Here is a 72,089-nt window from a genome sequence, read left to right as displayed (position 1 = left end):
GATCCAGGGACAAGGAAATCAAGACTAGTAGTTTAGGATTTATGTTTATATATCAATACTTGTAATCTTCTTTTATTTTCTTTATTTTATTGCTCATTCTTGTATATTGAATATTGTAAAAACAATGTAATTGTGTGTGTATGATCAATAAAGCTCAAGGTTTTATTTATGAGCTTTTATGTAAATTTGATATTCACTTATGAATTATTTGTGTAAATGTGATGTGGTTTTGGAATTATGAATTCATAACTCATTTATATATGGATTACTTTATACTTCTTTTGTTTGAATTCAAATTCGAAATGCCAAATCAAATATTCTCCCCAAACTCTAAGTTTCAGAAGAGGTCATGTCGAAATTCATAACACTCACATTGCTCTAACCCTAATAGCAACGAGAGAGAAACCTCGATCCCTCTTAGGTTTTATGCAATAAAGCGCGAAATTTCCCCCGTTTTGCGATGAAATGCACATCTCATTTCTAACTCTACCCTTCGTTGGTCCTATGTTCTGGGATATTACACATATTGAGCGATGTTTATGTTGATTTGAATAAAACAATTGGAGCCTAAGCATTGTGGGTGATAGTTTGCCTAGGCTTGGAAAAATTTCTTGACCCGCCATTTCTTGTATAAGTTGTTAATTTTATGTTGGCGATTATGGATGTCATTATAACCTTGTTTTATTCGGTTTTCCGCAACAATATTAATAGAAAAGCTGAGGTTTTGCCTCACTTTATACAAAAAAAAACTATGATGTTTGCTTTGCAATAATTATTAGGCTTTCCAAATTGGTTTTCATGATTGTTTGCAATTGCCCCCTTATCGACCATTTGTTATTCCACATTTTTGTTTCATTCACCACCCCTATCAGAGGACGTTGCTTGGTAGGGTTTCTTCGTCTAGAGAAGCGGGTTGTTTCTCAATCGTACCTCTAATGGTAACATCGTAACAATAGCTCGTAGCTCGTAACGGTAGCTCGAGTTGTGAATTGGCGATACTACAAGATCAAAGTTCTTTGGCTTCATAGACTGGCTGATGAAAATTAACCGAAGGTGTATTCATTTTTTGGGCATGCGTACACATGGTGATTTGGTTTTCGCATGGTTGGGGCGTCTTTGGAGGATGACTTGTATCATCTTCTCTCGATCTTCGACTTCTCGCTCTATGCTACTAGTGCAAAAAAACACAGGAGTGTCCTCGTTGGTTGGAGGCGAATAGTACGATTTAAAAGTACTTCAAAAACAAAATAAAATTACATGTATTATGTGGTGAGGTGTAATGTGCGCAACTCTCGGCACTTATAGGTACTTGGTGGTGGTGAGAGGCTTTTCGGCTCACGGGTGCAACTACACATGTGATGACTAATGGTACAATTCAAAAAGGTAGTTTAAAATAAGAACCATAATTATTACGTTTGAAAAGAAAGAACATTAGTGCTGAAAACACATGTTTCACTAAGCTTTTCTCTCGTTCTCAATATTCTGTTTTGCTGGAGAGGAAGCTTGTCTCTCCTTAAAAGAAAAGAGACCACTTCATATTTTGGCATGAGAAAATTCACATACACTTGTAGACACAAGCTACATTGGCATGCAAGATATTCTGTTCGAAAACTTAAAACATCAGGAAAGAATTGGTCTTTCCATCCTGATGCACGCTCGAATTTCAACTTGTACAAGGTTGTTTTCTTCACTCTCTCGGATCCATAATAAGTTTCGCAGTTTTAGTTCAAATTTTAAACTAAAAGCTACGATTTACCTAGTACATATGGACCGGAGGTCGTCCCCCAGGGCGATCCCCCAGGGCGACACCAGGGCGAACCCTAGCGCCGCCAGCCGTCGTCCCCCCTGCACATCTCTCCCACCGCCGCTGCCGTCGGCGCCGGCCACGGTGGCGGCGAGCCCCGGCGCCAAAGGTGGTCGGGGGTGGTGGCGACGATCTGTGGTGGCGGCTGCTGCGGGGAGGCGCGCACGGTGTCCGGGGCGGAGATCCCTCGATGTGCGGCGGCTGCTCCCTCCATGGCCTTCCGGCGATGGGTGGTGTTGGTGGCTGCGGGTCTAGGTCCCACATAGACCCGTCGTCGGTTCAGCTGACGGCGCGAGGAGGGGGCAGCGACCTTGCGAGGTGCGGATGGTGTGGTACCGGCGTCCAAGACCGCCGTGGCGTGGTAGGCCCGATTTGAGATCTGGGTCGCGTGGGTCTCGGATGGTGCGTCCACCGTTTCCTCCTTCGTTTTCGCAGTCTAGCAGATGGCGGCGAGGGGGCCTATTCGTCTGTTTCGCAGTTTGAAGGTGGTGGTCCTAGGGTTTCTCTTGCGCGAAGATGGAGACCTTCCTGAGGTCTGCCCTTCTTGATCTGGCCGGAGTGTTGAGTTCCGGAAGGCGCCGTCGGCGAATGAAATAGTGCATCTTTTGCCTGGAGTTTGCTGGATCGAGTGGTATTCGGTCGTGCGCACCCATGTTTTTATTCCAGCCGTTTGGTTTTGGAGGGAGTGGTGCGAAGCTCTGTTCTGTGTTGACATCAAGTGACATTTGGTCCATGGTGAAGTCAGAAGAAGAGAATATCATGAAGGCCGGATCGGAGGTCTAACTAATGGAGATTCAAGTTTCTGCGCTGTTGAGGGACTTGCTTGGTGTTCCGAGCTTCGAAGCAGTGGTATGAAAGTGGAGGCGGCAACACCGGTGAAGTTCAGAGTCCTACCTTTCAGGGTGAAAACTCAAGATCTGGCCTTAACTGGTTGTGCCTGACAATGACCTTGTTGAAGGCATTGTTTTGAGAGCGGGGACTATCTTCAGGGTGAAAACCTAAGATCTTTGGTCGGCGACGACGGCGCTGGTGCACTATTTTCTTCTTGGAGGCGTCGCTCTTGAAGAGTCTGTATTTCATGTGTTGTCTTGGTGGTGGATGTATTGTTGTTGCTATGCCTAGAATACTGTAGCGGGACTTTTGTTTCTTAGTTTTTCTTTTTTTTTTGACTGTGTGCATCCGTACTGTCATTAGGGTGTTGCGTTGTTGCAGAGGGCTGGGTGTAATTAGTATCTTTTGATATTAATATATTTCCTTTATTAAAAAAACATATAGACCGGAGGGAGTACGGATTTTTCACTTTCCTTTTCTATCACCGTTTGCTTTGTTTTCCCCTCTCTTTTTTGCCCGCTCGTTTTTCCTTTTCTTCAGTCTTGTGCCCCGCATGGCCTTGGTTCTGTCCCGAGCGCATGCCTCGTACGCCTTTGTCGTGCTTTTCCGCTCTGGTTCGTCTCGCCGGGTGGGTTAACCACCCCAGGCAACCGAGGTGGTGTGCCTGAGCAAGTAAAGAATCCTGCCGGGGCAGCAGCTGCTTGCTTCTCGCTGCCACCGCGGCAGGCAGTGGCGTGCCTGCGACGTACCCGGCGCGGAGCGCGGCTGAGAGCATGTACAATAGAGCCTAATTAGCTGGCTCTAAGAAATTAAATATTATGGCACGGAGCGCGGCTAATGAAGCGGAGGTAGGGTCTGTTTGTTTGGGCTGCAGCTTTTGAGAAGCAGCTGTAGCTGTTGAGCTGTGGAAAAGCAGCTGTAGGAAACAGCTGTGAGAAGCTGAGATTTGATGTTTGGCAGAAGTGCTGTTAATAGCTGTTGTAGCTGTTATGAAGGATGAAATCTCTGAAATGTCCCTGAATGCTGCTGAAGTTGTATAAATGCTAATTTGACACAAATCAACTAATTTTGACTGTTTTACGAGACTTATTCATATTAAATATAAAACATCACATATATTTAAAAATAAAACGAGAGTGTCGTGACATTTATATTACAAGACATGTCTTATCATCCCACAATGGAGAGCTTGGAAGAGGACCGAGACTTAAATATTCTTTTATGCACGACAAACATTTTTGTATATTGCCTTCACGGGATCGTGCAGCAAGGGGTACATCTAAATCTATATTTTTCGGCTAAAATTATTGCGAACATGTTTAGCATGAATGAACATTATTTATCATCTATGAACAGATATGTACAAACATTAGCGTGATATCTTACAATAAATCTCCACATAACTTTAGGTGGAGAAGTTGGAGCCATCAGAGACAGGAGTAGACATATTTTTTACAGCTGCTAGCATCACTTGAGAGATCTAGCAGGTAAAGCAAAAGATAAACGAACTACACTTGGCTCAGGTCTCACAGATTTCAGCAAATAAAAATATAACACAATGTCCATGTTTCATCAACAACCACACAGATCTAGGAGGAATTGCCGCTGGATGCCCTTGCTGCAGCAGAGCGGTGGAGGTAGACGTCCGTGAAGAATAGCTGGCGGATTCGGAGGATCAGAGCCTCACCTTGCCAAGATCGACCCACGATTGCCCGAAGAGGAGCAGACCATGGACGAGGGCAGTGGGGAACGGCGGCTCGCAGAGCTCCTGTCAGCGGCGGCCGATGGGGATGCTGCAGACTGGGACGGGTCGAGCTTGAGGAGGACTGGGACGGCGCGTCCTTGCAGAGGATGGGGACGGCGCGCCCTTGCAGAGGACGGGACGGCACGAGCTGGAGGAGGAGGCGGCCGCTGGCGGCGGGGCAGGGACGATTTGGGGACGAGATCCGCCGAGGACGACGAGCTCCGCCCACGACGGGGACGGCGTCGCTGGCGGCGGGGAAGGCTGACGGGAGAGGAGCTAGGGTGTCGGGGACGGCGAATGGTGGCACTGGCGGCGGGGAAGGGCGGCGACGGGGAACCCTATCCCTAGCCAGCCATGGGAAAGGGACACGAGGGGGAGAGAGGTCGGGAACTCGGTTTGCGGCGTCTGGTCACGGAAGGCAGGGGTGTGTTCACGCGGTGGCAGTTTTTTCGTTATTCGTCCGAAGTCATGGGGGCATTTTCGTATAGTGCATTTCAGGAAGCTCGGGAAGCAGGGAAAAGCACCCCCGGCCCTGCTTTCGCTTGGAGGCGCTCGCGCAGTTCATTTCACGACGCCGCTTCTCACAAGCGCTTTTCAATTTTCTGCTGTTTGTTTGGGCTGCTGCTTTTGGACCTTAAAAGCTCCAAAAGCAGAAGCAGAAGCCCAAACAAACAGGGCCGTAGAGTGATGGCGCCATGTGGCCGTTGTCCCGTCCCGCTGGGTGGGCCTCGTACACCGCGCGCGAGTATGGATCCTGGCATCCTGTTGAGATGCGTACATGAGACTCTGAGAATGAGACTATTGACCACTTGTTTATTACCTGTCCGTTTGCAAAACTAATTTGGAGGATGGTTTTCTTTTCCTATAACATTCCTCCTCCATCCAATATTACAAATATGTTCGGTAATTGGTTGAATGGAGTGAATAAGAAAGATAAAGAACGTATTCGGATTGGTGTTTCTGCAATTTGTTGGTCGATATGGACTACTAGAAATGACATTGTGTTTAATAAAAAGAAGGAAACCAATTTTTTGCAGGTTATTCTTCGTGCGGCGCATTGGATACAGCTATGGGCATACCCTCTTCCGGAGGAGCAGCGGGATATTATGGTTACTGGATGCAACCATCTATTAACGGTCACACGGGATTGTTATTTCCAGGCTACTGGATGGCGGCATGTTAGAAGAATCGAAGATGGATAGTCTTTGTATACTTTTCATCTTTGCTTGGTTGATCCTTGTTGCGACCTTAGATACTGCATGATTGTAATAAGCATATACTTTGAACATCTTTTTGAATAAAAGACATGGCTGTGTGCATCTATTGATGCAGAGGCCGGAGCTACGCTCCCATATCGAAAAAAAAGGAGACTCTGAGAGGGGACGCCGGAGCCGGAGAACGGCTCGTCCTCCGCCCCGATCGCGCTGACAGCGTGCCGCGTTTCCTGGCTTTCCACATCGCACGGGCCACGGGGTTATTAAATGGAGGATCTGGACAAGCCGGCCGGTGAGGTGAAAGCCCGAAGAAGAGAGGGTAGTCTCGTCTCGGTCAAAAATGTGAACCACGATGCGTCGGTACACCGTACACGATGGTCTGCATTCGCGATCTCAATGGGTTTCACACACTGCTTTTGACTCTGATTTTTAATTGAATGATGCTTCTTACACTGAGTACTCCAGCTTATGGCTCTCGTTAGAGAGTTTGAAGCTGGTACTCCTTAGGTGCCTAGATCCAGTGCCTTGTTTAAGACAAGGCACGGATGAACAGTACCATGCCTTGCTCTCCTTTTTTTGCCACTGGATTGAGAATCAATGGCCAGATGACCGCACACAGTGCATAAGCTACAGTACTATCTACAGTGCGCTTGCTACAGGACATCTGCTACAGTATTGTGCACAGTGCACGCGCTACAGTGTGTTGCTGCAGGGCTCAGATCTTGTTCGTCCATTTTCGATCTAACGTCCAGGAGAGCAAGGCATGGTACTGTTCATCCGTGCCTTGTCTTAAGCAAGGCACCGGATCTCAGTCCACTCCTGAGTACTTTAGATGTTGCCAGATTAAACATTTAAACTATGCTATAATTACCTTGATCCCCAAAAGAACCTAATGCCAGAGATGAGTTTAGACCAATTTAGTTTGGGTAACTGCGGTTTGAAGATTGTGTCAACAGCGAAGACTAATCGGATTGCTCCCATTGAACATAGAATTATTTCTAAAAATCAGACAACGTTTATCAAAAGTAAATTTATCCTTGAGACTTGAGAGTGTCATTGCTGCTCATGAAGTGATACATGAGGTCCATTCCAAAAAAAACTTCCTGGTCTAGTTTTAAAAGATTATGAGAAAGCTTACGGTCGCGTCGATTGGGAGTTCCTTGATGAAATGCTTAAATCTGGAGGTTTTTGTGTTATTTGGAGAAATCGGATTAGATCTATCTTGCGTAATACTTCTTTCTGTGTTCGTTTAAATGATATTAATAGTAAATATTAATAGTAAATACTTCATGGCTAGGAAAATGGCTTAAACAAGGCGATCAAACAAAATTGTTAAGAGGATTGTTGGATGGATGGGTAAGTTGTTATCATATAGAGGGAGGCTGGTGCTTTTTGCAAGCGTGCATTGCCAGTATTCCAATGTATTTGCTTTCGTTCCTAAAGTTTCCTAAATGGGCAATTGCTGCTATTAATTCCCAAATGTTTCATTTCTTCTGAAATAATATTGGCGAGTCCCACAAATATCACCTTGTTAATTGGGAGTATGTTAGTGGGAAAAAGGAATATGGTGGTCTAGGAATTAATAATATGAGGGACTTCAATCTCTGCCTTTTGTCTTCATGGATCAAGAGATACCATATGGAATTGTGGATGATAACAAGATTTGGAAAATGATTGTGGGTTCTAAATATAACCTCTCCCCTAATATTCTTGGAGCCAAATGTGTCTACTGCTCACCTTTTAGGAAATATGTGTTGTGGGTTGCATCTGCAGCTAAAGTTGGATATAGATGGGTTGTTGGTAATGGCAATCGTGTATTGTTTTGGGAGGATAATTGGTAGGGCATTGCTCGCTTTATATCTTGTATTGGGATCTTTATACAATTGTTAATGGACAACAGTGCACAGTAGCTGATGTGTGGGATGAGAGTGATTTAAAATTTAACTTTAGAACTGTTTCTCCTTCTCTGTTTAATAGATGGCTTGAATTAGTTGACCTTATGCGAACAATTCAGCTAACTGATTGTGAGGGTAAACCATTGTGGTTATTTCATCCATCTGGTGAGTATTCCGTAAAATCTTTCTATGGTGTTGTTAATGATGGTGGGGTTGTTCCTGTCCATACACCGGCTGTATGAAAACTTCATGTCCCACAAAGAATTCATGTCTTCCTGTGGCTTTTGTCTAATAACAAACTTCTCACCAGAGATAATTGAGTAAACGAAGGGAGATAAATGATAAAACATGTTTGTTTTGTAGTGAACATGAAACTGCACATCACCTCTTTTTTGATTGTGTTGTTGCTAGAGTGATATGGGGTTATGTAGATACATTTAACAAGGCTATTGGCTCCGATTTTGAATCGGTTGCTAGATGGTGGCTTAGAGAGAATAAAAATTCGATTCTAAATATTTTCTCATCTGTGGTGTTGTGGATCTTGTGGTCGACACACAATGATCTTTGCTTTCAGGGCAAAAGGTGGCAGGTGTCAAGGAAATCCTTCGGCGCCTATGTTCCACAATTAGAAGCTGTGTGCCTGGACAAATATTCAGACCTGATGCTTTTGGATCATCATAGAGGGGAACTCCTGCGGATAGCCTGGAGATGAGCAGCTTGCTGTTGGGCACCATGGAAAATCCGATGGCTCGGCAGTAGACCTCCTCCTCCGATGGCATCAAGAAACGGCATGTGAGATGTTGTTGAAGAATGCTCGTTTACAGTGATACATCTTCATAGCAATTTTTCTGTGTTGCTATCTGAGTATTTCTTTTATGTTTTTAGACTACTCCCCAAGTTCTCGGTATGATCAGTTTTGCAAGCCTTTATGGACGAGTCCGCAGCTCGTTTTCTCTTGTGGATCTTAGTTGCAGTAAAATGGAATAAGGGAGCTTTGCTCCTTTTTGTCTAAAAAAAGTTCCTTCTCATTTCCATTCCAAAAAGTTCCGTTTTCATTTTCATATTTCAATTCTGTTTTTGTTTTCTGTGAAAAAGTCTGAATTTTTCGCTCCATTTTCATCATTAGTACTCCCTCCCTTGATTAAAATTATCTTAGATTTATCTAAATCTAGATATCTCTACCTCTTGACTCGTACTGATGAGAAGTCTTCTACTCCAGGAGAAATGGAACAAGAAGCCGCCGAGTTGGCCTATTTCTTGTGGGTACCTTTTTAAAGTATTTTGAGTACAGTACCCTATTATTTGACTGAATTGAATGAAGAATAATTGTAAAGTTTTCTCAACACAGAGAGAAAGCCCCCTCGAAATTGATTTGTTTGTGAGCATTTATCTGAATGAAGGAATAAATAAGGATAAGAGAAAATTGTTTCCAATTTATTTCGTCCAAGTGAGATATGTCCCATACTATTCTTCCATTTTCATCTGAATGGTCTTTTGTTTTATTCTATTTCACTATTCCACTCCAAATATAGACATCCAGATTTAGATTTAAAACAAATTTCATGGAAAGGAATACTAGAAAGGGGGAAATGAAGAATCGCAAGATAGGCAGACGTAGTAGTCAGAAACAACCGGCCGGCCGGCCTGCTGCTGGACAGAGCACACGCTTGGCCTGGCTCTAGTTGACACGGGACGGCGGGCGGGCGCACCGAACGAACGATCGATCGTTGCAAGGCAAAGCAAAGCTGATGTGGGCAATAATTCCGCATCTCGCCACGATCAGAAGTGGCGGCCGGCAAGTGAGGAAACGGGTAGACGGACGTAAGGATGGCAATGGGCAGGGTATGGGCAGGGTAGAGCAATACCATACCCATACTCGTATAGTCAATGGGTACAAACTTCTACCCATACCCGTACCCATGGGTATGAAACTTTACCCGTACCCATACCCGGCGGGTACCCGTACCCGTTGGATACCCAGTGGGTAGGTTAAATTGTACACAAGTCAATCACAATTTTACATTTATCGATAACAAATTTGATTAAAAAAATTAATTATCTCAACTCAATAACATGTAGTTGAGTACATAACAATTAACATAATATAAAAATAACATTCTCATATTCTAACTCATAAGTCAACAAAAATAGATGTGTCACGTATGAATTTGACAATAAATGGGCAGGGTATGGGTATACCCGCGGGTACGAGGCTATACCCGTGCCCTGCCCATGACTTAACGGGCAGGGTATGGGTACTACCCAAGGGCATAAAAGTCTACCCATACCCTGCCCATGCGGGTACGGTACCCGCGGGTACCCGTACCCGTGGTTAAAATTGCCATTCTTAGACGGACGCCGTTGCACCTAAAGTAGTTCGTCGGTAGCGCGCCGGCCGAGACGTGACGCGACCCCCGAACGGCCGAATGATGAGCCCAACCTCCAGATACAGAGTCGGCTCATCAACATCCATCTTGGACAATAGGCAGTGTTGCTGTGGCATCAGCTCTACAGCTTTCAGGTTCCAGAGATGCCTCCACAACATTGACACAATGAGTTGGCATGCCATAAAATTGTGGTAGAAGTACTACTGTACATATTTTGCTTGTCTACCCCGAGCATGGGTTAGGGTTAGGGCTCATGGCATCTCATTTCCTGGGCATACAAACATGGAGCATTTAGCAGATATAGTTTTTCTTCCTTGTTAACATAGATCCACCACAGTGCATTTTCGCTCATGCCTCCATAGCTAATTTCCCAGACATTTTTTTCGATAAAGGGAATATATTAATATCAAAAAGATACCAATTACACCCAGCCTCTGCAACAACGCACCACCCTAATGGCACTACGGATGCACACAGCCAAAAAAAGGAAAAGAAAACTAAGAAACAAAAATCCCGCTAAAGTATCTCGGGCCTAACAACAGCAATACATCCACCGCCAAAACAACACCTGAAATACAGACTCTCCAAAAACGACGCCTCCAAGAAGGGAACAGTGCTCTAACACCGTCGTCGTCCGATCAACGATCTTAGGTTTTCACCCTGAAGATAGTCCCCGCTCTCAAAACAATGCCTCCAACAAGGTCATTGCCAGGCACAACCGAGTTAAGGTCGGACCTTGGGTTTTCACCCCGAAAGGTAGGACTTTGAACTTCACCTGTGTTGTCGCCCCCACTTTCATACCGCTGCTGTGAAGCCCGGAACACCAAGCAAGTCCCTCAACAGCGCGGAGACTTGAACCTCCCTTAGCTAGTCCTCCCCTCCGGCCTTCATGAACTTCTCTTCTTCCGACTTTCATCATGGATCCATAGTCACTTGATGTCAACACAGAAAAAGAGCTTCGCGCCGCTCCCTCCAGAACCAATCGGTCGGAATAAAAGCATGGGTGCGCACGACCGAATACCACCGATCCAGCAAACTCCAGGCAAAAAGCACTTTTACATTCGCCGGCGGAGCCTTCCGGACTCAACACTCCGGCTAGATCACGAGTCCAGGGCCTCCGGTAGGTCTTCCTCTTCACGCAAGAGAGACCCTAGGACCACCGCCTTTATTCAGGTCGGACCCCCACGTCGGCGACCATCCTGGGCTGGCCACTCCAACCCTCCACCGGCGACTCCGTCGCCGGCTTCCATGCATCTCCATCTCGTCGCCGGAACGAGGTGATAGATCGATAGATCCACCACCACCAACCGCAGGCCGACCCTCTCCGGCGAAGAAGAGGGCCACCTCCACCGTCGTACCCATGGCTGCTGCCCCGGGCGACCTCGTGTCGCGGGTGAAGCCCGAGATCGCCTCCACTCACCGGCGAGAGGCGGGGGGGGGGAAATGGTGCAGGCCATGGGCCTGGCCGCCGCCCACCACCAGCCCCTGCCGGAGTGCTGCGGAGAGCCGACGGGAGGAGGGCGCAGGCAGGCCGCCGCCGCCCATCCCAACCGCGCCGGCCGATCCACCAGGGGATAGCCGACGGGAGAAGGGGGCGCAGCGCAGGCCGCCGCCGCCCATCCCATCCGCGCGTCCGCCATGCTCGAGGGAGGGAGATCCGGCCGCCGTCCACCATGCGTCGACGAGGAAGGGCCCCCGCCGCCGCCACGCCCCGTGGGTCTTTGCCAAGGCGGCGCTACCGGCGGCGGCGGCGGCTAGGGCTGGGAGGCTGAGGGTACGGGAGGCTGGGGGTAACTCTGTATTCAGGATGTGTGGTTCCTACGGATGGTAGAATCTAATTTCCCAGACATGGAACACTCAACGAAAGATGCCTTATTTTCCACTGGTTTTCACTCCTTTTTCCCCTCTGAAAAAACAAATACATGTACATGTGGATGCCCTGGTCTATCTGGAACTCGAGACACACAATTACAGGAGCCATCCTTATCATATACTGTATGAAAGAACTACAAAAAAAATCTTCTACTAAATACGGGAAAGAACACCATAAGCAGTTCGGTCCGTGAACCATTGATCAGACCGGAGATGGAAAATACCAAGTGAATCTGAAGAAGAGTTGAAAGATAAGATAAAACATAAATGCAGTAGTTCGGGAAGATACAAGAAAGGAAAATAGTGAATTCTTTTCTATTCTAGTACCATGTAAATCTCCACATAATTTGACAGAACAATTGCCATGCTAACTACTCTATTGACCAAGACCCAAACATCTCTCAAACATTGTCAGTCTAAACATCTCTCAAATCACTTAGATAAACAACATATCTGTGTCTGCATAGAAATCAAACATATGCAGTTAAACCAGCAATCCAAGGTGCATCAGTTGAATCATTTAATAATATCTGAATGATCCATTAAATAATCTAGATAAAGTCGTAACTATGGCGAGAATCAAATATGAAGAGCAGAATCCATTCTAAGTATCAAGACCGTAATCCCGAACCACATACCTTTCTAAATCTGCATGGAGGATTGGTAAATAAGATCTTGCAGCCCTCACCGACAATTTCCTGGTAATCCCGAACCACATACCTTTCTAAATCTGCATGGAGGATTGGTAAATAAGATCTTGCAGCCCTCACCGACAATTTCCTGTTATTAAGTGTTACATGCAAACCTGTGAAATAAACAATCTAGCAAGTTTAGGTGAAATCAGAACTCCAGAATGAAAAGGGTCATTTCTTACTCATCTTCACAATATACTAAGTTTCTTTGGATGCAGGCTCGTATATCATGGTATAAACTTCAACTATGAAGAAGAGACATAATCTCTGCAATAGGATCTACAGAATCCACCGGCATTATATAAAGGAAAAAACCATTGGAAGGATGCCTGTTGTTGTTTTGCAATAGAAAACTGAAAAGACAGGAACTGAGTTGAGTAAGGGCAACTGAACAAAAGACTACAAACATGCACCACTGCAAATAAAGATGGTAATCGGAATTACGACCTACATGGACTGCTCAGTATTTAACACATTCCCACTGGTTTGTGAGGACTGATGCAAGAATATGTTTTTAGAGGAAAGATAATAGCACAATTATCTGATGTGGAAGCATCTGCCGTGTGGTCAGGTTCCTCAAATATCTGACAAGAAAGTGTTGGTTCCTCAGTATTCCAGTGATAATCTAACACATAACAACTATCAAACACAGTTCCTAAGTCTGGCCAGCTAATGGTCTTCTTAGATTTCACTCCAGTTAAAAGATTTCAACAAGCTTCCAATCTAATAACCCTTTGGAGTTTGGAAGATCTGGCTAGAAAGAAATAGCAGAGTTTTGAACAAGAAGCACACTCAAGCCAGTTAGTCGTCCAAAAAACCCACCTGAACTTTTTCATTCAAAATTTTTGGCCCAAAGCCAGATATACAGCTGGAGTTTGGGGATTACAGTTTCATTCAAAAAAAAATTGGCCCAAAGCCAGATATACAGCTGGAGTTTGGGGATTAGAGTGAAAAAGGGGGCAGAGAGGGGGGACTACGGGGGCCTAGAGCTAAGGAAGAGAAGCCAAGCATCAGTGGAGCATTGCACGTCCCGAGGGAGGCGTAACGACACAACCGGGCGTCATCGCGGCACATCTGAAGCAAAAGCGACAGGCTAGGTCACTACTCTCTGAAGGTGACAGCGTTGCGGTACTTTCAGATGTTCCAGCAGCACAGAAGGATGGAAGTGGAAGCCGTCCTTTGATCCACCGGGGCGGGCGGGGGGGGGGGGGGGCACGGAGGGACGCTTCATGGGGACAATGGGGCAAGCCGACATTCCCTACAACAACCTCGACCAGGGCAGGGCGCTCTCAGAGTGCCGGTGGTGTAGCAGCTTCACCTGCAGGGACCGGTTTTGCTTGAAGAGACAACGAATGCCCAGGCGGCCTTCCTTCTTGGGACGGCACACCTGCTGCCAGGCTACCAGGCACTTGGCTCCAGAGGGATGATCCAGAGCGTTCCACAGAAAGTCACAGGGCAGCCCTTCGAGGATGTGCAGCAGCGCGGGAGGGAGGAACACCGTGTCCATGCAGTTCACAAGGGCATCAAGCACTGAGTTGATCAAAAGCGCGACCAGCAGTGAGAAGGTAGCCAGGGTGAGCTTCTCAGCTGACAGTTGCAGCCCCAGGTTGATCTGCGGGAAGCCCTCGACACAGCAGCCCAGAATCTCTTGGATGGCAAGGATATAGTCGGTGGCAACTGCACGGTGGTGCTTTTATGCAGATGGAGAATAACAATGGTCAATACACATACCAAATGTTAAACAACCCGTAAATTTGGTCATCCTAAAGAGAGCTAGCTCGAACAATTGTCACATCAAAATGAGTAAGTTCATGAGTTTTAAATTGGTTTGTGTAAACTAAATAGAGAAAGTACGATAGTGCGATCACCTGGGAGGCTGCGGTCATAAGTGGTGCCATCACGGCACGCCAGAGTTCAACATCACAGTAGATCTTTTCTCGCCTCCAGACACCATGGGTAATCCGTGGGAGTCAAGCTACCCACATCAAACCACCCCCTTCCTACCGGCTACCGCCTTCGTGTCAGTCGTCATCGCAGTGCCACTCCCAGTTTTAATCCTCAGAATTCGCAGATGGAGAAACACAATGATCAATTAGCGTAGCAAATGTTAAAAGCTCGACCAATTTGACACCAAAATAAGTAAGATTATAAGTTTTAGTTTGGTTTGTGTACTACTGAAGAAACAAAATAAAAAAAGTACGATAGTGCAATCACCTTGGAGGCTGCAAGAGCTCCTTGCCAGTTGCCACCACCCCACTGGTGGAAAAACAGGCTTCCGGGAAGCCCCATAAGTCGCGAAGGTAAAGGAACCGCGACTAATGGGGTCTTTAGTCGCGGTTCGTGTGGCGAACCGCGACCAAAGGCTCGGGCCCGGGCGCACGGTGGCCAGCTGGTGCACGTGGGGGCTTTAGTCGCGGTTGGCCAGCACAACCGCGACTAAAGGTGCCCGAAGGCCTTTAGTCGCGGTTGGCTAGGCCAACCGGGACTAAAGCCCCTCCCCTATATATACCCATCCAGCAGCCAACACTTAGCCATTTGGAGCCATTCTCTTCACAAACTTCACAAGTGAGTGTTAGGTTTGCTTTTGGTTCCTCTTATGCACATAAGGTGTTTGATGAATTGCCCCAAGAGCATGAAACAAACATGATATGAAGTGTTGGAGTCACACTTGAGCTTTCTCATTTATTTTTTCCTCCTCGATCGCGGTTAGCAACTTGAACCTTTGATGTGTCATTGATAAAATATGCATGTGTGTGTAGTTCATTGTTTAATTTATATTGTTTGTAGCTAGTTAGTTTAACAAATGCATGATGGTTAATTATATATTTTATATTATAATAATGCAGATGAATCGGCAATGGATGTACGGTAACCGACTCTCCGGCGAGTTAAGTACGGGTTTGAAAGATTTCCTCGTAGTGGCTAATGCGAACAAGCAGGGGGGTTTTGTTATCTGTCCATGTGTTAAGTGTAAGAATCAGAAGGGTTACTCTTCCTCAAGAGATGTTCACATGCACCTGCTTCGGCACGGTTTCATGCCAAGCTATAATTGTTGGACCAAGCATGGAGAAAGAGGGGTTATAATGGAAGAAGATGAAGAAGGGGATGATTTCAATGATGAAAGCTATCTTTCTCATTTCGGTGATACTTTCATGGAGGATGCTGAAGGTGAAGGGGAAGGTGAAGAAGAGGCACGTGATGATCCCGTTGATGATCTTGGTCGGACCATTGCTGATGCACGGAGACGCTGCGAAACTAAAAAAGAGAGGGAGAATTTGGATCGCATGTTAGAGGATCACAGGAAGGCGCTGTACCCCGGATGCGATGATGGTCTGAAAAAGCTGGGCTGCACACTGGATTTGCTGGAGATGGAAGGCACAGCAGGTGTAGCTGACTCGGCATTTGAAAACTTGCTGAAAATGTTGAAGAATATGTTTCCAAAGAATAACGAGTTGCCCGCCACTACGTACGAAGCAAAGAAGGTTGTCTGCCCTCTAGGTTTAGAGGTTCTGAAGATACATGCATGCATCAACGACCGCATCCTCTACCGCGGTGAATACGAGAATTTGAATGAATGCCCGGTATGCACTCGCATTGCGTTATAAGATCAGAGGCGATGACCCCGGTGACGATGTTGAGGGCCAGAAACCCGGGAAGAGGGTTCCCGCCAAGGTGATGTGGTATGCTCCTATAATACCACGGTTGAAACGTCTGTTCAGGAACAAAGAGCATGCCAAGTTGTTGCGATGGCACAAAGAGGACCGTAAATCGGACGGGGAGTTGAGACACCCCGCAGATGGAACGCAATGGAGAAAGATCGACAGAGAGTTCAAAGATTTTGCAGCTGACGCAAGGAACATAAGATTTGGTCTAAGTACGGATGGCATGAATCCTTTTGGCGAGCGAGCTCCAGCCATAGTACCTGGCCCGTGACTCTATGCATCTACAACCTTCCTCCTTGGTTGTGCATGAAGCGGAAGTTCATTATGATGCCGGTGCTCATCCAAGGTCCGAAGCAACCCGGCAACGACATCGATGTGTACCTAAGGCCATTAGTTGATGAGCTTTTACAGCTGTGGGGCAGACCTGGTGTCCGTGTGTGGGATGAGCACAAAGAAGAGGAATTTGACCTACGAGCGTTGCTTTTCGTAACCATCAACGATTGGCCTGCTCTTAGTAACCTTTCGGGACTCGTCAAATAAGGGATACAATGCATGCACGCACTGCTTACATGAGGCCGAAAGTGTACATTTGCCAAATTGTAAGAAGAACGTGTACCTTGGGCATCGTCGATTTCTTCCGAAAGGTCATCCGATAAGAAAGAAAGGCAAGCATTACAACGGCAAGGCGGATCACCGGCCGAAGCACTGCGGAACACACTGGTGCTGAGGTATTTGATATGGTTAAGGGTTTGAAAGTCATCTTTGGAAAGGGTCCTCGGCGGACAATCGGTTCCGAAGGGAGCCGACGGGCACGTAGCCATGTGGAAGAAGAAATCTATATTCGGGAGCTAGAATATTGGAAAGTCCTAGAAGTCCGCTCCGCAATCGACGTGATGCACGTTACGAAGAATATCTGCGTGAACATCCTAAGCTTCTTGGGCGTGTACGGGAAGTCAAATGATACAAAGGAAGCACGGCAGGACCAGACAAAGTTTGAAAGACCCCGATGACATCGCATCCGGAACGGTTTCAAGGTCGTGCCGGCTACGCTCCGACCAAAGAAGAGAAGGTCATCTTTTTTGAATGCCCGAGCAAGTATGAAGGTCCCGTCAGGATTCTCGTCCAATATAAAGGGAATAATAAACATGGCGGAGAAAAAGTTCCAAAACCTGAAGTCTCACGACCGCCACGTGATTATGACGCAATTGCTTCCGATTGCTTTGAGGGGGCTCTGCCGGAAAATGTTCGAGTAGCCATTGTGAAGCTATGTGCATTCCTCAATGCAATCTCTCAGAAGGTAATCAATCCAGAAGTTCTACCACGGTTACAGAACGATGTGATCCAATGTCTTGTCGGTTTCGAGTTGGTGTTCCCGCCATCCTTCTTCAATATTATGACGCACCTCCTGGTTCACCTAGTCGATGAGATTTCCATTCTCGGTCCTGTATTTCTACACAATATGTTCCCCTTCGAGAGGTTCATGGGAGTATTAAGAAAATATGTTCGTAACCGTGCTAGGCCAGAAGGAAGCATCGCCAAGGGCTATGGAAATGAGGAGGTAATTGAGTTTTGTGTTGACTTTGTTCCTGACCTTAAGCCGATTGGTCTTCCTCAATCGCGGCACGAGGGGAGACTAAGTGGAAAAGGCACGATCGGAAGGAAATCAATGATATGTATGGACGGCCATTCTCTCGACTCGAAGCACACCACACAGTTCCGACCAATTCCAGCTTGGTGGCTCCGTACTTTGAGAAACACAAGAATATTTTACGCTTGGACAACCCCGGGAAGCCTCGAATCCTGGATTAGGAAGGCCCACATGGAGACTTTCGGCAGTTGGTTGAGAAAACATTTAATGAGTGACAATAAGGTTGTAGATCAGCTGTACATGTTGGCCAAGACACCATCTTCGACTATAACGACTTTCCAAGGGTACGAGATAAATGGGAATACATTTTACACGATCGCCCAAGATAAAAAGAGCACCAACCAAAACAGTGGTGTCCGCTTTGATGCAGCAACCGAGAATGGGCAAAAGGTCACATATTATGGTTACATAGAGAAGATATGGGAACTTGACTATGGACCCTCCTTTAGGGTCCCTTTGTTCCGGTGCAAATGGTTCAAGCTAACAGGAGGTGGGGTAAAGGTGGACCAGCAATACGGAATGACAATGGTGGATTTCAACAATCTTGGTTACCTTGACGAACCATTCGTCCTAGCGAAAGATGTCGCTCAGGTTTTCTATGTGAAGGACATGAGTAGCAAACCGAGGAAACGGAAAGATAAGAAAACGATCGGTACATCATGCGATGATCCAAAGCGCCACATTGTTCTTTCGGGGAAAAGAAACATCGTGGGAGTGGAGGACAAGACAGACATGTCAGAAGATTATAATATGTTTGCTGAAATTCCGCCCTTCAAAGTGAACACCGACCCAAGCATTAAGTTAAATGATGAGGATGCTCCATGGATACGGCACAATCGTAAGCAAGCGGGGACACAAGGGAAGAAATGATGTGTAATAATTTATTGTACCAAACTTTGTTGAATGAATCATGTGAATTATATTACCCGTGATGTGTTTGGTGTCCATTTTCGAATGATTCAATTGACTCGAGATAGCACCGATGATACATGAAATTTGGAGTGACTAAGTCATACTCCCGCATACATGAAATTTGGAGTGACTAAGTCATACTCCTGCATATAGGAAATTTGGAGTGACTAAGTCATACTCCCGCATACATGAAATTTGGAGTGATTTAGTCATACTCCTGCCTAGGCGTATAATATGCATACTCGTAGTCTTCATAGCCGCCGCCGTTGTACCGGTAGTCGTCGCCTTCTAAGTTGCCGGCGTCGTCGCCGCCGCTCGTCGTCGGCCGTCGTCGGGCGGCGCTCGTGGCTCAAACCGAGGGTAGCGCAGGGCGGGGGATATCGCCGGCCGTGATGTAGTCCATGACGCTCTGCGGAGTCCGGCCGTACCACCATAGCCGACGGCCGGCCTCGTGGAAGTTTCCGGGAGGCGAGACCGTCCTCCTCATACCCGGCGAGCGCCCTCTCACGCCGATTGATGAAGAAGGCGTTCCAAGTATGCTGGTTATCGGGATGCCGGCGGGGATTCATCCGCTGCTCCGGCGTGAGGTCGAGGTAGTAGTGGTTCGTGATGGCCGCCCGGCGCGCAGTACCACGAGGGACGGGAGGGACCGGCACGCCGCCGGCGCTAGGCTCCGGCCGGCGGGGACGCGGTAGCCCGGAGGGCAAGGGTAGTTCGAGGCGCAAAGCTCCTCCACCTGCTGGTAGGTTAGAGTGGGTGCGGTGGAAGCCATGAGAGAGTGATGAGAGATTGTAGAGATGTGATAATGTTGGCCAAGCCGGGCTACCTATATGTAGTGACAAATGGCGGGAAAAATGGGAGCGGGAAGACAGGAGGCGGGAAGAAAGAGGCGGGGAGAAAGTGGCGGGAAGAAATTGGCGGGAAAAAATTGGCGGGAAGAAAGAGGCCGGTAGAAATTGGCGGGAAACAATTGGCGGGAAGAAAGAGGCGGGAAGACAGGGAAGAAATGGCGGGAAGACGAGGAGGGAAGAGGGGGTCGGCGGAAAGAGGCGGGAAGAGGGGGCCAACGAACTTTTGAATTGAATTAGTTTTATTTTTATGAATTTTTGATAATTTGTATTTTTAAAATTTTGAATTGAATTAGTTTTATTTTTATGAATTTTTTGATATATTATATGTATTTTAAACATTTTGAATTGAATTAGTTTTATTTTTCTTAATTTTTTGATATATTATTTGTATTTTTAACATATTGAAATGAATTAGTTTTATTTTCCTGAATTTTTTCATACATTATTTGTATTTTTAGCATTTAGAAATGAATTAGTTTTAATTTTCTGAATTTTTTGATATAATATTTGTATTTTTCAGATTTAGAAATGAATTAGTTTTAATTTTCTGATTTTTTTGATATATTATTTGTATTTTTAAGATTTAGAAATGAATTAGTTTTATTTTTCTGAATTTTTTCATATATTATATGTATTTTTCAGATTTTGAAATGAATTAGTTTTATTTTTCTTTACTTTTTGATATATTATTTGTAATTTGAAAAAGAAAAGTAATTCGAAAAAGAAAAGTAATTTGAAAAAGAAAAGTAATTTCAAAAAATACCTTTAGTCGCGGTTGGCCTCGCCAACCGCGACTAAAGGGTATTTTTCCGCGGGAAACGAAAACCCGGCGAAAATACCCTTTAGTCGCGGTTGGTGTGGCCAACCGCGACTAAAGGGTGCCCTTTAGTCGCGGGCCGCCTCCCCAACCGCGACTAAAGGTGTGTTATTATAAATACGCGCGCCGCGCGAGCGGCCACTTCATCTTCTTCTCCGCGCGAACGACGAACCGCCGAAGCCCGCGCCGCCGTCGCCGTCGCCTCACGCCGCCGTCGCCGTCGCTCCTCACGCCGCCGTCGCCGCGCCCGAGCCGCCGAACAACACCGCCGTCGCCTCACGCCCCTCGCCGTCGCGCCCTCGCCGACTGCCGCGAACCACCGTACGCTCCCCCGCCCCGCCCGGCCGTATACGTCGTCGTCGTCGTCCTTCCCGGCCCGCGCCGGCGCCGGCGCCGCCCGCGCCACGCAGACAGGGGGAGAGCGCCGCCCTCGCCGCCCCTGGCCCCCCCGCGCGCGCCGCCAGTACTGTTACTGGCCCGCCCTCTCGAGGCCGGCCGGCGGCCACCAGATCGGAGAGAGAGAGAGAGGGAGGGAGGAGAAGGAGAGAGGGAGAGGGGCCGGCCTGTTTTTTTCTTTTTTTTTTGTGTTTTTTTGTTCTTTGTAATTTTAAATAGTTAATTAGTTTAACAAAAAGGTAAAATAACTTAAAACTTGTATAACTTAATATTTGTATAACTAATTAATTAAGTTGTTTTTGTACTCCCCTCGAAATTTTGATCAAACATTTTGTACTCCCCTCGAAATTTTGACATAACAAAAATAATTTTGTACTCCCCTCGAAATTTAACAAATAATTTTGTACTCCACTCGAAATTTTGACATAACAAAAATTTACTTAACAAAAATGTGTTAGGTTAACAAAAATTCACACATGTAATAGTAACTAAAATTTTACTTAACAAAATTTAGACTTAATGTAACTAAAATTTTAACTTAACAAAATTTTATTTGGGATCGAGAGGGGGCGGCGAGGGTTATGTGTCCTCGGCACCGCCACCGCCCTCTCGGTCACCGCCACACCGGTCTCTCGGTCACCGCCACCGGTCTCTCGCGGTCACCGCCACACCGGTCTCTCGGTCACGCGTTCACTGCGTCCCCTTTCGCCACCGCCACCGGTCTCTCGGTCACGCGGTCACCGCGTCCCCCTTTCGCCACCACCACCGTTCTCTCGGTCACGCGATCACTGCGTCGACCCCCTCTCGCCTCCCTCGTCGCCCTCTCTCTTTATATGTAGAAGAGATGTGATAATGCTCGGCAGATACACAATTAATTTGTTTTGACTACATGTTTTCGGGACCGACATATGGCGGGCGATAGAGCTGACCCGATTCCGGACAACTATGATCCGGACGTCGAAGACCATATGTTCGGCATCATAAAAGGCGATATTCCTTTTGTGCCGACCGGAGAAGAAGAAGATGATATCGCTTCTTATCTCGAACCTTGAGTGTGAAGATGAAGGGCGACGTCGGCAAGCAGATGATGCCGAAGAAACGTCGATAAACGACGATCTTCAATTGGAAGTAGCAACCACCTCCGGCGCCGAGGTATATATATATATATACATATTGAGCGTCTGGTGATACAACTAACTGATTTGAATAAATGTGTGTGTACTAACGCGCGCGACTCTCTTTCTTATTTTAGCCCTCGGCCGGATCGTCGAAAAAATCGAGTACGTCGTCGTCAAAGCGTGGCGCAACCAAGACGATGAAAGCGAGGAGAAACATGCACCATCGATGTTGTCGACGAAGCAACCGGCAGGCCGCCGGAGCCCAGCAAGAACGCCACCAAGTTTGTCGGCCAATGCGGAGCCGTTGTTAGAGACAACGTCTCGATCACCCGCCAGGAGTGGAATGAGCCAAAGAAGGCACGTGTTGGTTTCACTTTTGTCGAACAGAGAGAAAAAAAGATTGCTTCAACAAGCTTATGGAACATTTCGTTCTACCTCCGGAATACCGCAAATACGATGAGGAGGGTAACAAGATTGCGGAAAACAAGAAGAGGCGCAAGCTAGTTAAACAGTTCGCTCTTTCTAGGATGGCCAACGCATTCCGGAAATACAAGCAAAATCTAGCCCATGACTTTGTCAACCAGGGCAAGACTCCGGATTTCAAAGGACAATATGAGAAACTGCAACATGATTGGCCAGAATTTGTGAAGCAAAAGAAATCGGAGCAGTTCCTTGAACTATCGAAAAAAAATAAGGAAAATGCGGCCAAGAAGGAGTACAATCATAAAATGGGGCCAGGAGGGTATCGCTTTTGGCAGCCTAAGTGGGAGAAGATGGAGAACGAGCTGAGGGCGCGAGGAATCCGTCCAGGTACGGAGGGATGGGACCCAAGGGCCAAAAGCTGGTGGTACGGGCATGGGGGATCGCTGAACCCGGAGACAGGGGAGTGTGTTTACCAGGGCAAAATAATTACACCCACCCAAAACCTTATTGAGGCAATGAGGGATGCTCAAGAGGGGAGGATCAGGTTCAACAGAGAGAACGACGCCCTGACAAAAGCCCTCGGGAATCCCGAACACGGAGGACGTGTACGAGGCATGCCCGGGGACATTTCGTGGAAACTAGGGTTCCCCGTAAAGATGACCCGTACGGTTACGAAGCCGTAAGAGAAAGATGGATCGGGATGCGGATGTTGTGGCGAAGTTGGTAACGGAAATGGATGTGATGAAGAAAACCGTGAGTGTACTAGTCGCCGAAAGAGATGCAGCTCGGGCGCAGCATGAAGATCATCCAATGGATCTCGGAAGCCAGCAGCGGAGAAGAAGCAGCGTGGCTTCCACGGAGGCCTCAGCGTGGCTGGTGCACCGACGATCGAAATTACTGCACCGGAGCCTCAGCGTGGTGGTCGAAGTTACTGCACCGGAGCCTCCACGCTACCCCGTGGACGATATAAAGGAGATGAAAGCATGTCATCTGTATTATCCTATCGGGAACATGTCCATGAAGGTAGCCATCGGCGAGTGCTTTACCACTGGAGCACTCCACCACAACAACCCCATTCAAGATGGCTATGCTCGTGTCACGGTGGAGGAGATAGTCCAAGGGTTTGAGGACCTGGACATTGACATTGCTACACCTGAAGGGGTGAAAAGACTTGGAGATGTCAAGCGCCAGTTCATTCTATGGCAGAAGAAATTTATCAAGTTTCCAGGCGAGGCGCCAACAAGTCCACCCCCGTACGGTGGTGGTGGTGGCGGTGGCGGTGACGGTGACGGTGGCGGTGGCGGTGGCGGTGACGGTGGCGGTGGCGGTGACGGTGGCGGTGGTGCTTCACCTAATACACCTCATTCACGTCGGCGAGACGCCGCCCCCGGTCCTCGTCCGGCGGGTGATCGGACACCGGTACCGCCCCCAATCCACCTCCGGCGAAGAAGCGGAAGCAGTCCTGGGTTATTAACCCGGACCCTTACGTACCTAAGAAAACAAAGGTACCGGAGGTATCACCGAAGCCTCTCCCCAGGAGGTCTTGGGAAAGTAGTGCCGAGGAAGTCGAGGCGGGCGCGGCTGCTGATTTAGAGAAATGGAAGGCAAGCGTCCGGAAGAAAATAGAGGGCGAGCCCAAGCCGGTATATTCGACAAGGAAAAGCAATGGGCTAAGTCATTTTTGAACACACCGTCCCAAGCCGCGAAGAATCTGCTCGACGACTATTTACGTGAACTTCGTAGGCAAGCACTCGCGTTCAAGAACGAGGAAAGAGTTGGCGGAGAAGAAAGCCTTGAAGGACGAGGCCGAGTCAAAATTAGAAAGGGGGAAAGAAGTTGCCCAGCTCGGGGAACAAAGTAAACAATCGATCGCCCCGCTCATAGTGCAAGCCGCCGGTCCGGATGCCCCCGATATCATAGCAGCTGCGGCAGCACATGGATTGACTCGTAGAAAGTGCCGGAAAACAAGCGGCCGACTTAGGTATCACTCTTCGTGCGGTGTTAGGCCTTGATGAGGCGCCAATGAAGGACGTAGTATTTTCATATGTGAAGAATGGCCCTCTCATCGAGCCTGCGCGAGGAAGAGGATCTACCTCGACAAATGAAAGGTCTCGCTAAATTGGTACAAGGCTTACATAAAACATGAAAACGCCAAAGACTATATCTATGCGGAAGTTAAATATGTGCATCACTTCAAACGTTACTGGGTACAAATTCCTCTGAGTGAATTGTTCCAGCTGTTCAATCTGCGCGAGCTCGACAAATCTATCATCAGTTGCTACGGTTCTGTAAGTGATTTATTAATTTCTACCCCATCTCGTTCATTGCCTGCACTATATATATATATATTGTCCTAACTATCTTGTTGTGTACGCTATATATTATGCAGAATGAAGAAGCGGGAAATGCGAATAAGGAACATCCATGATGTTGGGTTCATTGACCCACACATCGTTAATTCATATGTGTTAGAATACCACCCCGCCGACGTGGAGGAAGGCCTGTGGCGGTTTATTAGAAAACAGCAAGAGAAAAGTTATATTCTATTTCCTTACCATTTTGGGTGAGTGTTTCTGTCTTGAGCACATTCTCTTTTGTTTACTCCATGCATGGTATGTGGCTAATCGATGAGTTATGCATGATCTGTGCATGTATCGTGTCCGCAGGTTCCACCTGGATTCTTATGGTAATTAAAGTTCGGACCTCCTCGGTTCTCGTCCACGACTCTCCGAATATGGATCCGGCGCTTTGGGGCGACATGAGAAAAATGATGCAAAAGTAATTATTTTCATTCATTTGCGCTCTATATCGATCGGCCTATTTCGTTCATCATTTCCTTATATCAAGTAACTAATTAATAACTCTCTTGTTTATTTAATTTTCTTTGCCTCGTAGGGTTTGGAGACGGTTCGTAGATACCAAGGTCGGTGAATTCAAAAAAGAGCTACATTTTAAAATGGCGAGTGCCGACGTCCGGGGATACTCAGCCACCGGGGACCAATCTATGTGGATACTATGTTTGTGAGAGGATCCGGAGATACTGCAATGAGCGGGACCGGACGTGTGAGAACAACATCCCGAGGAATAACCTCCGGAAGACGCTTAGTCCAGAAGCTCGCTTCCGACCACTTCAAGAGGAACTAGCTGGATGGTTGGCGAGGGAAGTCATCGATCCTAGAGGAGAACACTATTACGATGACGTAGATCTTTATACGCACCGGAATTTGTAACTAACTTGTTCAAAATTGTATATGGTCATCCGATATTGAATATATATTGTATATGGTCATCCGATATTGAATATATATTGTATATTACTCTTGAATTCTTTTTGGTTCTAATTTCAAATTTGTTTGAAATTGTACATTCATATGCATGTATGTATACAGTACCGTAGAATATGTGAAACTCCTTCAAAATTAAAACCCAAAAGAAATAAAATAATACAAATTAAAAAGAAACCAGATTTAGGGGGAGGGGGGGCTAAACCCTAAACCCCGCGGAGGCCTTTAGTCGCGGTTGGCCGTAAGAACCGCGACTAAAGGTCCTCCGCCCGGCGCTCGCCTGCGGCCCACGTGGATGGGCCTTTAGTCGCGGTTCGTAAGGAACCGCGACTAAAGGGGGGGGCCTTTAGTCGCGCTACTTTGGTCGCGGTTGGGCCACCGCGACTAATGGCAGTTGCCAACCGCGACCAAAGCCCCTTTTTCCACCAGATATACAGCTGGAGTTTGGGGATTACAGTTTCATTCAAAAAAAAAAATGGCCCAAAGCCAGATATACAGCTGGAGTTTGGGGATTAGAGTGAAAAAGGGGGCAGAGAGGGGGGACTACGGGGGCCTAGAGCTAAGGAAGAGAAGCCAAGCATCAGTGGAGCATTGCACGTCCCGAGGGAGGCGTAACGACACAACCGGGCGTCATCGCGGCACATCTGAAGCAAAAGCGACAGGCTAGGTCACTACTCTCTGAAGGTGACAGCGTTGCGGTACTTTCAGATGTTCCAGCAGCACAGAAGGATGGAAGTGGAAGCCGTCCTTTGATCCACCGGGGCGGGCGGGGGGGGGGGGGGTGGGGGGGCACGGAGGGACGCTTCATGGGGACAATGGGGCAAGCCGACATTCCCTACAACAACCTCGACCAGGGCAGGGCGCTCTTAGAGTGCCGGTGGTGTAGCAGCTTCACCTGCAGGGACCGGTTTTGCTTGAAGAGACAACGAATGCCCAGGCGGCCTTCCTTCTTGGGACGGCACACCTGCTGCCAGGCTACCAGGCACTTGGCTCCAGAGGGATGATCCAGAGCGTTCCACAGAAAGTCACAGGGCAGCCCTTCGAGGATGTGCAGCAGCGCGGGAGGGAGGAACACCGTGTCCATGCAGTTCACAAGGGCATCAAGCACTGAGTTGATCAAAAGCGCGACCAGCAGTGAGAAGGTAGCCAGGGTGAGCTTCTCAGCTGACAGTTGCAGCCCCAGGTTGATCTGCGGGAAGCCCTCGACACAGCAGCCCAGAATCTCTTGGATGGCAAGGATATAGTCGGTGGCAACTGCACGGTGGTGCTTTTATGGAAGTTAATCACCAACCCCATGGCCGCCGAAAACTGGAGTAGCAGAGAGCCAATGAGCCGAATTTGCAGATGGAGAATAACAATGGTCAATACACATACCAAATGTTAAACAACCCGTAAATTTGGTCATCCTAAAGAGAGCTAGCTCGAACAATTGTCACATCAAAATGAGTAAGTTCATGAGTTTTAAATTGGTTTGTGTAAACTAAATAGAGAAAGTACGATAGTGCGATCACCTGGGAGGCTGCGGTCATAAGTGGTGCCATCACGGCACGCCAGAGTTCAACATCACAGTAGATCTTTTCTCGCCTCCAGACACCATGGGTAATCCGTGGGAGTCAAGCTACCCACATCAAACCACCCCCTTCCTACCGGCTACCGCCTTCGTGTCAGTCGTCATCGCAGTGCCACTCCCAGTTTTAATCCTCAGAATTCGCAGATGGAGAAACACAATGATCAATTAGCGTAGCAAATGTTAAAAGCTCGACCAATTTGACACCAAAATAAGTAAGATTATAAGTTTTAGTTTGGTTTGTGTACTACTGAAGAAACAAAATAAAAAAAGTACGATAGTGCAATCACCTTGGAGGCTGCAAGAGCTCCTTGCCAGTTGCCACCACCCTGCACGTTGTTTGTAACTTTTAATTCCCAAGTCAATGAATAAAGTGTACCCTTAGAAGGGATATACATATATAACTGACCTAAAAATATAACTTTTGTTGGACAACTTAATTACCATAATAATCAGCAAAACGAGGGATAGCATAAAATGATTTCCTGAACTAATCACCCAGGGAAATGAAAGTAACCTCTATAAGATTCTTGTTGCCAACAGAATTTCCACGTATATTCTGTAAGTGTAAAACAAAAACTGACTATACATATTTTTCCTATATGGGGAAAACATGGTGATATTTATTCGGTTCATATCCAAAAATATATTTTAGGTTGTTGGGATCATTTATGGCGTATCTGTCACATTTTAGTATCAAATATAATACTGGCTGCAAGGTACTGAACTGAAGATCAGCGAAGAAGCACAGATAAGGAGCAAGAGTAACATAGGTTAACGCACAAGAATAACAGAGTTTTACCTGTGTGTACCGATGGCTGAGCAAAGAAGCTCAGGTGGGACGCTTCGCTCCCTGACAATGGCAGTCCCTCCTAATCACAGACGACCAAAAAATCAATATCTAGAAAGAACAAACTGGAGGAATACGGATCTACAGTAAACTTGTAACTGCATCAAAAACAGCAAAAAAATAAATCCAATGAAAAAAAAAATCTCACGTAAAAACAGAAATTCAGCAACAGCAGCTACCAGCGCCCACCAAAACGCAACTGCAAAAGAACAAATCAACAGAGCAAAATCCAGAATAAGAAAAAAATAACTGAACACCCAAAATCCACCATACCTGCACCCAGAAGAACAGCCAGCGCCAACAGAAGTGCGCCAAGAACCTGCAAAAACTAACGCAATAACCTGATGAAATACATTGAAGCGTCTATATCACAGATAAATTCTGCAAACATGTGACAGGAGATAATAAAATGATGGATCTTTAGATGCATAGAATACTACAGAACTGCAAAAAGAAGAACTTGGCGTACCAACATTACTGGAAACCTAAATAAAAGCATCTAGAAACATTAAATAGGAGTTTCCAGAGGATCCTGAAACAGAACACCCTAAAAAATGAAAAATTTAAGTTGAACAAACAAATATTTTGCAAAAAATATGTACTATTCAATTTAAGGGCTATCTTTTATTTTTGGCAAGTTGAGTTTTTGGTTCATGTTTTATTACTTTAAACTATGGAAGAGACGGGGAGAGAGCAACATCACCTGTGTGGGTTTCATGGGAACCCTTCGACTTGGACGATCCATGGCCTGCGAATCCAGTACCAAACCATCTTACACTCAATTCCTGCATAACAGTATCCTTTACCTCACAAAATTTGTCAGCCCAACCAGGTGGTTCGACGGCTTCAACTCCTAAACCAGGAGCTCGGTCACTGGACTTCAGGTTCACCGGATCAGTCCAGTCAGCTACATATGCAGAAACACGTCTTTTGAACTTCAACTTGAATTCTGTCCACGCTTGATATTTATAGTGGTTGATGCGCGCCAGCCTGGTCCACATGTTAGTGAAACCAGATCTGAGCGAGAAGTGGTGTACAGAGTTCTGCAGGGAAGGTTCCACAGCGTCAAGACGGACGAAGAACTTGTGCCGTTGCTGGGTCTTCAACCGACAGGTATAGCCCTGACAAACACCCTCCTGCGGATGTGCTGTTTGACCCGAGGGACCAAAATCGAAGCAGGGGAGGTAGATCTGGCCAATGTGTGGGTCAACCGAGACAACTGCTTCAAGCATGGACTTTGATGGATTCTCCACATTTTTCCAGTCCGGAGAAAAGATGAACTCATCGACATCAACGAACGCCATCCACTGGCAAGATGCTTGGTGCACTGCGGCGCAGTGGGAAAGGCCAGCTTCCTGCGTTTTCGTCCAAGGCCAGGCCACGGTGGAAATGTTGACTCCTGTGGACCTCAGCTCAGCCACCTTACCCGCCAAATTATCCTCGCTTCCATTGTCGTACAAGAAAAATTGGTCAACCCCCAGAGCATCATGGTACAGTACCCACTCGCGGAGGAACTTTGAGACATTGCGCACCATTGTGCAGGCACAGATATTGTTTCTCGTAGGTGGTGCTACTGCTGCAAGGTCACTTTGTTGTGGACGGTATATCGCAAGGGAGGGGATGGGCTCCTCGCCGGTGACAGACAGTGTGACTCGGAGCTGGGTGTTGCTGGAAGTTAGAAAAGCCGGTGGAGGGGGGCACCTGGCTACTTGTTGCGCCGCAGTGATGGCTGGGAGGGAGGCCGGCGCGCCATCATCACGGCCACGGTACACGCACTGGACGGGGGGGTTGGCTGTGTTTGCCCATTGGCGGCGGATGACACCTTTCGCGTGTTAGAGTTGTATAAGAATCGTTTGTACCGTATGTGTACGGTGTAGTACACCGACCATAGGTATCCCTGTAAGCCACGATGGGGGTTTTTCCCATCTGACTATAACACGTAACCGAAGGCTCTGAAACGAGCACTTCGTTCCGCCCAAAGAAATTAACATGGTATCTACCTCAAAAAAAAAAACATGGTATCAGAGCATCTTCTTCCTCGACGTCTCGTCTAAAAACCTAGATTGGATTCCCTCCTTCTCCCTTGATCCGATCATCTCTCAAGGAAAGCAACCCGGTGTAGATCACCGCAGGAACACAGCACCCGGCGCTCATCGATCGCTGCAGGATCTCGAACCGGCGCCTCCCGCCGACGAAAAAAAACACCCGGCGTTTTCCGCTGTAGGACCAAGACCCGGCGCCTCCCGCCGCCAGAACAAACCCGGCGCTTCCCGCCGCAGGATCAAGACGAGGCGCCCCTCGCCCTCAACAACAACCCCAGGCGCTTCTCGCCTTACTCAAGAACTCAAGAACCGATCGTCTAGATGGCATCCTCCTCCTCAGCGTCCGCCATGGCCACCTTGGCATCTGCTCTCGGTGCTCCTCCCACTGAAAAACTCACCCGCGACAACCACCTGTTCTGGAAAACGCAGGTCCTCCCGGCTCTGCGAGGTGCACAGGTTATGGGTCTTCTTAATGGCTCAGACCGTGCCCCTGTGAAAACTATGGAGATTGAAGATTCTGACAAGCAAAAGACAACCGTGCCCAACCCCGCTTATGAGACTTGGCATGCTCGTGACCAAACTGTTCTTGGCTGGCTGGTTCGTTCTTTGTCAAACGACATCCTTGCTTCAACCATCGGTCTTGAACATGCTTCAGAGGTATGGGCCACGGTAGAAGCCACTTTTTCTTCACAGTCCCGAGCTCGCGTCAATATGCTGCGTGGTGCCCTCTCCAATACAAAAAAACTTGATCTTACTGCTGCAACTTTTATCTCCAAGATGAAGGGTTTCGTGTCTGAGCTTGCAGCTGCTGGAAAAATTGTAGATGATGACGAACTCAAGGGGTACATTCTCAATGGACTTGATGCTGAATAAAATCCTCTTGTTGCCTCCATAAACGCTGTGCCCACCACCACCTTGAATGATATGTGTGCTCAACTTGAAGCTTATGACTATCGCCAGTCCATGTTGTCTGAGACTGGGAAGAGTTCAGGTGGTTTTCAGTCCTCAGCAAATGTTGCATCTCGCCACCGCCCCTACTACCCTTCCCCTCCTCGTGATGGCAATGGCTATGGGCGCCCATCCAACCATGATGGCGGTGGCTATGGGCGCCAGGATCGCCGTGATGGCAATGGCTATGGACGCCCAGCCAACCATGATGGTGCTGGTTATGGACGTCAAGACAGATATGATGGTGGTGGTTATCAACGCAATGAATTTCATTACCGTGATGGTGGTGCTCAAAACCGTGATGGTGGAGGTTACAGGAGGCGTGATGATCAGAACCGGGGCCGCCCTGATGCTCGTTATGATGGTGGCCGTGGTGGTTATAATGGTGGCCGAGGTGGTCCACCCAAGGGCGGCCGTGGCCGTGGTCGCACACCCTCTCCGTTCCAGGACGTACAGTGCCAGATTTGTAAGAAGCATGGTCACCCCGCCAATGAATGTTGGTGGCGCTACTCCGACCGTGATGATGATGATGACTCTCGTACCAAGGAGAAAGGAGCATATGGAGTTGACACAAACTGGTACATGGATACCGGTGCCACGGATCATATCACTAGTGAACTAAATAAGCTTCATACTCGAGACACCTACAGAGGCCGTGATCAAGTCCACAATGCCGGTGGTCAAGGTATGGAAATTAAGCATATTGGTCATTCTTTGTTATGCACCCCACATAGCTCTCTCCAACTTCGCAATATCTTGCATGTTCCCACAGCTTCTAAAAACTTACTATCCGCTCATAAAATTGCCCTTGATAACGATGCCTTTGTTGAATTTCACCCTTTCTTCTTTTTGATTAAGGACCAGGTGTCGCGACCCCGGAGCTCAGGGCTAGACAAACCCAGATATCACATCTGGCATAAGCCTAACCTAGATCTCTAGGGCCTACAGGGTGAGAATCGGTAACACAACAGTGACTCTACGACTGAAAGCAAATATATTACAGCTCTTAGCAGAGTTAAGATCCAAATTTATTACACGCAGAGGTCACTGACCACAATTCAACAAGCAACGGAAAGCAAATTATGTTATCTAGATAACAAGACTGCAAAGGGCCTAAGAGGCCATAACATAAGGCGATGTCCCAGCCCATAAGTCTCGTGCCGCCGCCTAAGGAACTCCGAACTACTCGTCGACGTCAAGGTAGAAGCCACCATCGCTTGGAAGAACTTCGTCTGAAACAAAGCATGCAAGACTGAGTACAGGGACTCAGCAAGACTTAGTACAACCTATTAGCAAAGCGGGTATACGAGGCTTTATGTGGAGCTTATTTTGCAGAAAGCTAGTTTTCCTTTGTAAACAGGAGGGAGCAGAAGCTCGTCTATTCAGACCATTTTCAAAAGGGATAAGAGAGCGATATCAACTCTAGCTCTAAGATCATCATGTTGAATCCACCGAATCTTCATCATTACCTGAACCTATCCCCTAGGATCACCCCTCGACACCCTGAGAAGGGATCCTTATTCATACATAGATATCAAGTTTTACGATCAGAGTTCAAGTTGTCTATGATCATCACGTCCTTTCCCAAGTCGTCCTTAACCGTGGACACGGCTTTTCGAAAAGATTTACCCTGCAGGGGTGTACAACTTTACCCACACGCGCCGACCGACTCTTAATGCCACTATAGATTAACACACTTCCTTGGTGTGCCGGCAGAGGGTGGTCGACCAAAACCTTTCCCTTACTTCGCCTATTCCATGAGTCAAACTAACCGGGAGCTCCGTCATCGTAGGTAGCCATGCTCCGAGGCGGTCCCGGCCATTGTGTGCGGGGATCCAGCTCAATGCCTCCAAGCATCCTTCACCCCGGCCACGCCCCGTATGATGCACTTTGAAAACCTTTTCCACCTTTCCCCCATGCGTATGGCAAATGGAACTCGCAAACTAATTGACTCATGGGTAAGCTAGGTAAGTTCGGGCCAAGGGGTTCCCATGGGCCCCGTGTGGTCTGTACGCTCGCCTTGGTTCCGAGAGGCAAGAACTCGGGTCCTAGTATCGGCGAGAACGAGTCAAATCACCACATCCCCATGTGGCGGCCCATCCAAGCCTTTAGCATGTTTATTAACATCATCACCGATCTTACCACGTCATCTCGTCAAACTAGGTTCATTCGTAGCTCGATTCATCAACCGGATGGACCAGACTTCAACAGCTAAGCATGGCTAAGCATATTATATATATGGCTCTAGCGATGCAAACAAAGCTCAACCTGGTTTTGCTGGGAGCGGTGGATCAGGAACTTTGGGCTACAAAGATGGAATATGCACACATAGGATATCTACCACTTCCGATAAAACATATTTGAAGCGGATGCAATATGTAAGAACCAGAAGTAAAAGCATTTCGAAACCATGTATGAACCAGGTTAGGGCTTGCCTTGTCCCTCGTTGTTCTGGTGTTGCTCTTCGGGGGCGTTGATCTCACGCTCGCGTTCGGTCCCTATCGAGAAGAACCAAATACCGGAAAGGAAGAGCACAATCAAGACAAGGTACAATGCAATGCACATAAAATATGATGACATGTCATATTAAAGGGGTTTGGGTAACCCTAGGTGCATCGATGGAAATTAAGGGGGTTCGGCTTCGAACCCCGACATTTGAGAGGGGTCAAATTAGGGTTTCTACTAAGGCTCATATTTAATTTGTTCAAAGATGTATGAAACATGGATAAACAATTAGAAAATGTTTTTCTGATCATTTTGATATATAATTTTATATTTTTCTGATTTAAAATGAATTATTTATGAATTTCCCAAATTTAATTCATTTTAAAACAATTTCTGAAAATTAAATAAAAATAATAAAAGTTGGACCCATATGTCATAATTTTATTCTTTTCTAAACATTTCATAAATTATTAAAATTCTGACAGATGGGGTCCACCTGTCAATATTTTTCCATTTATAGAAAATACAGAAATGAATTACTAGAAAAACAGAAAATAGAAAAAGATTAATGACGTCACGCTGACGTCATGCTGACGTCAGCAGCGCCATTGCTCTCGTGAGCTCGGTCGGATTGCAATTGGGCGATTCGGCCAGAAATCGAAGGCGCGCGAGTGGGGGAAACACGCGGGGCGACGCGCTGGGCCATTTGGTGGCGGCGCGGCCGGCTATTGGCCGCCGGAGCATCGCCGGCGGCGAGGAACGGCGGAGGCCGGGGCAGTAGCCCGTGGCGGCCATGGCTAGAGGGCGAGAGGGAGAGAGGCGAGGGGACGAGGAGGCGCAGCAGCTCACCAGGAGCATGACGGAGTGGTCGGCGACGCCGGAGGGGCTTCACCGGCGGCGAATCGGACGATGGCCGGGGCGGCAGTAGGGTAGGGTTAGGGTTCTCTGGGGGCGCGGGAGAGAGCGCGAGAGGGGGGAGTGGGGGCTAGGGTTCCGGGCGCGGCGGCGGCGAGCTTATAGCCGCCGGGGGCGGCGGGGATGATCTGGGCCACCGGCGCCATCGGGCGGCCGGCGTGCTGCCAGGCACCTGCTTGGATGCGCGGGGAAGACGACGATTTTGCAAAAAGCCCCCTGGAAAAACTGTTGGGCTGGAGAGGGGTGGTTGCTCGGGCCACTTGGGCCGAGTTGGGCTGCGGCCGGAGAAGGAGAGAGGGAAAGAGAGAAGTGGGCTGAGCCCGGATTAGAGAGAGGAGGGTTCTCTCTCTTTTCTCTTTTTCTTTGACTTATTTCTCCAAAACAAAACAAATTTGAAAACTGTTTGAATTTTGTTTGAACTCAAATTTTCCAAAGAATAATAAACACACATGGCTCATTGAATAACAACAAAACCATGTGACTCAAACTTATAGAATCTTGAGAGAAATTTGAGACAAATAATTAGAGAAGGATTTGCATAATAGAAAATGGAGATGCAAATTTGGCTCAAATTCAAACTATATGCATGCAATGCTCATGAACACTCATTTATTTATAAACACAAGGTTGGGATGTTACAACTCTACCTCCTTACAAGAATCTCGTCCTCGAGATTCCTAGATTTTAGAAAAGAAGGAAGGGTACTCAGATTGTAAACGATCTTCTCGTTCCCATGTTGCTTCTTGCTCAGAATGATTAGACCACTGAACTTTCAGGAACTTGATGCTCTGACGTCGAGTTTTACGCTCGGCTTCATCAAGGATACGAACAGGATGTTCTCGATAAGTCAGATCCTCTTGAAGGTCAAGAGTCTCGTGATCAACACCACGGATAGGATCTTTGAAGCAACGCTTGAGTTGAGACACATGGAAGACATCATGAACTTCAGGAAAATTGGAAGGTAACTCCAACTTGTAGGAAACATTACCACGCTTGGCAAGGACGCGGAAAGGACCAACATAGTGAGGTGCTAGTTTGCCTTTGATACCGAAGCGACGGACACCCTTGAGAGGAGTGACTCGAAGATAAGCTTGATCACCAATTTCATACTTCACTTCTTGATGATGGCGATCATAATAGCTCTTTTGACGTGACTGAGCAGTTTTCAGACGCTCGCGAATGATGCGAACTTGATCTTCTGCTTCATTGATCATATCTGGTCCAAAGAACTTTCTTTCTCCAGTTTCGGACCAGTTCAAAGGAGTTCTACACCTTCTGCCATACAAAGCTTCAAAAGGTGCCATGCCCAGGCTGGATTGGAAGCTGTTGTTATAGGTGAACTCGGCAAATGGAAGGCACTTTTCCCAATCTTTACCGAAGGATATAACACAGGCCCTGAGCATGTCTTCAAGAATTTGATTCACTCTTTCGGTTTGACCACCGGTTTGAGGATGATAGGCGGTGCTAAAGGAAAGACGTGTTCCCATAGCTTTCTGAAAACTTTCCCAAAACTTGGAGGTAAACAAGCTTCCGCGATCAGAGACGATCTTCTTGGGAACACCATGAAGAGTGACTATCCGGGATATGTATAGATCGGCCAGTTGATTAGCGCGAATATCTTCCCGAACAGGAAGGAAATGAGCAACCTTGGATAGACGGTCAACCACTACCCATATAGCATCTTTTCCATTTTCGGTCTTGGGGAGACCGGTAATGAAATCCATGCCAATTTCATCCCATTTCCACTCTGGAATTGATAGAGGTTGGAGAGTGCCAGCAGGTCTTTGATGTTCAGCTTTTACGCGACGACAAACATCGCATTCAGCAACAAACTTAGCGATCTCTTGCTTCATCCCAGACCACCAAAATCTTTGGCGAAGATCCCGATACATCTTGGTACTACCAGGATGGATGGAGAGTGGTGATTCATGAGCTTCTTTAAGTATTAGCTCTTTGAGATCCGATTTATCCGGCACGACTAGACGCTTACCGAAATAAACGGTACCTTGATCATCAATGGAGAAACATTTAGCAACTCCGCTAGCAATGTTCTTCTTGATCTCGGTAATGCCGAATCTTGCTTCGAGCCTTATTGATCTGGTCTTCAAGAGAGGGCTTCACCTCAAGATTAGCAAGGAATCCACTAGGAACAATCTCAAGGTTGAGTTTTGCAAGTTCCTCATAAAGAGAAGGTTGCGCTTGCTTAACCATCGGATTGTTGCAATAGGACTTCCGACTTAGCGCATCAAGCAACGACATTGGCTTTGCCGGGTTTATAGTTGAGACCCAAGTCATAATCTTTTATGACTTCCAACCATCTTCTCTGTCTGTTATTCAGATCTGGCTGGGTGAAAATATACTTCAGACTTTGATGATCCGAGTACAACTCGCAACGATTACCATAAAGGTAAGGTCGCCACTGCTTAAGAGCATGGATCACCGCTGCAAGCTCGAGATCATGAGTAGGGTAGTTGAGCTCATGTGGTTTCAACTGTCGAGAGGCATAGGCCACTACATGGCCATCTTGCATCAACACACATCCGAGCCCTTGGAGAGAGGCATCGCAATAGACAACGAAGTCTTTGCTTGTGTCCGGAAGGACGAGCACAGGAAGCAAGAGTCGCCTTGGTTTTCAAAACCTGGAAACTCTCTTCAGCCTTTTCTGACCATTCGAACTTCTTATCTTTCTTGAGAAGATCGGTCATTGGTTTGGCAATCTTGGAGAAATTTTCAATGAATCGGCGGTAATAACCCGCCAGACCGAGAAAACTCCGAATCTCCTTAGCTGACTTAGGTGTCTTCCAGTCAAGAACGGCTTGAACTTTATCTGGAATGACTGCAACACCTTTTTCAGAGATAACATGACCAAGGAATATGAGCTCTTTTAACCAGAACTCACATTTTGAGAATTTGGCGTAGAGACGGTGCTCACGAAGTTTGGTTAGCACCAGACGGAGATGTTCCTCATGTTCATCTTCGGTTTTGGAGTAGATCGTAATATCGTCGATGTAGACCACGACGAACTTGTCAAGATACTCCATGAAAACGAGTTCATGAGCCGCATAAAAGTGGCTGGAGCATTTGTAAGGCCAAAGGACATGACAGTGTACTCGTAAAGACCATAACGAGTTGTAAACGCTGTCTTTGGAATGTCCTCCTTGCGGATTTTGATTTGATGGTACCCTGATCTCAAATCCATCTTGGAGAAGACTGTGGCACCGGACAACTGATCAAAAAGATCATTGATTATAGGAAGAGGGTATTTGTTCTTGATTGTCACTGCGTTGAGCGGACGGTAATCAACAACCAGCCGCGGAATGTTGGTATCTCTCTTCTTGACAAAGAGGGCAGGGCAACCCCAGGAAGAAGTACTGGGTTGTATGAAGTTCTTCTCTTCTAACTCCTCTAACTGCTTCTTCAGTTCAACCAACTCTTCCGGAGGCATACGATATGGTCTCCGGGAAACAGGAGCAGTTCCGGGGACTAACTCAATGACAAAGTCCACACTTCGATCAGGTGGCATGCCAGGTAACTCTTCAGGAAAGACATCTGGAAAGTCACGGACCACCCAGACATCGGAGATTTCTGGTTTAGGTAGGGCTTCAATGGCATACAACTCGGCTTCAGGGGTAAACCTTGCCGACGGAGGTATTGCGGATGGAGCCCAATACAGAACACTTTTGCCAGAAAGATTGGTCAATACAACAGACCTAGCTGCGCAATCAATGACAGCCTTATGCTTTACTAGCCAATCCATGCCCAAGATGACATCAATGTCAGTTGACTTGAGGGCAATGAGAGAGGTGGGGAACCACACTGGCCCTATACTGATTATAACCTCACGGGTAATCCAAATGGTTTGCCAACGAGACCCGGGAGTTGTGATCTCTAGAGGGGAGGGCATTGTCTCGAAGGGTATATCATGCTTTTGGGCAAACTCTTGAGATATGAATGTATGTGATGCTCCGGAATCAAACAGAACTGTAGCTAGTATTGAGTTTATATAGAGCGTACCCATTAGGACGCTTGGATCCTCTTCAGCCTCATCAGCAGAGACATGGGTCAGACGGGCACGGCCAGAGGGATATTTGTCATCCTTCTTGGGCTGAGAATATCCACGACCAGCAGACTTCTGGGGGCACTCCTTTGAGTAGTGGCCAGGCTGACCACAAGAGTAGCAAGCACCACTAGGCACAAGTACCCATGGCAGGACGATAGCTTGAACCACCGGAGGGTGGCTTAGAGTTATTGCCGAAGACCTTGGTGCATAGGGAGCACGAGGTACGGCACTGTAAGGGATCCAGACTCGGCGCTTCTTGTTGTGAGAGGAAGACGCACGAGAATCACCTTCTTCACGCTTCTTGGATTTTTCCATATCCTTCCTTCCGTTCTCCATCAGAAGAGCACGGTTATGTAGGTCTTGGAATGACTGGAAGGTGAAAGGCAGCATCTCATAGCGAAGCTCAGGGTTAAGTCCCTTGCGGAACAGATCTTGCTTGTCAGCATCATCAACCACGTCACGGGGTGCATAGCGAGACAGCTGAGTGAACTCACGTCCATATGTCTCCACATCCAGCTTTCCCCGAGCGAAGTCCAGGAATTCCCTCCTTTTGATGTCCATGACAGCCTTGGGGATATAGGCCGCACGGAAAGCCGTGACAAACTCCTCCCAGGTAACATCATGTCCCGGCGCTTGAAGAGCCGTAAAACCTTCCCACCAAGAACCAGCGGCACCTTCTAACTGGTAGGTGGCGAAGTTCACGCGTTCACCTGGTGGAACATGAAGAGCGTTGAACTTGCGTTCGATGGTGCGAAGCCAATCATCAGCATCAAGAGGCTCCTTGGGGTGGGTGAAGACGGGAGGCAGTGCACGGATGAAGTCCCCAAGTGTGACACAGTTGTCGGGACGACGTTCTGTGTTTTGAGCTACACGCTCCAGGAGTTGTTCATTCCTCAGGCGGTTGGTCTCAATGTTGTTAAGAACCCGCGCCATTGTGGGAGGTGGCGGCAGTTCCTGTTCAGCATTGTTTTGTCCACGTCGGTTACGACCACGACCACGACCAGCCATCCTGAAGAGAAAGACAAAGACCATGAGAAACAAATTCCTTGGAAAGGATTCAACGGAATGATAGCATTCACTGAATAGAAGGAACAAGATTCAGATCAACTGATGTAACTTTAGGAACACTGAGTTAAGCAACCAAGTACGGAGTATTTTTTAGAGAAAACAACCCAAACCCGTAGATCCTATAAGTTTGGAAATAACAGGGTAGAGGTAAAACCTTTTTCAATCAAAACAAGGTAAGATGACTCAGCATTAGAATGACACCAGATAAGGAGTAAAAAGAATCCTATTCAGATGCTTTTGCAAATACTTTTAGCTTTCAAATAGTTTTCACAACTACTAGACTCAACATCGACCAGTCGAAAGGGTTTCCTATAGGCAGTCCTGCTCTGATACCAAAACCTGTCGCGACCCCGGAGCTCAGGGCTAGACAAACCCAGATATCACATCTGGCATAAGCCTAACCTAGATCTCTAGGGCCTACAGGGTGAGAATCGGTAACACAACAGTGACTCTACGACTGAAAGCAAATATATTACAACTCTTAGCAGAGTTAAGATCCAAATTTATTACACGCAGAGGTCACCGACCACAATTCAACAAGCAACGGAAAGCAAATTATGTTATCTAGATAACAAGATCGCAAAGGGCCTAAGAGGCCATAACATAAGGCGACGTCCCAGCCCATAAGTCTCAGGCTGCCGCCTAAGGAACTCCGAACTACTCATCGACGTCAAGGTAGAAGCCACCATCAGTTGGAAGAACTTCGTCTGAAACAAAGCATGCAAGACTGAGTACAGGGACTCAGCAAGACTTAGTACAACCTATTAGCAAAGCGGGTATACGAGGCTTTATGTGGAGCTTATTTTGCAGAAAGCCAGTTTTCCTTTGTAAACGTGGAGGGAGCAGTAGCTCGTCTATTCGGACCATTTTCAAAAGGGATAAGAGAGCGATATCAACTCTAGCTCTAAGATCATCATGTTGAATCCACCGAATCTTCATCATTACCTGAACCTATCCCCTAGGATCACCCCTCGACACCCTGAGAAGGGATCCTTATTCATACATAGATATCAAGTTTTACGATCAGGTTCAAGTTGTCTATGATCATCACGTCCTTTCCCAAGTCGTCCTTAACCGTGGACACGGCTTTTCGAAAAGATTTACCCCGCAGGGGTGTACAACTTTACCCACACGCGCCGACCGACTCTTAATGCCACTATAGATTAACACACTTCCTTGGTGTGCCTGGCAGAGGGTGGTCGACCAAAACCTTTCCCTTACTTCGCCTATTCCATGAGTCAAACTAACCGGGGAGCTCCGTCATCGTAGGTAGCCATGCTCCGAGGCGGTCCCGGTCATTGTGTGCGGGGGATCCAGCTTCAATGCCTCCAAGCATCCTTCACCCCGGCCACGCCCCGTATGATGCACTTTGAAAACCTTTTCCACCTTTCCCCCATGCGTATGGCAAATGGAACTCGCAAACTAATTGACTCATGGGTAAGCTAGGTAAGTTCGGGCCAAGGGGTTCCCATGGGCCCCGTGTGGTCGTACGCTCGGCCTTGGTTCCGGAGGCAAGAACTCGGGTCCTAGTATCGGCGAGAACGAGTCAAATCACCACATCCCCATGTGGCGGCCCATCCAAGCCTTTAGCATGTTTATTAACATCATCACTGATCTTACCACATCATCCTGTCAAACTAGGTTCATTCGTAGCTCTGATTCATCAACCGGATGGACCAGACTTCAACAGCTAAGCATGGCTAAGCATATTATATATATGGCTCTAGCGATGCAAACAAAGCTCAACCTGGTTTTGCTGGGAGCGGTGGATCAGGAACTTTGGGCTACAAAGATGGAATATGCACACATAGGATATCTACCACTGCCGATAAAACATATTTGAAGCGGATGCAATATGTAAGAACCAGAAGTAAAAGCATTTCGAAACCATGTATGAACCAGGTTAGGGCTTGCCTTGTCCCTCGTTGTTCTGGTGTTGCTCTTCGGGGGCGTTGATCTCACGCTCGCGTTCGGTCCCTATCGAGAAGAACCAAATACCGGAAAGGAAGAGCACAATCAAGACAAGGTACAATGCAATGCACATAAAATATGATGACATGTCATATTAAAGGGGTTTGGGTAACCCTAGGTGCATCGATGGAAATTAAGGGGGTTCGGCTTCGAACCCCGACATTTGAGAGGGGTCAAATTAGGGTTTCTACTAAGGCTCATATTTAATTTGTTCAAAGATGTATGAAACATGGATAAACAATTAGAAAATGTTTTTCTGATCATTTTGATATATAATTTTATATTTTTCTGATTTAAAATGAATTATTTATGAATTTCCCAAATTTAATTCATTTTAAAACAATTTCTGAAAATTAAATAAAAATAATAAAAGTTGGACCCACATGTCATAATTTTATTCTTTTCTAAACATTTCATAAATTATTAAAATTCTGACAGATGGGGTCCACCTGTCAATATTTTTCCATTTACAGAAAATACAGAAATGAATTACTAGAAAAACAGAAAATAGAAAAAGATTAATGACGTCACGCTGACGTCATGCTGACGTCAGCAGCGCCATTGCTCTCTGTGAGCTTTGGTCGGATTGCAATTGGGCGATTCGGCCAGAAATCGAAGGCGCGCGAGTGGGGGAAACACGCGGGGCGACGCGCTGGGCCATTTGGTGGCGGCGCGGCCGGCTATTGGCCGCCGGAGCATCGCCGGCGGCGAGGAACGGCGGAGGCCGGGCGATAGCCCGTGGCGGCCATGGCTAGAGGGCGAGAGGGAGAGAGGCGAGGGGACGAGGAGGAGCAGCAGCTCACCAGGAGCATGACGGAGTGGTCGGCGACGCCGGAGGGGCTTCACCGGCGGCGAATCGGACGATGGCCGGGGCGGCAGTAGGGTAGGGTTAGGGTTCTCTAGGGGGCGCGGGAGAGAGCGCGAGAGGGGGGGAGTGGGGGCTAGGGTTCCAGGGCGCGGCGGCGGCGAGCTTTATAGCCGCCGGGGGCGGCGGGGATGATCTGGGCCACCGGCGCCATCGGGCGGCCGGCGTGCTGCCAGGCACCTGCTTGGATGCGCGGGGAAGACGACGATTTTGCAAAAAGCCCCCTGGAAAAACTGTTGGGCTGGAGAGGGGTGGTTGCTGGGCCACTTGGGCCGAGTTGGGCTGCGGCCAGAGAAGGAGAGAGGGAAAGAGAGAAGTGGGCTGAGCCCAGATTAGAGAGAGGAGGGTTCTCTCTCTTTTCTCTTTTTCTTTGACTTATTTCTCCAAAACAAAACAAATTTGAAAACTGTTTGAATTTTGTTTGAACTCAAATTTTCCAAAGAATAATAAACACACATGGCTCATTGAATAACAACAAAACCATGTGACTCAAACTTATAGAATCTTGAGAGAAATTTGAGACAAATAATTAGAGAAGGATTTGCATAATAGAAAATGGAGATGCAAATTTGGCTCAAATTCAAACTATATGCATGCAATGCTCATGAACACTCATTTATTTATAAACACAAGGTTGGGATGTTACACCAGGCCACGCAACAAATACTGTTTAGAGGACCTTGTCATGGTGGTCTATATCCCCTTGTACCTGTTTCCACCAGATCATCCAAGCAAGCCTTCATCACCATCAAGCCCACTTCATCTACATGGCATCGTCGTTTAGGACATCCGTCATCCTTTATTGTTCAGCAAGTTCTTAGAAAAAATAATCTTCCTTATACATCAGAGACAAATGCTTATATATGTGATCCATGTCAGCAGGCTAAGAGTCATCAGTTACCCTATCCTGTCTCTTCTAGTGTTTCCACTGTTCCCTTGGAACAAGTTTTTTCTGATGTATGGGGTCCTGCTCTGTTGGCAAACACTCATACTATGTAAGCTTTATTGATGATTTTAGCAAATTCACCTGGATTTATTTGCTTAAAAAGCGCTCAGATGTCTATCAAGTTTTTCTTAATTTTCAACAACTTGTTGAACGCAAATTTGGTCGAAAAATCATCACTATGCAAACTGATTGGGATGGTGAATATGAAAAACTCAACAGTTTCTTCCAAACAGTTGGTATTACCCATCATGTTTCTTGCCCTCATGCTCATCAGCAAAATGGCTCGGCTGAGCGTAAACATCGCCATATTGTTGAGGTCGGTCTCGCATTACTTGCCAATGCATCTATGCCACCAAAATTTTGGGATGAGGCTTTTCTCACCGCTACTTTCCTCATAAACTTGCTTCCCAGTAAAGTACTAAATTTTTTGTCGCCCGCTGAAAAACTCCTCAACATAAAACCCAACTATGACTCGCTTCGTATTTTTGGCTGTGCATGTTGGCCAAATCTTCGTCCCTACAATGTCCGCAAGCTTGCTTTTCGGTCCAAACGTTGTGTTTTTCTTGGCTACAGTCCCCTCCACAAAGGCGTCAAATGTCTAGATGTGTCTACGGGGCGTGTTTATATCTCTCGCGACGTTGTGTTTGATGAACAAATTTTTCCTTTTCATTCTCTTCATCCAAATGCTGGATCTCGTCTCCGCAATGAAATTTTGCTTTTACCGTCCCATTTATCATCTTCGACATCTGATCACGGGGGCGTGCATAATAATGATGATCATATGCCTTTTGTGCCTATCACTAATCCTGTGCAGGCTGCTGCTAGAGGAGAACATACTGAACATACCGAAGAAAACAGAAGTGAAAATAGTGAAGAAACAGCTGAGATATCAAGTTCGGAAGATGACACAGAAGAAAACAATTCTGGCAGTGATCCCTATACTAATACGCACGTACACTCTGAGCAGCCAGGAGATTCTTCAAATTCTTCCGATCGTGCGCAGCGAACTGACTGCTCCAGGCCGTCCTCTCCACGCGCTAGCCACTCCGGGAGCTCCACCTCGTCGTCTGTCTCCTCGGCGGGTCCCAATGCAGAGGAGGACAGCCACAGGAGTGCTGAGCAGGACCACGAGCAGCGTGTCGACAGTCCTGGCTCTCTCCAGGATTCCCGCCAGAATAATGATGCTGATGGTGATGCGTTTGTAAATGCATCTGCACATGTTCCTCCGGCTGGATCTTCTGCAGTACAGCATCATGTACAATCTTCTGCGTCCAGAATTACAACCAGACTACAAAAAGGTATTAAAAAAATCAAGATTTATACCGATAGCACTATTCGATACGGTCTTCTCACCTCGGAGAACCCAACAATCTTGCTGATGCTTTTGCTGACCACAATTGGAGGCAAGCCATGGAGGAGGAACATGAAGCACTTATAAAGAACAAAACATGGCACCTAGTACCACCTAGTTCAAATAGAAACTTAATTGATTGCAAGTGGGTATATCGAATCAAAAAATGTGCAGATGGAACTATTGACAGATACAAGGCAAGACTAGTTGCAAAAGGCTTCAAGCAAAGGTACGGCATTGATTATGAAGATACATTTAGTCCTGTTGTCAAAGCTGCTACTATCAGGCTTGTTTTAGCAATCTCGGTATCAAGGGGTTGGAGCCTCCGGCAGCTAGACGTCAAGAACGCGTTTTTACATGGTGTTCTGGAAGAAGAGGTTTACATGAAACAACCACCTGGGTTTGAAGACCCTCATGCTCCGCACTATATTTGCAAACTTGATAAAGCTATATATGGACTGAAACAAGCCCCTCGAGCATGGTACTCTCGACTGAGCTCCAAACTGAATGAACTTGGATTTATATCATCAAAGGCAGATACCTCATTGTTTCTCTATAACAAGTCAGGTATCATCATATTTGTTCTTATATATGTAGATGATATCATTGTGACAAGTTCTTCAGATCAAGCCATCTCAGCACTGCTCAAAGATTTGAATGAAAATTTTGCACTTAAAGATTTGGGTGACTTGCACTTCTTCTTGGGTATTAAGGTAAAGAAATATTCAAATGGACTGATCCTAACTCAAGAAAAATATGCCTCTGATTTGCTTGCGAGAGTTGGCATGAGCAAATGTACCACATGTCCTACACCATTGTCCACTACTGAACAATTATCATTGACTGATGGGTCTCCCCTTGGACCTGAGGATAGCACAGAATATAGGAGCATAGTTGGTGCACTACAATATTTGACATTGACACGACCCGATCTATGTTTCTCAGTGAACAAAATATGTCAGTATCTTCATGCACCCACTACCACTCATTGGACAGCAGCAAAACGGATACTTCGGTATATCAAAGGTACACTAAAGGTTGGCCTTACTTTTCAGAAGTCCACCTCCAATCTTCTTAGTGCTTTTTCAGATGCAGACTGGGCAGGTTGCCTTGACGACAGACGTTCTACTGGCGGTTTTGCTGTATTCTTTGGCCCAAATTTGATATCCTGGAGTGCTAGGAAACAGGCTACAGTGTCACGGTCCAGTACAGAAGCAGAGTACAAGGCTATTGCTAATGCCACAACTGAAATAATATGGGTCGAAGCTTTGGTTCGAGAACTTGGAGTTAAACTCAAGGAGAGACCTTGTCTTTGGTGTGACAACCTTGGTGCCACTTATTTGTCAGTAAATCCGGTTTTCCATGCTCGTACAAAGCACATTGAGATTGACTATCATTTTGTCAGAGAAAGAGTTGCAAGTAAACTTCTGGATATCAAGTTCATTTCCAACAAGGACCAAGTAGCTGATGGATTTACTAAAACCTTGCCAGTAAAAAAATTAGATGAATTTAAACGTAATCTCAACCTTTCTGTAGGTTTAGATTAAGGGGGGCTGTTAGAGTTGTATAAGAATCGTTTGTACCGTATGTGTACGGTGTAGTACACCGACCATAGGTATCCCTGTAAGCCACGATGGGGGTTTTTCCCATCTGACTATAACACGTAACCGAAGGCTCTGAAACGAGCACTTCGTTCCGCCCAAAGAAATTAACATCGCGAAGACAAGAACGTCGCCTCCGTCGAGAACAGCAGAGTCGAAGACTAGCCGGTTACTCCAGTTGAGCATCGGGCGGACAGGGAGATAAGCGGCGGCGGCGGGGGAGTCAGCGGAGGAGGAGGAAAGCAGCAGGGGCGCTTGTAGCGGCTGGATGCTCTGCTCTATTTCAGGCATGGCGCAGAGGTAGGCGTGGCGTCCGGGCCCTGACAGCGTCCCGAGAGCACGCGCCGGGGACGAGGCACCGCCTTGGAAGGCACACATCGCGTCGTCCACAGGCTCGTCGGCCAGGACCAGGACCTCGGAGTCAAGGAGCAAGACGGCGTCGGAATCAGGGAGGAACGCGGCATCCGATACATCGGGGAGGAAGACAGCATCCGCGTTGTGCTGCGGCGGCGAGTGGGTGCGGAGCGGCAACAGGCGACGCGGGAGGGCAAAATCGATGTCGGCTTCCGACGGCTGCGAAAAGAGGAAGGTCGGCGGGCGAAGCAGGTCCCGAGGCATCGGCCAGCTCTCGACGGCGAGGCCGCCGGGGAAGTGGCCCGGCGAGAAGATGGGGCCATGGGAGAGTACCGCCTGGCGTCCGGCGAAAAGCACAATAGTAGCGACGGAAGCAGCCCCGGCGGCGGTGAGGAAACGGCGCAGGCGGCTAGGGCGGTGGTGCTTCGGCATGGCGGCAAGGGAGGCGGGAGCTTTGGAGGGAAATCGAGCAAGATTGGAGGAAGCTTCTTTGGCTAGCGAGCGAACGATCTTGGAATAGCGAAGGGTCGGTCAGATTCGAGAATAAATCATGACCTAAAACGAACCGACTGACCAGGCGCGACCGAGTCCGACACGAACTAGTCTGCTTCTTTTCCACGCTACTAGTTCGGCGGTTCGGGTCGATCGATTCCTTCCAGTCTGGCGTGCATTTGCCCTTAAGTAGGCCGCAATATTACCAAGCCCAATTACTCAGCAGGCCTGCTTGAACTTTTACGCAAAAAAGGGGCTTGCCGCATAGTTTTGTTTTTCTTGATCGCCAACAACATAATAACCATTCCCCGCAAAAAAAACCTAATAACCATGTTTTCCAATATTTGCACAGGGCTCTTTTCACAGCTCTCCAAACCTATTTACTTGTTTGCATTTTATTACATCTCTTACATATTCCCTAAATCACCACGACCTTTAAAATCCGGCGAGTTTAAGGTTTCTGGACCTTTATTTCGACAGCGTAAATCGACACCCCCGACCGGTATATGTAGGACTCCCCCGACCGGTATATGTAGGACTCGGCGCTCGATTTATGGGGCATAAACCGACACTTCCGTGATGTTTCCTCCACTTCTTTACCGTGTGACTCAAACGAAATTGAGCCTCCGTCGATAACAGATCCGGCATCTGTGCGGCTCGATGTGGATGATGAACTGCTCAAAATTAGGGCTGGTGTGGCCGTGGAGGTCGCTCCACGTTGCCGCGCAGCCGTGGTACTAGGCTCGAGCTTCCACTCACGTGTCATCGCGAGGCAGGCTCCCCTACTGCTACCGGCCTTCACTGCTGAGGATGTCCTGGTCACAGATTTCGTCTGCAACTCTGACAAGGAGAGGGTGACGCGGAGGTTGAAGTGCCAAGGTCGAGAAGCTTCACCGCGACCGGGAGGACGCCCTACCACGTGGCTCGCCAAGTGGCGTGGGGTTGGGGGCCTAGTTACAACTGAAGCTCACCTTTGCACCCATAGGCCCAGATGAGGTGCCCTGGTGTTGAATTTTGGTCCTTTTAGGATTAGGGATTTAGGGTTAGCGGGGGGTCTCCCCTAGCTATCTACCTAAGTAAGATCACCAATGTATGGACTACATCATGAACAATATAACTATGTATGAACATGTCTCCGTGTTGAATTTTGCACAAAGGCCTTTATTAAATTATACAGTTTACGTTATGGTTTACGTTTGCGAATTCCCAAACCCGAAAACTTGTTTTCTCTCACCCTTATACGCGTTTTAAATACCCGATATATACGGGATCTGTTAGAGTTGCTCTTCGACCGAAGAGCTAGAGAGACCGTAGAACTAGTACCGGATTTGCAAACCCTCACTGATATATCTACCTTTCACCCGCCTCGTGATCATGCATCCTGTGATATCCAGTGGCGCAAAAGTGTTACCCAGGTCCTAACTGAAGGTTTCACGCTCACTCCCAATCCCAAGTCTGATTGAAAGCCTGGAGCTGAGCGATGAAGAGGAGCTGAGCGAGAAAGAGTTAAGCACACGGAGCTGCTTACTACACGCTCACACCGAATGGTGTTGTTGACATTCAGGCAAAAATCTGTTTTGGAAACGAAGCTGCGATGGAAGATAAAAAAATTGCTCTCCTAGCACACAGACAGCAGCTTACACTGCTACCAGACAGCAAGCTGCAAGCGCTGCTGCCCCCTGGTTCGTTCAATGTGGGAAAACAGTGCTTCGAACCTTTCTGATCAGCTCAGCTGTCTATGGACTATAGCTGCACCTGACGCAAAGATCTTCACTGATGGCGTCTCCATCATGTGCTGGAAACCTCGAAAGCACAAAACAGGCAGGTTTTCAAAGGAAGAATCTCTTCAGCAGATACAATCGTCCGCCGCACTGTTGACACCCTACTCTCTTGGTGCAAACGCTCCCCCACCCCCTGTCCGTTCATGTGTAACTTAATTCCCTCACCGTACAGAAAATGACTTCTATTTCCTTTTATCAGTAAACTGTAATGACTATGTGAATTTTGAACCTTGTTAAGTTCGGTTAGAGATGAAATACAACAAGCGGTGGAGAAACTCCTGAAGACCTCAGTGCTGGGAATGGTGGGCTCAACCCTGAAAATCTGGGGCTACTTCCTGAGCCTCCACAGGGCCTCAGCCGGCCGGTTCACCCAGGAGGTGAAGAAGCTCTCTGACACGGAGGCCATGTACCTCGTCATGGCTCACCTGAGGGTATCAGACACCAGTGAACCCACGCATTACCTGTCGCGCTAGGGCTCTGACACCAACTCGTTGGGCTCCTACTCGTGGTCAGCGGACGTGGGCAAGAGGTTCAGTGCCAGTGGAGAAGCTGCTGCACTTCAGTGCCTACTCGTCGGCGCATTAACGCGGCCAGCACAAGCACTCAAAATAATTGTTGTACTCACATGTTTGTGGTGCAGGCCAATAACTTAGTAGGGACTACGCATCTATGCATGCTGGGTGTCTGTACAAATGATAGTCCCTTGTTGCAAATTAACCCATTTGCTTTGATTATATCAGGTTCATCTCAAAGCAATTCAAAAATGGAGTTCTTGATGTGGCTTCTCAGGCTCCCATGAGTCAGATGTCCGCGTTCTAAATTCTATTTAGTACTACCTCTTTATCTACTAGCTGGGCTGGGCATGTAGTACGTTATCAACAAGAAATCTCCGTTCTATGATTTTTGATACTACTGGTTTTGTATAATTAGACTAAGGAGAATTTTATTAGTGCCATGCTGTTCAGTGATGCAAGTAGTTATATGACAAACAGAAAATATATTGTGGTGCAATGGAATGTGATTATGCTCATTTCAATTTTGTAGGGTTCTTAAATCTGAAAAAAAAGGTGGAGCCGATTCCTTCAGCAAGCCCAATCATAAGGGAGCAGATACAATACCTCTTCAGGCGTGTGCAACATGACTTGAAGTGCGAAAGCCACATTTGATTCAAAAGATACCCTGCCAGTAGATCGCGCAATTACACAGAAAGTACAATTGAGTTACATGCACAATATATTTGTTTTTTAAGGAAGGTAAAGAATATATGGGAACAATAGTTAAACACATATAAGGCCCAAAGGGGGCTTACACAGCCAACAAGACTACACAGGTTATTAGCATCCCAGTTTCTGAATGTCTATACCATCCCATACTAATAAGTCGTGTGGTAAAACAGAGAGAACTGAAGCCTGAAAAGAACATTTGAACAACAAACATGGTTTATCAAGTTTAAAAAACAAATAAAGATGGTTTATCTTGAAAGATGACGCAGTTTGGTACTTCTGAAAATCTATCAAGAAACTGCGTCATCTTGGAACATGAGAAATTTAAATGTTAAAAATGAGCAACGATATAATGCACCTGAATTAGAGGACAATTGCAAGCCATGTCAACTACCCCAACCCTTCTAGCCGGCAAAGCAAATGGACCTTGTGCACGAGTTCAGCCAACTCCTGAACAAATACGAAAGTAGCAACTGGTCAATACTAGAAAAAAAAAGTCCCCCTTGCACAACCTTTTAAATAAAAGTACATTAAAGGGAATGGGAACTGATGCACCATTCAGATATGGTTCAGGGATCTCTTGTGAGTAGGCTGCAGAGCATTACATTACACAGCAAATAGGCTGCTACCTGGCAATCTTGAGCAGTCAGCACAAAATGTAGGGCCACAGTAACAGCACAAGTTCGTTTTTTCACTGCATAAAGTAATGGTAAAAGGTTAGACACATGTTTATGCACAAACCACACGAGATACAGTGAGCTCTAAGAAAATAAGTAAATGGTCTCTCATCCTTATTCCTACCATTCATATAGTACTATCAAGATTTATTATCCATCTCAAAATCTATAAAAAGAAAGCTCACATTAGAGTTTCAAGCGCCATCGAGAAATAGGTGGATCAAAGCCTACCGTTAGAACTTTCTTCTAAGACATTCATTGAGCAAAGACGAAACTGAAACCAAACATGTTTCATGCGTGCGAACCACAACTATTTCAGCTATATAAAATCCTTGTTGTTCATTGTTGACTATACCCTTATTGTTCACCAATTAGATCAATTACCCGGCGTAGTCTATACAACTGCCTGAAACACCTGGCGCAGCCTTGAGATAAGCCACTTCAACACATTCATATGCTAAACTGCTAAAGAAGCAGCAACAGCAATCTTCTTGCACCTTTCATATTCATGGCCAACAAATCTAGGCAATAAAATGAACATAATTAATTATAGTGACCAAACTTGCGCACTGTTCACCCAAAAACATGAGTACTGTTACACAAAACCACAGCTTCAGATTACAGTTGGATAAGACAAACAATTATACTGTTATCAAAGCAATTTTTCCAACATCCAACTAGCAAAAATTTAGTAATCTCACATCATCTTGAAACAACAAGGTTCTACAAAACCATTAAATGTGAGAGGTGGCAGGCAATATACTAACAGTACATGTTTATACATGAACGAAGACTGATATCAGCAGGACATGACAGCGTATCACAACATCTTTTCAAATATAATTATTTCTCCCATTTAGATTGTCTATCAGTCTAGATCATTTGTTGGTGCATCCTGTTTTGCAAGGGAGTTTCACACAATCAGCAGAAGGCTCTGAAGTTTTTTCAGCAATATAGTTTCAGATTATTTATTCCACTGGATATTTATTAATCTATGTAACTGTACGGTACTTTTTGGATTCCTACAGATCATTTGAAGTTCACATGCTTGCTCTGAGTAGTATAATAATCTTTGGTACACACACAATTGAATATTCTTGGAGCTGTTACTTCAAAGGTGAACGCGCTGATCGGTGTTTTAGCAGTAATTTCTCTTAATATTGGCATTCTGTTCAAATATGCAAATCCATTTTTTTTCCTTTTTGGCATGGTTAATTGCGAAGCTTTAATGGGTTTTTTCAAGAGAATATATGTGTGGCTGCATAGAAGAAAACATGATGGAACTGTTTCCGGTTTTGTTGGTGGAAGGCATACTATCAAGTTATTCTAGCTGTTGCATCAACCACCCCAAATGTTGAAAGGCATATGAATTTTTTAAAGGAGTCTGCTACTGCTTCCATTGCTGAAGCATACTTTTTTATTGGTGTTTCTGATGAAAGATCTATGGTTTACCACTTCAGTTTATTAGGAACAGTTGGGTTAGCCTACAGCTATGTATGGTTGGCTTCAGGATTAACTGTCTGATTGTCTCATTTCCATGCTGACTGAGAATCAAATATGCATAGAAATTCGGTATAGCTCACTCTTCAAAAGAATTATCCTGCACTTGGTTATTTTCTCTTTAAGGTGAGTTGTTGCAGTATTTTGACGCGCCATTAAATTTGATTTAGTATTTGGTCAAACCGAATCATGGTACATTGGCACTGGTCTACAAATAAATTTGATTCAAAAGTGGTAGTGAAGAATGGTATGCTATACTAGCTACAACGTAGTCTCATTTTGTCGACTATACATATTAGTTTTTCCTCTGTAAGATTTCCTTGCAAAGTTCCTGTATTTCTGCTACAAATTTCTGCTGCAATGTGTGGGGCAAATCTAGTTAATCAAAAGCTACAGCTAACTAATTTTGTTTGGAGTATTCTGCTTCCTAATTGCTATGTTATCTGGAAAAGGGTAATTGTTTACTAATGCATAAGTAAGAAAAAAAATCAATATTAAATTTGATATAAGCATGTTTTTCAGTTAGTAATTCAAGTTTGTACAGTAAAATATTATTCTTGTGGTATCATTTCTGCACGCAAAAACCAAAAAGTAGCCAAACTAGAGATCCTACTTAGCACAAGAAATCTAGCAGGCTTTATAATATTTGAGCCTAGTCTTTCAGTATAATGAGAAATAGAGATCCTCCCACAATCTGATGATCCTATTGTGTGAATGCTTATGGAAGTAAACTACTCACTGGCATAGTTATAACTGTGAAATGTTCATTTCTGCAAAATCTCAGGATTAATCCACAACACAAGAACTTAGATGAAATTGAAAGGCTCTCAACTGACATTACCAATCGTTTCCATAGATGAATCAACCTCAAATTATTTAACTGTTTCCATATGTTAAGTTGGGGAAACTCCAAAAACTACACTATTATCAGTACAATCATGAATTTGTACAAATTTAGTAGTGTGAAGACTCTCAGAATAGCTATGTGATATTATCTAATAAATCAAGACAGGGCAATGCAATCTGTTCATGGCATAACTAGAACTGGAATAGCATAGTAATAATTTGAACTGAGTCGAAATAAATGCTCCACGAAAGGAGAAGAATCACATACGCACCTAGATAAGGCGCAGCAGGCTCGACAGCTGCACCAGTCGTGCCATCATGAGGGCAGCCAGCGGTGGTCGGTGGAAGCACGTCATCCGCGCCCAGCTACAGGTGGGAGGCGTGTGCGCACACGACTGTGCAAAGGACGGCAGCGGGGTCTGTGTCCCTGGCTGCTCGAAGGAAGGGTGGAGCGGGCGTCCTCGCCAGCGTCACTTGTCAACGCGCGCGCGGTGGCTGCGGCAGCGGAACCGGTAGAGACGATGTCCGCGGGGAGGCTTGGCCTGCCCCGGGCCGGCGGCGGGAGGGCGAGGTCCTCGCGCGGCGGCGGGGGTGAGGAGGCAGTGTGTGGGGGCCACCGGAGTGAGGAGAGAGAAGTGTGTGTTAGGAAATCCACGGGTGCAGGAGTACGAACGCATTGTCTGGAAATAAGTCAAAAAATTCTGAAATAAAATTTTATTTTTTTAGGAAAAATAAGAACTCGAAGGAAGAATGACAAATTTTGATGTTCTGACATAACTATTCACATTATATTGTTTGGACAGGGTGTTTCTGCACCCGGGTGCATATACATCCTTTATTTAAAATGCATTTTAAATATATTTACAAATATTAAAAAAGACAAATAAAAATAACTAGCAAGACATTATCCCAACTAAAAAGACACTTTCCACTCTTTTGTATGTCCTTGTTGTTCCATAAAAAAAATTTGCAGCACTTTTCAAAGTGATCCAAAATGGTAAAATGTATCATAAGTGTGCTCATAGCAAAGTAGTATAGGCATCACAGCAATAACAGATCGAATCACCATGAGTTTGCTAGAATATGACAAGAGATTAGCAATACCCGCTAGCCTTTGATCCACTCTCCCCACCAGATAGGTGAGGTCCTCGCTTCTGGGTTTAGTAGCTCTCACTGGAAGTCCAACTGTCCAAGATAGGTGAAGGGTAGTGTTTCCACTTTGCAGCTAAGAATATTGGCAAGTTCCTGACATCTTTGTCCAAATATGTTAATAGGTACCATGGACGTTTTGTGGTAGTTAACTCTCAAGCCAGTGGAGTTAGAAAATTTATCAAAGATTTCTTTCAACTTCACCAATCGAGTATGTTCAGCAGGTGACATAGGCATCCCCAATGGACCTGCCGAAGAAGGTACCCGGGGTTTACTGGAGGCCCACGACTCGAGGTTTTACGTAGTTTGGAAAGATAGAATTGTATTAGGAATATCAACTTGTAATTACTACGGGACGGTTCAGAAACTCTCCCGGACTTTGTAACTTGTACATCACGAAACCCTCGGCTCCGCCTCCTATATAAGGGGGGGTCGAGGGACAAAGAAAGGATCGACTCATTGTTTCACGCAACCCTAGTTTTCATAGCAGTCGAGTACTTTTCCGGCTGAAACCTTCGAGATCTACTTGCCCTCTACTTCCAATTAAACCCTAGTCTACAACCCGTACCCTTATCAATTGGCGCCGTCTGTGGGAATTAGAGGTGACAAGGTTCTGATCTCGATGGCACGTTCGACTCATCAACATCTTCGGTAGCAAGCAACGCGATGGATCGAGGTAAACAGATCGAAACCACTCTAGTCGATTTTGTTCCTCACCCACCCTCCCGTATGGATGCATATGCGTATTTGAAGGAGCCCATGGACATGGAGTTCGGAAAGTTCCACTTCCTCGTCGGGAGGGAAGGATCTCATCGTCTCGCAAGATCGGATTCGGCGAGATCGGATGCAGCTGGTTCCGGTTCATCGGGATCGGTTTCATCGTTCGAGTCTGGCGATGAAGAGATTTCATCGACAATATCCACCAAGCTTGCATCAAGCGGTGAACTCATCAAGATCTTCAGCAACATATCCGTCGGGTCGTCTGCGGACTCAAATATAAGCAGCGACTCCGACAGCATCGATGTTTTCGATTTCATCGACAGATCTACTTCTATTCGTGAGGTTTTCGCCGATCTATATGACGGTGTCACCAATATCGACGAAAATCAAGCTTCCACACATCACCAAGTATATGCCACTGAGGAGGCAAGCCGAGCAGAGCCGGAGACATTAGAGGCTTTCGACGATGCGGGAAACCCATATGTCGATCCCGCTGATCTCAGGAGAGGTTTAGGCACTAAATATGTCGGGCCTACACCGCGCCTAAGGATTCAACTCCCACAAGCAGCGTGGGACAGAGCCGCAAGAGCCATGGATTGTATGGAACCAATAAGCACAACTGCTACGGCGCAAGAATTGCAAGCATACCAATACAAACTCGCCCGTGTTGGACGAGAATTAGAAAAACAGACAGTTGACCTGAATGGAAGAAGGGAGGCAGCTGCCGAGTCAAGCAGGCGAAGGGCGGAGTTGAGCCGACAATCAGGTACTTCAGGAGACAGTCACAGAGCAGCTCGAAATAGAGCAAGATCTCGGCTGCAAAATATACCTAAGGCCGACAGGGAGAATTTAATTCAAAACCTCGACATGTCCTTCATGTCGATCGACACAAGAGGGAATATCATCCCAAAAACCCCAGAAGCAGGATATATGGCGACACAGGCCTTTATACTGGCGAACAGGCCACCTGCAGGAGATCCAAGAGAGGCATTGTATAACATGGCTTTGGCAGGAGTCGGAGTCATGGGGACGGTGTTTGCAAGTACAAGCACACCTCCCGAAGGTGCCGCAAGGCAAAATAGTCCACGGCCTACAGGGGCAGTCCAACCACCCCCAAGAACGTCGGCTAGAGACACAGTGGCGCAGACGCGGGTCGACAGGGCGAGACAAGAAAGGAGAGAACGTCGGCAATCACCTGAAGTACACTACAAGAAAAGTTGTCATGGCCGACGAAGTTGAAGTCGCGCCGTGGTTGCTGGTGCACCATGGCCGACGATTTTTGGTCCCTCCGTTGTGCATGTCAAAACTTTTTTTTCTCATTTTTGAGGCCACCTAGCCCGACGAAAACGGCCAAAATGTCTCGTATGGTGGCCCGGGATGTGGTGCATCTCGAATTCTTGGGTTCGCCGGCCGAGTCAACGCAAATCCGCACCGCCCAGGGATGTAGGGCCCAGATGGCAGCCTCTCTGGATTGTTTTTTTTCTCGATCGCGCCATCTCGTTCAACGCTCTCCGATCGAGCCGTTTACGATGCAGGATCATGGGTCCCACATGTCATCCTCTATGAACCAAAATTTTTTCTATTCTTGGATTTTTTTTGACCCCCTGATTTCTGGCTACTTCCTTTTTCTTTTGATCCCTTGCCGCCTTGGAAACGTTGAGACCGCTGCTGCTAAATGGGACCCGCATGTCATCCTCTATATGCAATCAACTTTCTTTTCTTGGAGTTTTTTTTGGCACCTCATATTCGGTCACTTGCCTTTTTCTTTCGATCTCGTGCCGCCTCTCAAACAGTGAGACCGCTGCTACTAAATGGGACCCGCATGTCATCCTCTATGTACTATAAAACTTTCTTTTCTTGAATTATTTTTGGCTCCTGATATTTGGTCACTTGCCTTTTTCTTTCGATCTCGTGCCGCCTCTCAAACGGTGATACCGCTGCTGCTAAATGGGACCCGCATGTCATCCTCTATGTACAATCAAGTTTCTTTTCTTGAATTATTGTTGGCTCCTGATATTTGGTCACTTGCCTTTTTCTTTCGGTCTCATGCCACGTTTGAAACGTTGAGGAACCTGCAGGCTCATGGGACCCGCATGTCATCCTCTATGTACAATAAAACTTTCTTTTCTTGGATTTTTTTGGCACCTGATATTTGATCACTTGCCTGTTTCTTTCGATCCTGTGCCGCCTCTCAAACGGTGATACCGCTGCTGCCAAATGGGACCCGCATGTCATCCTCTATGTACAATCAAGTTTCTTTTCTTGAATTATTTTTGGCTCCTGATATTTGGTCACTTGCCTTTTTCTTTCGATCTCATGCCATGTTTGAAACGTTGAGGAACCTCGCTGGCTCATGGGACCCGCATGTCATCCTCTATGTGCTATAAAAGTTTATTTTCTTTATTTTTTTTCACCCTCTGATTTTTGGCTATTTCCTTTTTCTTTTGATCCCCTGCCGCCTTGGAAACGTTGGCTAAGCTGCTGACTCATGGGACCCGCATGTCATCCTCTATGTACAATCAAATTTCTTTTTCATTTGATCTCAAGCCGCATTTGAAACGTTGAGACCGCTGCTGCTAAATGGGACCCGCATGTCATCCTCTATATGTACAATAAAGTTTCTTTTCTTGGATTATCTTTGGCTCCTGATATTTTTTCACTTGCCTTTTTCTTTCGATCTCATGCCGCCTATGAAACGTTGAGTAAGCTGCTGGCTCATGGGTCCCGCATGTCATCCTCTACGAACAATAAAAGTTTCCTTTCTTGGAGTTATTTTTGACCCCTAATTTCTGGCTATTTCCATTTTCTTTTGATCTCTTGCCCCTTTGAAACGATGAGGACGTTGTTGGCAGGTCGGTCCCACATGTCATCCTCTATGAACAATAAAAGTTTCCTTTGATGGATTTATTTTGAATCCCTAATTAATTTCTGGATATTTCCTTTTTTTCTTTTGATCCCCTGCCGCCTTGGAATCGTTGAGGATGCTGCTGCCTCATGGGTCCCACATATCATCCTCTCAGAATGGTAAATATTTCTTTTCTTGGATTTTGTGTACCAACTGATTTTTGGCTTATTTTTTTCTTTCGATCTCCTGCCGCCTTTAAAACGTTGTCGACGCTACTGGCTCACGGGTCCCACATGTCAGCCTCTATAAACAATAAACGTTGAGGATGCTGCTGCCTCATGAGTCCCGCATGTCATCCTCTCAGAACGATAAATGTTTTCTTTTGTTGGATTTTTTACCAACTGATTTTTGTTTTTTTTATTTTCGATCCCCTGCCGCCTTTAAAAGGTTGACGACGCTGCTGGCTCATGGGTCCCCGATGTCAGCCTCCCCGTACAAGAAACATGTGATATCTTATTATTTTGCATACAATAAACAGTGTATTTCGCTCTGAGCTATTGCAAACGGATGAATTAAATCTTTATTTTTATAAACAAACTTATATGTTGAATCTCCTTGTTTTTTGTTTTTGTGAAGCATAGGATTTTCCTGTTTTTTTTTTTTTGATAAAATTCCGAACTTTCCTGTTTTGGAGTGTGATGGGGTGTAACTCACACGTTCGTTGGGAACCCCAAGAGGAAGGTATGATGCGCACAACAGCAAGTTTTCCCTCAGAAAGAAACCAAGGTTTATCGAACCAGGAGGAGCCAAGAAGCACGTTGAAGGTTGATGGCGGCGGGATGTAGTGCGGCGCAACACCGGGGATTCCGGCGCCAACGTGGAACCCGCACAACACAACCAAAGTACCCAACGAAACGAAGTGAGGTTGTCAATCTCACCGGCTTGCTCGTAACAAAGGATTAGATGTATAGTGTGGATGATGATTGTTTGCGTGAAAACGATGAGAACAAGTATTGCAGTAGATTGTATGCGATGTAAAAGAATAGGACCGGGGTCCACAGTTCACTAGAGGTGTCTCTCCCATAAGATAAATAGCATGTTGGGTGAACAAATTACAGTCGGGCAATTGACAAATAGAGAGGGCATAACAATGCACATACATGATATGATAAGTATAGTGAGATTTAATTGGGCATTACGACAAAGTACATAGACCGCTATCCAGCATGCATCTATGCCTAAAAAGTCCACCTTCAGGTTATCATCCGAACCCCTTCCAGTATTAAGTTGCAAAACAACGGACAATTGCATTAAGTATGGTGCGTAATGTAATCAATAACTACATCCTCGGACATAGCATCAATGTTTTATCCCTAGTGGCAACAGACATCCACAACCTTAGAACTTTCCGTCACTCGTCGCATATTTAATGGAGGCATGAACCCACTATCGAGCATAAATACTCCCTCTTGGAGTTAAGAGTAAAAACTTGGGCAGAGCCTCTACTAATAACGGAGAGCATGCAAGATCATAAACAACACATAGGTAATAGATTGATAATTAACATAACATAGTATTCTCTATCCATCGGATCCCGACAAACACAACATATAGCATTACGGATAGATGATCTTGATCATGTTAGGCAGCTCACAAGATCCGACAATGAAGCACATAAGGAGAAGACGACCATCTAGCTACTGCTATGGACCCATAGTCCAGGGGTGAACTACTCACTCATCACTCCGGAGGCGATCATGGCGGTGAAGAGTCCTCCGGGAGATGATTCCCCTCTCCGGCAGGGGTGCCGGGAGGCGATCTCCGAATCCCCCGAGATGGGATTGGCGGCGGCGGCGTCTCGTAAGGTTTTCCGTATCGTGGCTCTCGCATCGGGGGTTTCGCGACGAAGGCTTTAAGTAGGCGGAAGGGCAACGTGGGGGGCCACACGAGGGCCCCACATGCCAGGGCCGCGCGGCCTAGGGCTGGGCCGCGCTGCCCTGTTATGGCGGTGCCTCGTGGCCCCACTTCCTTTCCCCTTCGGTCTTCTGGAAGCTTCGTGCAAAAATAGGACCCTGGGCATTGATTTCGTCCAATTCCGAGAATATTTCCTTTGTAGGATTTCTGAAACCAAAAACAGTAGAAAACAAGCAATCGGCTCTTCGGCATCTTGTTAATAGGTTAGTGCTCGGAAAATGCATAAATACGACATATAATGTGTATAAAATATGTAGATATCATCAATAATGTGGCATGGAACATAAGAAATTATCGATACGTCGGAGACGTATCGGCATCCCCGAGCTTAGTTCTGCTCGTCCCGAGCAGGTAAACGATAACAAAGATAATTTACGGAGTGACATGCCATCATAACCTTGATCATACTATTGTAAGCATATGTAATGAATGCGAGTGATCAAAACAATGGTAATGACATGAGTAAACAAATGAATCATAAAGCAAAGACTTTTCATGAATAGTACTTCAAGACAAGCATCAATAAGTCTTGCATAAGAGTTAACTCATAAAGCAATAAATCAAAGTAAAGGTATTGAAGCAACACAAAGGAAGATTAAGTTTCAGCGGTTGCTTTCAACTTATAACATGTATATCTCATGAATATTGTCAATGCAAAGTAATATAACAAGTACAATATGCAAGTATGTAGGAATCAATGCACAGTTCACACGAGTGTTTGCTTCTTGAGGTGGAGAGAGATAGGTGAACTGACTCAACATAAAAGTAAAAGAAAGGTCCTTCAAAGAGGAAAGCATCGATTGCTATATTTGTGCTAGAACTTTTATTTTGAAAACATGAAACAATTTTGTCAACGGTAGTAATAAAGCATATGTATTATGTAAGTTATATCTTACAAGTTGCAAGCCTCATGCATAGTATACTAATAGTGCCCGCACCTTGTCCTAATTAGCTTGGACTAACACGGATTATCATTGCATAACATATGTTACAACCAAGTGTCACAAAGGGGTACCTCTATGCCGCCTGTACAAGGGTCTAAGGAGAAAGTTCGCATTGGATTTCTCGCTTTTGATTATTCTCAACTTAGACATCCATACCGGGACAACATGGACAACAGATAATGGACTCCTCTTTAATGCATAAGCATGTAGCATCAATTAGTGTTCTTATATGAGATTGAGGATATATGTCCAAAACTGAAACTTCCACCATGATTCATGGCTTTAGTTAGCGGCCCAATGTTCTTCTCTAACAATATGCATGCTCTAACCATTAAAGTGGTAGATCTCTCTTACTTCAGACAAGACGGACATGCATAGCAACTCACATGATATTCAACAAAGAGTAGTTGATGGCGTCCCCAGGAAACATGGTTACCGCTCAACAAGCAACTTAATAAGAGATAAAGTGCATAAGTACATATTCAATACCACAATAGTTTTTAAGGCTATTTTGTCCCATGAGCTATATATTGCAAAGGCGAATGATGGAAATTTAAAGGTAGCACTCAAGCAATTTACTTTGGAATGGCGGAGAAATACCATGTAGTAGGTAGGTATGGTGGACACAAATGGCATAGTGGTTGGCTCAAGGATTTTGGATGCATGAGAAGTATTCCCTCTCGATACAAGGTTTAGGCTAGCAAGGTTATTTGAAACAAACACAAGGATGAACCGGTGCAGCAAAACTCACATAAAAGACATATTGTAAACATTATAAGACTCTACACCGTCTTCCTTGTTGTTCAAAACTCAATACTAGAAATTATCTAGACTTTAGAGAGACCAAATATGCAAACCAAATTTTAGCAAGCTCTATGTATTTCATCATTAATGGGTGAAAAGTATATGATGCAAGAGCTTAAACATGAGCACAACAATTGCCAAGTATCAAATTATTGAAGACATTTTAGAATTACTACATGTAGCATTTCCCGATTCCAACCATATAACAATTTAACGAAGAAGATTCAACCTTTGCCATGAATACTATGAGTAAAGCCTAAGGACATATTTGTCCATATGCAACAGCGGAGCGTGTCTCTCTCCCACACAATGAATGCTAGGATCCATTTTATTCAAACAAAACGAAAAAACAAAAACAAACCGACGCTCCAAGCAAAGCACATAAGATGTGACTGAATAAAAATATAGTTTCAGGGGAGGAACCTGATGATGTTGTTGATGAAGAAGGGGATGCCTTGGGCATCCCCAAGCTTAGACGCTTGAGTCTTCTTAGAATATGCAGGGGTGAACCACCGGGGCATCCCCAAGCTTAGAGCTTTCGCTCTCCATGAACATGTTGCATCATTTCCCTCTCTTGATCCTTGAAAACTTCCTCCACACCAAACTCGAAACAACTCATTAGAGGGTTAGTGCACAATAAAAAATTAACATGTTCAGAGGTGACATAATCATTCTTAACACTTCTGGACATTGCATAAAGCTACTAGACATTAATGGATCAAAGAAATTCATCCAACATAGCCAAAGAGGCAATGCGAAATAAAAGGCAGAATCTGTCAAAACAGAACAGTTCGTAAATACGAATTTTAAAATGGCACCAGACTTGCTCAAATGAAAATGCCCAAATTGAATGAAAGTTGCGTACATATCGGAGGATCACGCACGTAAATTGGCATATTTTTCTGAGCTACCTACAGAGAGGCAGGTCGAAATTCGTGACAAGCAAAGAAATCAGCATCGCTGCAGTAATCTAAATCTAGTATGAACCTTACTATCAAAGACTTTACTTGGCACAACAAAACACAAAACTAAGATAAGGAGAGGTTGCTACAGTAGTAAACAACTTCCAAGACTCAAATATAAAACAAAAATACTGTAGTAAAAACATGGGTTGTCTCCCATAAGCGCTTTTCTTTAACGCCTTTCAGCTAGGCGCGAAAGTGTGTATCAAGTGTTATCGAGAGACGAAGCATCAACATCATAATTTGTTCTAATAATAGAATCAAAAGGTAACTTCATTCTCTTTCTAGGGAAGTGTTCCATACCTTTCTTGAGAGAAAATTGATATTTAATATTACCTTCCTTCATATCAATGGTAGCACCAACAGTTCGAAGAAAAAGTCTTCCCAATATAATGGGACAAGATGAATTGCATTCAATATCCAAGACAACAAAATCAACGGGGACAAGGTTATTGTTAACCATAATACGAACATTATCAACTCTCCCCAAAGGTTTCTTTATAGCATTGTCAGCGAGATTAAAATCCAAATAACAATTTTTTAATGGTGTCAAGTTAAGCATATCATAAATTTTCTTAGGCATAACAGAAATACTTGCACCAAGATCACATAAAGCATTACAATCAAAATCATTTATCTTCATCTTAATGATGGGCTCCCAACCATCTTCTAACTTTCTAGGAATAGAGGTTTCAAGTTTTAGTTTCTCTTCTCTAGCTTTTATGAGAGCATTTGTAATATGTTTTGTAAAGGCCAAATTTATAGCACTAGCATTAGGAATTTTTAGCAAGTTTTTGTAAGAAATTTATAACTTCAGAGATGTGGCAATCATCAAAATCTAAATCATTATGAGCTACAGCAATGGGATCATCATCCCCAATGTTGGAAAAAATTTCAGCAGTTTTAGCAGTTTCCGGCAGTTTTGCAGGCTTTGCATTAGAAGTAGAAACATTGCCAACACCAATTCTTTCACCATTATTAGTAGGAGGTGCAGCAACATGTGGAGCATTAACATTACTAGTGGTGGTAATAGTCCAAACTTTAGCTACATTATTCTCTTTAGCTAGTTTTTCATTTTCTTCTCTATCCTACCTAGCACGCAATTCAGCCATTAATCTTATATTTTCATTAATTCTAACTTGGATGGCATTTGCTGTAGTAACAATTTTATTTTCAATATCCTCAGGTTTAGCAGCCATTTTATTAATTAAAGAAGATTGTGACGTGGACATGTATGAGATTCGGTTTTCAGCATTTGCAAGTTTAGTTTGCAACCAGAAATCTCCATATTCAGATTTTCAAGTTGATTTCCTATATTCTTCAACAAGGTAGATTGTTCATTCATAGTTTTAGTAAACAATTTGTTTTGCTCACATTGTGATTGCATAAAGCTCTTGGTAGATCTTTCAATCTCTAACATCTTTTCCTCATTAGGTGAAACATATCTACCATAAGAGTTACCATTAGCAGGATATGGCCTAGAATTTTGAGCAACCAATGAAGCTAACGGAACATTATTAGGATCAACATTAGTCCTATCATTCACAAGCATAGACATAATAGCATCAATCTTATCACTCAAGGAAGAGGATTCTTCGATATAATTTACCTTCTTACCTTGTGGAGCTCTTTCCGTGTGCCATTCAGAGTAATTGATCATCATATTATCAAGAAGCTTTGTAGCCGCCCCCAAAGTGATGGACATAAAGGTACCTCCAGCAGCTGAATCCAATAGGTTCCGCGAAGAAAAATTTAGTCCTGCATAGAAGGTTTGGATGATCATCCAAGTAGTCAGTCCATGGGTTGGGGAATTCTTTACCAAAGATTTCATTCTCTCCCATGCTTGAGCAACATGTTCATTATCTAATTGCTTAAAATTCATTATGCTACTTCTCAAAGATATAATTTTAGTGGGAGGATAATATCTACCAATAAAAGCATCCTTACATTTAGTCCATGAATCAATACTATTCTTAGGCAAAGATAGCAACCAATCTTTAGCTCTTCCTCTTAATGAGAAAGGAAACAATTTTAATTTTATAATGTCACCATCTACATCTTTATACTTTTGCATTTCACACAATTCAACAAAATTATTGAGATGGGCAGCGACATCATCGGAACTAACACCGAGAAAATTGCTCTCTCATAACAAGATTAAGTAAAGCAGGTTTAATTTCAAAGAATTCTGCTGTAGTAGCAGGTGGAGCAATAGGTGTGCATAGGAAATCATTATTATTTGTGGTTGTGAAGTCACACAACTTAGTGTTTTCAGGAGTATTCATTTTAGCAACAGTAAATAAAGCAAACTAGATAAAGTAAATGCAAGTAACTAATTTTTTTGTGTTTTTGATATAGAGAACAAGGCAGTAAATAAAGTAAAGCTAGCAACTAATTTTTTTGTGTTTTGATATAATGCAGCAAACAAAGTAGTAAATAAAATAAAGCAAGACAAAAACAAAGTAAAGAGATTGGATTGTGGAGACTCCCCTTGCAGCGTGTCTTGATCTCGACGGCAACGGCGCCAGAAAAAGAGCTTGATGGCGTGTAACTCACACGTTCGTTGGGAACCCCAAGAGGAAGGTATGATGCGCACAGCAGCAAGTTTTCCCTCGAAAGAAACCAAGGTTTATCGAACCAGGAGGAGCCAAGAAGCACGTTGAAGGTTGATGGCGGCGGGATGTAGTGCGGCGCAACACCAGGGATTCCGGTGCCAACGTGGAACCCGCACAACACAACCAAAGTACTTTGCCCCAACGAAACAGGTGAGGTTGTCAATCTCACCGGCTTGCTGTAACAAAGGATTAGATGTATAGTGTGGATGATGATTGTTTGCGGAAAATAGTAGAACAAGTATTGCGATAGATTGTATGCGATGTAAAAGAATAGGACCGGGGTCCACGGTTCACTAGAGGTGTCTCTCCCATAAGATAAATAGCATGTTGGGTGAACAAATTACAGTCGGGCAATTGACAAATAGAGAGGGCATAACAATGCACATACATGATATGATAAGTATAGTGAGATTTAATTGGGCATTACGACAAAGTACATAGACCGCTATCCAAGCATGCATCTATGCCTAAAAAGTCCACCTTCGGGTTATCATCCGAACCCCTTCCAGTATTAAGTTGCAAAACAACAGACAATTGCATTAAGTATGGTGCGTAATGTAATCAATAACTACATCCTCGGACATAGCATCAATGTTTTATCCCTAGTGGCAACAGCACATCCACAACCTTAGAACTTTCTGTCACTGTCGCATATTTAATGGAGGCATGAACCCACTATCGAGCATAAATACTCCCTCTTGGAGTTAAGAGTAAAAACTTGGGCAGAGCCTCTACTAATAACGGAGAGCATGCAAGATCATAAACAACACATAGGTAATAGATTGATAATTAACATAACATAGTATTCTCTATCCATCGGATCCCGACAAACACAACATATAGCATTATAGATAGATGATCTTGATCATGTTAGGCAGCTCACAAGATCCGACAATGAAGCACATAAGGAGAAGACGACCATCTAGCTACTGCTAGGGACCCATAGTCCAGGGGTGAACTACTCACTCATCACTCCGGAGGCGATCATGGCGGTGAAGAGTCCTCCGGGAGATGATTCCCCTCTCCGGCAGGGTGCCGGAGGCGATCTCCGAGAATCCCCCGAGATGGGATTGGCGGCGGCGGTGTCTCAGTAAGGTTTTCCGTATCGTGGCTCTCGGTACTGTGGGTTTCGCGACGAAGGCTTTAAGTAGGCGGAAGGGCAACGCGGGGGGCCACACGAGGGCCCCACATGCCAGGGCCGTGCGGCCTAGGGCTGGGCCGCGCCGCCCTGTTGTGGCGGCGCCTCGTGGCCCCACTTCCTTTCCCCTTCGGTCTTCTGGAAGCTTCGTGCAAAAATAGGACCCTGGGCGTTGATTTCGTCCAATTCCGAGAATATTTCCTTTGTAGGATTTCTGAAACAAAAAACAGTAGAAAACAGCAACTGGCTCTTCGGCATCTTGTTAATAGGTTAGTGCCGGAAAATGCATAAATACAACATATAATGTGTATAAAACATGTAGATATCATCAATAATGTGGCATGGAACATAAGAAATTATCGATACGTCGGAGACGTATCAGAGTGGGTTGAAATTGTACGAGTCAAAAGGCCCAGCAGGATAGTTCGAAGGCCCAGATGTCCAGATGCAGCCCAATTGAAATCTTTCTTTTCTTGGATTTTTTTCACCCCCTGATTTCTGGCTACTTCATTTTTCTTTTGGGCATGTGCCGCCTTGGAAACGTTGAGACCGCTGCTGCAAAACGGGCCCCGCATATCATCCTCTATGTACAATAAAATATCTTTTCTTGGATTATTTTCGGGTCCTGATATTTGGTCACTTGCCTTTTTCTTTCGATCTCATGCCGCCTTTGAAACGTTGAGGAAGCTGCTGGCGCATGGGTCCCGCATGTCATCATCTATGAACAATAAAGCTTCCTTTCTTGGAGTTATTTTTTACCCCTAATTTCTGGCTACTTCCTTTTTCTTGTGATCCTCTGCTGCCTTTGAAACGTTGAAGACTTTGCTGGCTCATGGGTCCCACATGTCAGCCTCTATGAACAATAAACCTTTCCTTTGTTGGATTTATTTTTCACCCTCTAATTTTTGGCTATTTCCTTTTTCTTTTGATGCACTTCCGCCTTGGAAACGTTGAGTAAGTTGCTGACACATGGGGCCCGCATGTCATCCTCTATGTACAATCAACTTGCAAGATCTTGGAGCGAAAGAGCTTGTATTAGTGGGACCCATATGTCATCCTCTATGTACAATAAAAGTTTATTTTCTTCGATTATTTTTTGCTCCTGATATTTGGTCACTTTCCTTTTTCTTTCGATCTCATGCCGCCTCTGAAACGTTGAGTAAGGTGCTGGCTCATAGGACCCGCATGTCATCCTCTATGTAAAACAAAGTTTCTTTTCTTGGATTATTTTTGGCTCCTGATATTTGGTCACCTGCCTTTTTCTTTCGTTCTCATGCCGCCTTTGAAACGTTGAGGAAGCTGCTGGCTCATGGGTCCCGCATGTCATCCTCTATGAACAATAGAAGTTTCCTTTCTTGGAGTTATTTTTTACCCCTAGTTTTTGGCTACTTCCTTTTTCTTTTGATCCCCTGCCGCCTTTGAAACGTTGAAGACTTTGCTGGCTCATGGGTCCCACATGTCAGCCTCTATGAACAATAAACATTTCCTTTCTTGGAGTTATTTTTTACCCCTAATTTACGGCTATTTGCCTTTTTTTCTTTCGATCCCCAGTCGCCTTCGAAACGTAGAGGACGCTGCTGGCTCATCGGTCCCAGATGTCAGCCTCTATGAACAATAAACCTTTCCTTTGTTGGATTTATTTTTCACCCTCTTATTTTTGGCTATTTCCTTTATTTCTTTTGATGCACTGCCGCCTTGGAAACGTTGAGTAATCTGCTGGCACATGGGGCCTGCATGGCATCCTCTTTGTACAATCAACTTGCAAGATCTTGGAGCGAAAGAGCTTGTATTAGTGGGACCCATATGTCATCCTCTATGTACAATAAAAGTTTCTTTTCTTGGATTATTTTTTGCTCTCGATATTTGGTCACTTTCCTTTTTCTTTCGATCTCATGCCGCCTGCGAAACGTTGAGGAAGCTGCCTGGCTCATGGGTCCCGCATGTCATCCTCTATAAACAATAAAAGTTTCCTTTGTTGGAGTTATTTTTTACCCCTAATTTCTGGCTACTTCCTTTTTCTTTTGATCCCCATCGCCTTTGAACGTTGAGGACTCTGTCGGCTAATGGATCCCACATGTCGACCTCTATGAACGATAAACCTTTCTTTTCTTGGAGTTATTTTGACCCCTAATTTCTGGCTATTTTGCCTTTTTTTGGATCCCGTGCCGCCTTAGAAACGTTGAGGATGCTGCTGCCACATGGGTCCCGCATGTCATCCTCTCAGAACGATAAATGTTTCTTTTCTTCGATTTTTTTACCAACTGATTTTTGATTTTTTTTCGATCCCCTGCCGCCTTTAAAACTTTGACGACGCTGCTGGCTCATGGGTCCCGATGTCAGCCTCCCCGTACAAGAAACATGTGATATCTTGATTATTTTGCAGACAATAAAAAGTGTATTTCGCTCTGAGCTATTGCAAACGGATAAATTATATATTCATTTTTACGTAAACAAACTAATATGTTGAATCTCCTTGTTTTTGTTTTGTTTTTGCGAAGCATAGGACTTTCCTGTTTTGGAGTGGGCTGAAATTGTACGAGTCAAAAGGCGTCCAGCAGGTTAGAAAGCCCAGATGGCCATGCAGCCCCAATTGATATCTTGGATTATTTTTTGATCAAAAGGCCCAGCAGGGATACATCCTTTTTCTTTTGGTCCTGTGCCGCTTTGGAAACGTTGAGGACGCTGCTGCCTCACGGGACCCGCATGTCATCCTCTATGAACTATAAAAGTTTCTTTTCTTGGATTTTTTTTCACCCGCTGATTTTTGGCTATTTTCTTTTTCTTTTGTTCCCCTGCCGCCTTGGAAACGTTGAGTAAGCTACCGCCTTGGGACCCGCATGTCATCCTCTATGTACAATAAACTTTCTTTTCTTGGAGTTTCTTCCCCCTAATTTCTGGCTACTTTCTTTTTCTTTTGATCTCAAGCCGCATTTGAAACGTTGAGACCGCTGCTGCAAAATGGGACCCACATGTCATCCTCTATGTAAAATAAAAGTTTCTTTTTTTGGACTATTTTCACGCTCTGATTTTTGGCTATTTCCTTTTTCTTTCGATCCCCTGCTGCCTTGGAAACGTTGAGGATGCTGCTGCCTCATGGGTCCCACATGTCATCCACTATGAACAATAAAAGTTTATTTTCTTCGATTATTTTCACCCTCTGCTTTTTGGCTATTTCCTTTTTGTTTTGATCCCCTGCCGCCTTGGAAACGTTGAGGATGCTGTTGCGTCATGGGACTCGCATGTCATACTCTATGTACAATAAAAGTTTCTTTTCTTGGATTATTTTTGGCTCCTGATATTTGGTCACTTGCCTATTTTTTTTCAATCTCATACCGACTCTCAAACGTTGAGTAAGCTGCTGGCTCATGGGACCCGCATGTCATTATCTATGTACAATAAAATATTCTTTTCTTGGATTATTTTTGGCTCCTGATATTTGGTCACTTGCCTTTTTCTTTCGATCTTGTGCCGTCTTTGAAACATTCAGACCGCTGCTACAACATGGGACCCATATGTCATCCTCTATGTACAATGAAAGTTTCTTTTCATGGATTATTTTTTGCTCCTGATATTTGGTCACTTTCTTTTTCTTTCGATCTCATGCCGCCTCCGCCCTCGGAAACGTCGAGTAAGTTGTTGCCTCATGGGACCCGCATGTCATCCTCTATGTACAATAAAGTTTTTTTCTTGGATTTTTTACCCCCTGATTTTTGGTCACTTGCCTTTTTCTTTCGATCCTATGCCGCCTTTGAAATTGTGGACGATGCTGGCTCATGGGTCCCACATGCCAGCCTCCATGAACAATAATATTTCTTTTCTTCGATTTTTTTTACCCCCTGATTTCTGGCTATTTGCCTTTTTCTTTGGATCCCCGGCCGCCTTTGAAACGATGAGGACGTTGCTGGCGCATAGGTCCCACATGTCAGCCTCTATGAATAATAAACCTTTCTTTTCTTGGATTTATTGTTGACCCCTAATTAATGGCTACTTCGCTTTTTTCGATCCCCAGCCGCCTTTGAAACGCTGAGGACGCTGCTGGCTCATGGATCCCTTATGTTAGCCTCTATGAAAAATAAAACATTTACTTTCTTGGATTTATTTTTGACACCTAATTAAGGACTACTTGGTTCTTTCTTTTGATCCCGTGACGCCTTTGAAACGTTGAGGGCGCTGCTGGCTCATGGGTCCAACATGTCAGCCTCTATGAACAATAAGAGTTTCCTCTGTTGCATTTATTTTTGACCCCTAATTTACGGCTATTTGCCTTTTTCGATCGCCTACCGCCTTAGAAACGTTGAGGACGCTGTCTGGCTCATGGGTCCCACATGTCGACCTCTTCGTACGATAAAAGTTTCCTTTGCTTGGATTTATTTTTGACCCCTAATTTCTGGCTATTTGCCTTTTTCTTTCGAGCTCCACCGCCTTTGAAACGTTGATGACGCTGCTGCAAATTGGGTCCAATATGTCAGCATCTATGTGCGATAAACCTTTCCTTTCTTGGATTTTTTTGGACACCTGATTTCGAGCTACTTGCCTTTTTCTTTCGATCTCCTGCCCCCTTTGAGAAACGTCGAGAATGATGCTGGTTCGTGGGTCCCACATGTCATCCTCTCTGAATGATAAATGTTGTGGCCGCGGCTGCAAGATAGGTCCCACATGTCAGCCTGACTGTTGAATAAACGTTTCCTTTTTCTCGAATTTATATTTGACCCCTGATTTCTGGCTACTTTGTCGTTTCTTTCGATCCCCTGCCGCCTTGTCAACGTTGAGGACACTGCTGCAAAATAGGTCCCACATGTCATCCTCTATGTAGAATAAATGTTTCCTTTCTTGGATTATTTTTTTCTTTCTATCTCTGACCGCATTTCAATAATGAGGACGCAGGTATTGGGCCGTTATCTCCTGAGCTAGTAGGACCACGTAAATTACCATGTAGATTGCCGTACAGTACTTTTTTTCTCTATTGGTAAGGTTTTTTTTTTGAGAACTTTCTATTGGTAAGGTGGTACATAGGGGTACCCTTACCAAAAAAAAATATGTGGTACATGGAGCAGCTATCTGGAACCCCGATCGATTCTCGAAGTCATTTGCGCCTAATAGCGTGAGCTTAGCTAATTTTTGAAGAAAAAAAAGATGTCCGGTGTGGTATTCAAAACAAAGATCTTCATGTCTGCTACTCCACCAAAAAACAGACCAGCATGTATTCATCACAATACGGGTAGCTAATTTAGGAGAAATGTGTTCATCACGGGATTCAAACAAAGATCTTCATCTCTGCTAAATTTTGATTTCACCAAAAACCGAACAGCATGTGTTCATGACGTTAACTTCACGAACACTATGGTTTCTCTATAAAATAAGGTCACCATCCGTTCCTTTACTGAAGACATTTGCGAAAAGTGTCTTTGCCTCATGGGCACCAGTGCTCCTGCTGTTTAAAAAAAATAAAAAATCATACATATTTGTTTCAAAAAAATCTGAAAATAAATATAGACATAATAAATAAAGTAACCTACAAGCGTGTAAAATTTTAATATGAAATTCTTTATATTGTAGACTACACAAAAAAGACAAAATCTGTTGAAATTTGGAGATCTGAAATATGCATACCCGGATCCACACGTTTGTTATTTTTGTGTAGCCCAGAATTTTTTGTATTTAAAACTGAAATTTTGCACGTTTATGAAATAATTTATTGGCTATATCATGATTTTTTTCTAATTTTTTGAAACACATAAATATAATTTTTAATTTTTTTTAAATAGCAAGAGCACCTGGTGCCCAAGAGCACCAAATCTCTTAGGCATTTGCGCCTAATAGCGCGAGCTTAGCTAATTTTTGAAGAAAAAAAGATGTCAATTGTGGTATTCAGGACAAAGATCTTCA

At 45.4% G+C, this 72,089-nt stretch overlaps 1 protein-coding gene and 1 long non-coding RNA gene across 2 annotated transcripts; both read right to left on the bottom strand.

Annotated features, from left to right (window-relative positions):
* Positions 1-13,697: 13,697 nt before the first annotated feature.
* Positions 13,698-46,965, bottom strand: LOC124689817. The gene is made up of 8 exons (XM_047223286.1): positions 46,298-46,965; positions 28,671-29,797; positions 28,241-28,308; positions 28,147-28,166; positions 28,053-28,065; positions 27,920-27,989; positions 26,446-26,804; positions 13,698-14,129 (listed from the first exon to the last, which is right to left on the bottom strand). Exons 1-8 carry the CDS (start codon positions 46,963-46,965, stop codon positions 13,698-13,700), a joined length of 2,757 nt encoding a protein of 918 aa, XP_047079242.1.
* A 3,028-nt stretch (positions 46,966-49,993) lies between these two features.
* On the bottom strand, positions 49,994-53,429 carry LOC124686600. Its single transcript, XR_006997877.1, has 4 exons — positions 53,325-53,429; positions 50,585-50,723; positions 50,388-50,479; positions 49,994-50,215 (listed from the first exon to the last, which is right to left on the bottom strand). It is a non-coding gene; the product is annotated as an uncharacterized LOC124686600 (long non-coding RNA).
* Positions 53,430-72,089: the final 18,660 nt, after the last annotated feature.

The sequence above is a fragment of the Lolium rigidum genome, chromosome 2 (assembly GCF_022539505.1).
Source record: "Lolium rigidum isolate FL_2022 chromosome 2, APGP_CSIRO_Lrig_0.1, whole genome shotgun sequence".
Classification (NCBI taxonomy): domain Eukaryota; kingdom Viridiplantae; phylum Streptophyta; class Magnoliopsida; order Poales; family Poaceae; genus Lolium; species Lolium rigidum.
Note: the sequence above shows the minus strand (reverse complement) of the source record. Positions and strands in the feature narration are given on the sequence as shown.

What these genes read in the sequence shown, in the direction of transcription:
- LOC124689817 (XM_047223286.1), bottom strand. Translation starts at nt 46,965, where the DNA reads ATGCCGAAGCACCACCGCCCTAGCCGCCTGCGCCGTTTCCTCACCGCC. An exon ending in GGCTGTTCTTCTGGGTGCAG is followed by an intron (nt 28,167 to 28,240) that starts GTATGGTGGATT and finishes GTTCTTTTGCAG; the next exon opens with TTGCGTTTTGGTGGGCGCTG. An exon ending in AGCAAAACCGGTCCCTGCAG is followed by an intron (nt 14,130 to 26,445) that starts GTGAAGCTGCTA and finishes TCTGCATAAAAG; the next exon opens with CACCACCGTGCAGTTGCCAC.